The sequence below is a fragment of the Syzygium oleosum genome, unplaced genomic scaffold (genome assembly GCF_021117445.2).
Source record: "Syzygium oleosum isolate NSW1041296 unplaced genomic scaffold, Sole_v2.1 Sole_v2.43, whole genome shotgun sequence".
NCBI classification, from domain to species: Eukaryota; Viridiplantae; Streptophyta; class Magnoliopsida; order Myrtales; family Myrtaceae; genus Syzygium; species Syzygium oleosum.
The window spans coordinates 2,437,077-2,509,165 of NW_026607527.1; the positions used below are offsets into that span (position 1 = coordinate 2,437,077).

Below are 72,089 nucleotides of genomic sequence, written 5' to 3' on the forward strand. Positions count from 1 at the left end.
GGCAAAACCGTAATTTTTCCGGCCCCGGACCGAAATCCATTTTTTTGCAGAAATGGGTGGCCCCAAGGTTGGCCAAGCCAAAAACGTCATCGGCCGCTCAAAATTGTCACTTTCAAAATTCTCGATTCCCGGGCCCGAATTCCAAGAAATGACTAAAATCGAACAATCGCGACTTTAGCTTATCTCTTGCTAACGGGTGGCTCATTGGGATTACGCGCTCTCGACCCGTGACCGACACTAAGTCAAATCACGTTTAAGTTTGCTCGAACCAAGACGACCTCGATTGTCATATAATTGCGAGGGTCTGTCACTAGTGCCCTTTGGACACGATCAATCAAATAGATCGGCCTCGGTTGGCTCAAAACATTCCCTCGTCAATCGATATGGTCGAAGATCGAACCCAGGTCGAGTTCTTTGGTCGTGCGAACTCAATCCCGTAATAGCCCTACCCCTAAGGTTAGCATCCCGTGAATGCGCATTTCCGGGTGAGATCTCACTATAAGTGCATTGATCAAATTCATTTCCTAAATCCCGGGAAAAGGATCGAAAATTCAGACTGTTACATGAACCCTCAATTCCTTCAATTCTGACAACGACATCTTATAGAGCGCTTTCGAAATTGGTTCCGTCCATAGGGCCAACTCAACCACAAACCCCACTTCACCATCAGGTGGCAATCTCGACAATTCTTGAGGAAAGACATCGGGAAGGTTACACACCTCGGCTATGTCCTCTAGCCTTGACTCCTTAACCAACGAGTTAATCACAAGATAATTATCTTTCCACACCTCAAAGACCAAACTCAATCCATCCAATTCCACTCCATAGTCTCCCAAAAAAAAAAAACAAATCACATCGGTTCTTTACAAAATCTGAAATCCCTAAGCAACACTCATCCTTCCCAACTCGTCCAAGAATATCGTCAGTAATCCATAAATCCTTAAACCAATTACGTCTATTCATCATAAAATTGATTATAAGTCTTACATGACCACTCAAGCGATAACTTCAAAATCATCTCCTATTGCACCCAATATCAACACGTAACGCATCTAGACTTTCGCGGCACATCCTCTGATTCCTTCCCCACCACAGCGTACATCTTTCCTTACGTCAGTAGTCAATTCTGATTATTCTGCGAGGCAGCTCTCGCTTAATGTCCTATCTGCGATCGCTGTGATTGCATCAGTGACCTAACCTGTCGGTTCAACAATTTCTCACTTGGTGACGTTACTGTCCACATCCGCAACATGCTCCACTTCTACCTTGGCAATGGCCATTCCTACGCCTCTTTCCATAAGACCGACATGCGGTGTTGGAATAGTAATTCGGCTTCCCAAAGTTCTTTCTTACTAGAGGGACAAATCTCCGATTCTCTGTCATAGGCTTCTTTCCAAAGTTCCTATTGTCCCTAGCCGGCGCGTATCGCAATCCATATACGATAACCCTCTCATTCATATCCCTTTCAACCGTTTAAGCCTTCTCATACAGCTCATTACAATCCCTTAACTTCATTAGCATCAACTGACTGCGGAGATTCGGTTTCAGTCCATCCCGGAACCTTCTTGTCCCATCCACACGATCATTGACTATCCTTGGTGCGTACTTAGACAACCTTACAAACTTGACCTCGTACTGATCGATTGACATTCAATTTTAGCGAAGACGAAGAAACTCTGTCATTTTCTGTCCTCGCGCACTCTCTGAAAGTACCTCACATTGAAGGCCTCGATAACGACACCCCAGCTTGAAAATATGCCCTCTGAAATATCCTACTTCGGGGGCTCTCTTACCAATCCTTTGCATTTCCTTAGAGTTGATATATAGCCAGGGTCACTTTCTCCTCATCAGTGCACCCGAATACCTCAAAAGCAATGTAGCCTCAGGGTCACATTTACCATCGAACTTCAGAGGTTTCAATTTCAAATATTTTCCAACCAGCTGACGCATCTATCTAATTGCATTAACTTGCCCTTGACCTTGATCCCCAACATTTCTATTATGCCCATGATTCCCGTTATTTCCATTGGCGGCGACAACAGCGGCCTCAGCATTAATAGCAACAGTCGCATTTTACTGCTCAGTCTGCCTTCCCATTAAAACTCTAACTTCCTCGAGTGTCCTCAAAATCTCATCCCATCTAGGATCCCCCACAACTCCAACTTGCGGACCTACACGACCTCGACCTCTTCCTCGGCTACTCTTACTCATAGGATTCACACCATCCACTTACTTACTATAATTCCCCTCGGGAATTAAAGACCTAGGCCAACTATACCAGTCTAAAGCCCTAGGCAGTGAATCACAACAACAATTCACTAAACAGGCAGCCAATCACAACCAACAAAGTTCGTGCACTTACCTCAAGTCCTGACGCACCTGCACCTCACATATTATTGCATAAAATCACTCAGCAATCACAATCACACAGTCTGGGGTACGCATGGCACACAAATCTTCCTAACTGGATACCCCAAAGTCATCGCTCCTTATCACTCCAGGTCTCGACCATCTTGGATCGAGCTAACCTTGCTCTGATACCAAATCAACAGGGATGTCACGCCCCGAACCTCAACGGGCTCGCGACACCCCTTCCACGGTCGTATTGAACGCCACGTCCCAGGACGCGTCGTCGACCCAAAAGAAACACCCGACGATAAAGACAAGCGGAAGCGAAATTAAATAACCCAGACAATAAATAATGACAAAGGGATAGCACTACCATAAAATCAATATACACATTTTATAAGAATACTTGGCAGACACAAACAACATAAACACGCTCATCAAAAAGGGGGTAAAGGTTGGGTAACCTACTTCACTATACAAAATGGGGGCAACCAAAAAGGTGGAATGAAACATCAAATGCCCAAAGTCAATCCCGGTCTCCGAACAGCACATGACGACTATCCGTCACTCCAGTACTGAAAATGTTTAACAACGGGGGATGAGATAAATCTCAATAAGCAGACCCCTAAACCCCACATAGGCCAATGCGTACCCAGACAAGTTCAGCATGCAATCTAACCGATTACATATATATAATTCACATAAATGGACTTACCTCGCCATCCAATCACATGCCCACACTGCATATTAGTCAAATCATGATAATGCAATAATATCCCAAAAATACATCACAATCACTTGAACGACATACATACGTACGTTCACCCAATTCATCCATGCACAAAACACATGCGCATCCACCCAAATTTTTCATGACCCGGGTCAACACCCCACAGGTCAGCCCTCCGATCAATCCGGGCTCTGTCCCGGGTCAACACCCCACAGGACCTTTCACAAACAAACTTTCACACGACCCGGGTCAACACCCCACATGTCAGCCCTCCGATCAATCCGGGCTCTGTCTCGGGTCAACACCCCACAGGACCTTTCACAAATAAACTTTCACACGACCCGGGTCAACACCCCACAGGTCAGCCCTCCGATCAATCCGGGCTCTGTCCCGGTCAACACCCCACGGGACCTTTCACAAACAAACTTTCACACGACCCGGGTCAACACCCCCGGAGTCGGCCCTCCGATCAATCAGGGCTCACGTCCCGGTCAACACCCCACAGGACCTTTCACAAACAAACTTTCACATACTCAACATCATACAACCGAGCTCAAACGCCATTGAATCAATTCAACCCATACATACTATAAATTGATCACACTTTCAACAATTCAAGCCACAATTCGCCAAGCTTGCCCGGCCCCACCTAGGCCAACAATTCCAACTCACAACCAAGCACATTTGACTCGAAAAACGAGCTCTAAACTCGAGCGCAAGAGCAACAACGACTCAGCCGCGACATAGCCAACATAACATCATATTTTAGATCACAAACCAAGTCACAACTCATCAATATTAGCGCAAACAACCAACACGAACAATCGCCAATCAAACATTAAATCAAACCTAATCAAACACCCATGTTAACATAAGTTCTAGCACAAATACTAGTTCGAGATTAGTCACAAACTCGGCCTTGAACCGCCCCAAATCAGTCCTATTTCAGCCCCCAAAACGTCACCGATTAGACCGCCATTCTAGCATATATAGGCCCGACAAATTCTTCACAACCCAGCCAGTATTCAGCAGCAAATGGGCACACGAACAACCACAAAATCAGTAACATACGGGCACAAGATCAGCTACCAAAATCAACCGACATCGACCCCTAATTGGCCTCAAATTCAGCCACCCAATTCCACACTAAACAACCCTAAATCAAGTCTAGCCATACCCAAAGTCCTAGGCGAAGTTTAGGGTGTCGCTTACCTCGACTTGAGCAATAAAATGAAGCTGGACAGCGGGGAAGTCGTTGGAACAGCGGCGGCGGCGGCGATTGGCGAGGCTCGGCCACGGCCGGGCGACAAGGAGGTCCGTGAGGCGACAACAGCTCGGCGGCAACAAGGGAGAAGCAGGGGCCTCGCCGGAGCAGCGGCGGCTCCGGCGTTCGGCAGCGGCCCACGGCGGCGACGGAACGAGGGGCGGTGAAGGCGAATGGGGGAGAGAGCGGTGACCGGAAACGGGGGAGGGGGATGGTGTCGGGTTGTCGGCCGGGCGGTGGGGTGGCGGTCGGCGGCCGGAGCGGCGACGGTTGGCCAGGGCGACTCGGGCGGCGAGCAACGCCGACACGGCCGGATCGGCCCAAGCCGGAGGAGAGAGAGAGAGAAAGGAGTAGCGGGGACGGTCGGCTCGGACGATCGGCGGCACGAACAGCGGCTCCGGGTCGGCAGGAACACCGGCTAGACGGGCGGCGGTGAGCGCGCGGCCCGAACGGCTGCGCTTGGTGGAAGACACGCGACGGAAGGGTCGAAACGAGATCTGGAACAGGAAGGGAGACCGGCCCGGTCGGGCGGCGATCCAGCGGACGACGGCGCGGCGGTCGAGCTAGTTGTCGACGACGGCGACGCGCGGCGGCCAGGCGAGCTCAGGCGGTCGGCGTCGGCAGCAGGGAGAAGGAGCAGAACCAGTCGGGGCCGGGGGAGGAAGAAAGGAAGAAGAAGAAGAAGAAGAAAGGAGGAAGAAGGAGAGAGAAAAGAGGAGAGAGAAGAAAAGGGACGTGCGGGCAGAGGGTGAGAGAACGTGCGCGTAGGGGAGGGGCGCGGCAGAGGGAGGAGAGATAGAGAGAGAGAGAGAGAGAAAATAGAATAAGAAATAATTTGAACATTCAAATATTATTTGCAAACCGATGGTCCAAATTCAAAACCGAAAACGATCTACCGGTCCAAAATAAGCCTCGCATATAAAAAGGGACAAAGGCCAAATTAATTAGACCAAATTATAACGAGGGAGGTCTACTAGTCCAAATTCGCACGTGGTCAAAAACTCCCCTTTTTCCATCATTCCTGAAAATCTCAACGTTGGCTACCATAATATTGACACCGTCCAATTTATTTCGTCCCGAAAATCGACTGCCAAGTTCAGGGTCTAAATAACGGCCAAATTTGATCGAGTGCGATTCTAGCGAAATCTCTAATTTAAAATGATCATCGGGAGTGATCAGTTCCCGGGCGAGATTTTACTATAAGCACACTGACAAATTACGCGTTTTATAAATCCCAGGAATGGGCCGAAATTCGGGATGTCACACAGTCGGTCTATAAACCAATGATATTCAATAACCCAACAAGCCCACACACATAATCATCTCATGCAGCACACAGCTTGTCAACAACAATTTCCACAACACGTGGCTAATCACATTCTTAATTTCTAACGACCGATCACCAATCGACTTGCCGCGATTTAAAACCGATTTGGACTTACTAAAGCACCTAATTAAACTCGTGATACATACGCAGCTTCGTCCCGGACCCGCAATCGACTCTCGACCTAGACCTAAGCCCACGGTCAGTCCACAGTCTCAACCCGACATCAATCCAATTTCCCTACTAGCATCCGAGTTCTCGGCCGCTTGTCCCCCTAACTCGCGTACTAATCCGAACTGACGGCCTGCTTGCGACAAGCCCCCGCCGAGCTCCCGTGCTCACGACCATCTCTCGGTCTCACCACCATGTCTCATCTATCTCACTACGATACCCAAACGGCGACGACGCTACAAATCAGCCACTTGACAAACACTATCACCAATATCCCGAATCTACGATCCAATTCAACTTGCATTCAGTTCCCAGTCTAGAATAGGGAGACAGAATTTCACTTGCCTCAATGTCGGCTCGTGAGAAACGGTTTTGGGGATGATGGCGGTGTCGTCGAGCTTTCGGCTCTCTGGTCGCGTGCCTTGTTTCATGGCTCAAAGAAATTACCGGTGCATGCAGTTACCTGGCAGTTCCGCAGCTGTGGGGTCGAACGGAACAGGCGAGATTGTACCTGTTCGTCAGGGAAGAAATCAAGCGGAAGAAGAAGGCGAAGATGAGTTCTGTTGGGAAGAAAATGAGCAGAATCCCGAAAGAAGGGAAAACTGGATCAGCAATTGGGAAATGAAGAATGTTTTCTTCCTGTTGCATGCGTGAGTGTGAGTGTGTGTCGGTGTGGTGTAGTGGACGGCTGGCGCGGGGGGGGGGGGGGGGGGGGGGTTGGGTGGGTGGCGGGGTAGAAATGGTGATGGCAGTGGTCATATCTTGACGCTATCTGAGCTTTCCGACGCTGACGCTTTCGCATTTTGCCAACGATTCTTCTAATTTCCAACGTAACGTTATGTTACGTACGTTCGCTAAATGAACTTACGAATGAAATTTTTGGGATGTCACATCAAATATTATCCAATTCATTTTCAGGTTTCAAATGAATACCAGAAAATATTGTCATTTTCCTAGAAAATGACTTTCCGAAAAACATTTTTCGGAAATGTCACATTTTGCGTAAACAAATGGAGCCTTAATATGGAAAAATCAAGTGATAGAACGAGAATACAAACGATTTCGTGCATCGGTCCTATACGAGCCTGTGCACTTCAAGATCAAAGACCTCATCTCTTTGCCAACTTGATTTTTAGAGGGTGCGTTTGTTTTATGGAAAACTCAAGATTTGAAAAATATTTTCCCATAAATGATTGGCTTTATCGCTCACAAAAATAAATAAATGAAAAATATTTTCATCATCCACATAATATATTTAGATTTAAATTGATGTTGACAATAAAAATATTTTTCAATGATTAATTTTTCTAAACGATATATCTAATCAATTTTCCGAAAAATGTGTTTCCAAATTTTGATTTTTCATGAAATAAATGGATCCTTAAATTTATAAAAACGTTCGGTAGGTGGTAGAAGCAATATCTACTTCGTTGGTGGAGGCTTCCAATGATCAAATTTAGCATGGAGACTCTTAAGTTCAGATTCGAAATGGTATTCGAAGCAATTGAAGAGTCTATGAACATTCTCGAGAGTGCTATATTCATCTCTCCCTCTAGTTTTGGACCGTTATCTGAATTCGATTGACCTTGGAAATGGTTTATGTACCTTGGAAACTTCGTTTCCGAAGAAAAATGACAGATTTTTAGAGATTTAGTGAACGTCAGTTCTTAGGCACCAATTTTCGACGTACCAAATTGCTTCAGTGTTAGGGAACTATGTGCAATAGGGGAAATAGAGCACTGTTGTACTATAGAATTCTTGCATTTTTTCTTGGTTATTCAGAACCCAAGTTGAGGGTTGAGATTGCTTAAAGTGTTGTAGTGATACTGTTTTTGGTTGGTGATTTTGTCGGTGTTATGAGTGCATGTGTTATGACAACTCGCAGCCCGACTGGAAATCATTTAAATGTAAGCTAATGGTGTGAAGTTGGTAGTGACAAATCCAATAGAGTTGCACTTCATCGATATAAAATTACAGGCCCCACATGAAAATTAAAAGGGAAAATACTACCAAAAACCTCAAATTATATCACTTGTGATAAATTTACCCTGACCTTTTTTTTGTGATACGAAAAATCTCAAACTATGTCACTTGTGATAAATTTACCCTGAATATTTTTTTGTGACACGAAAAATCCCAAATTATGTCACTTGTGATAAATTTACCCTGAATATTTTTTTTGTGACACTAAAAATCTCAAACTATGTCACCTGAGTCGGGCGAGGGCGTCGGGCGAGGGTCACAAGTGACATAATTTGAGGTTTTTCGTGTTACAAAAAAATGTTTAGGGTAAATTTATCACAAGTGGCATAGTTTGAGGTTTTTCGTGTCACAAAAAAAAGTTCAGGGTAAATTTTTCACAAGTGGCATAGTTTGGGGTTTTTTATGATATTTTCCCAAATTAAAAATATTTTAACATTAATTCTACCAACAAAGTTTAACATATTTAGAGCATCTTCAACTTAATTTCTTTGTTACTTTAAATCAAACCTAATATATTTGCACAAATGAGAAGTATCTGTCAATTTTTCTAAGTTCAACAATGTATTATCAAAGCATAAAAACAAGAGAGAGAATCGCACTATCAACTTGGCATTATTACCTTACATTCAAATCACTTCCATACAGGCTACGAGGTTTGCATAACACATGCACTCATGATGCGGACAAAATCACCATCAATTAATTCCGAACCCAAAAGAAAAACGTGATATCATGACAACACTTCAAGCAATCTCAGCCCTCAACTTGGGTTTGCTAATTGAGTAGATCGCAAGAACACTACACTACAAGAAAGCCCTACTTCCCTAATTGCAAATAATTTCCCTTAATACTGAAGCAATTTTGGGTGCTAGAGATTGGTGCCTAAAAACCCAAATTCACTAAATCTCCAAAAATCAATCATTTTCTTCTTTGAAGACTGAAAATTACCAAGGCAACTAAACCAAGCTTGATCTACTTCAGACAAACAATCCAAGACTTGAGAGAGAATATGAAGAATCTAAAATGCGCTACACTACATCTGCAAATACAGATTAACACTATTCAGCGTTTGGGAGATTGTAGTAAAGGACTTAGGCTGCGCATGACAACCATTCTATGCCCGGGAACAGATTCTACTTAGAAATGATTCTTTTTTATTCTGTGCCCGGAAACAATTTCTAAGCATTTGAAAGCGTTTGGTAACTGCCCAAAATTTATATTCTTAGAATAAAAAAATAACATAAATGCGTTTGGTAACTACACAAATTTTCATTTTATTAATAATATTTTGAATTTTTTAATATTTCTTTCTTTTTTTCTTTTTTTTTCTTTCTTTCCCTTCTCTTCCTTGGCCAAGGCCGGTCGCCGGCGTCGGTGACCAGCCTTGGCCAAGGACTGGCGAGGGCGTCGCGGCCCTCGCTGCCGCCCTCGCCGTCACCAACCCAGGCAACGGCGAGGTCAGCCTCGCTAGATCTGGGCGAGGTCGAGCCTCGCTCAGCCAAGGCGAGGTCGAGCCTCGCTCAGCCAAGGCGAGGCCGGCCTCACCGTCACCACCCAGGTCCGTCGCTTGGGTGGCGACGGCGAGGTCGGCCTCACCGTCGCAGCTGCTAGCCGCCCTCGCCCAGGTGGCAAGGATAGCAACGCCCTCGCCGGCCCTGGCATGCGGCCAGTTGCCGACGGGCGGCAGGCCGAAGAGCAACAACAAACCAAAAAAAAGAAGAAAATGAAGAAGAATCGGAAATAGAAAAATTGTTCCAGAATCAAGAAGCTACTTTTTTTTTCTTCTTGATTCTGTTCCAACACTGATTCTGGGAACAATTTTTTGCAAAATTGTGCCAGGGCACAAAAAATTTAACAAACGGATTTCTGCTCTCAAACTGATTCTGAAAACAAAACAACAGAAATTTTTATTATTTGGCAAGTTGCCAAACAGGCCCTTAGCTTCCCAATCTACAAAGAGAATATTGGCAAGTTTGAAAGTTAAATCAACAAGAGGTGATGAGAAGTTTAATAATTCGAATAAAGCATCGAAGAAAAAGAGCAAAAGGAAGAAGATTCCATGGACTAACAAATAAATCCACCTGAAAGATAATTTGCCAATCTTTTGTGTAGTTGAAAAAAGACAAATAAATGTCAGTCATACCTGCCTAGAGCTAGAATAGCAGCTTCTCCCTTCATCCGATCCATGTTGTGCAGAGCTTATTCGTACGATTTAAGTTGTGCAAAATGGATCTCATTTGTCATATAAAAAAATCAAATGATTTTGCCTAAGTCTGCACAAGAAACAATCAGATTTGCGTAAATCTCATTTGGCACCAGTGCGACGGCTAGTTTTGAATAAAAGAGAAAAATGCCTTCATAGTTGGTGTGCTACTCTGCCACTTTGATGAAGGAAATCGGTTGATGGAGGATCCCTCGGTGTGAAAAACTATGGAAGTGGTTGGGTGATAGACGTGTGCTTAATGCATGCAGGAAGCATGTAACTTCTACCAAGCAAGATAACCTCTGTACCACTGAGCGTCACAGCAGAGTGATAAAGGAGTCATAGCATTTTCGATGAAGTCATGTGTTTGATACATATCATGAGCGAATTTTGGCCAACTGATGCTTTTGGTTTTCGCTATCTCATGTTAAGAGACTCCCTCTATTCTAGCAGACGGATGGATCTATCGTGATGAGCTTATACATCTACGCTTGAACTGAGTAGCTATAGTTCAAAACAAACGTGCTATAACGATGTGAGACCCTTATTATAATGATTAGAGATAAAAGCGGCGCTGGTCCCGTCCATTAATTTACTTTAAAAAAAAGTAGATAATTGCAAGAATGGCCCAATTGCCGTAAGAGGACCCATTATAAAATGGAGGTGTTGTTTGGAATTTTAAAGGTGCTACAAACATCGAGTTTGACAAATATTTTAGAGACAGGTAGGGACAAATTTGGAAGAACACTAGAAGTGAGAGCAACCAATTTTTTTAGTCGTAACAGCAGAGTTGACACTTTATTATGACTCCGTTGACGACATTTTTTTTTTGTGTAGACCATTGACGACACATTTATAAAGCAAATAATTGAACAGGTGTTGCATTGAAAACAAGTGCTCCAATGATAACATATCTGTCTCTTTCCTCTTTTCTCCGTACTGTGCAATCGGCTTCCATCCTCCTACCATGAATTTTAGCTCCATTTATTTCGTAAAAAATAAATAATTTAAAAGATATTTTGATAAAAATGATCATTTGTATTGCTTATAAAAATAAGTATATGAAAATTTTTCATCGTCCATAAAAATATTTAGACATAAATTGTTGTTAATAATGAAAATATTTTTCATTGACTAATATTTCAAATGATATAAACGACCATTTTTTAGAAAAAAAATTTCAAATTATTCATTTTTCGTGAAATAAACAGAGGCTTAGGGTATGTTTATTTGACTGGAAACTTCGTGATAAAAGAAAATATTTTTCATGAAAATCATTTTCAAGAAAAATAGTTAATTATCATTTGTTTGATGGTTTGGGAAAGGCAAATTTTTTCTTACCAGAAGGGGCAATTATTTTCCCTCAATCTAAGCTTATTATTTTTAGTCCATAAAAATATTTTTTGTAGATAGATTAATTTTCTATTATCCAAAACACCAGAAAGTCAAAAAATAATTTTTCGGAAACAGTTTTTTTTAAATAAACGGACTCTTAATTTCTCATTAAGACACTATAGGGAGAATGATACGACTTCTGCTTTATGTAGAATGAGCGTAGAGAACTCTTTCAATGTGATACTGACTTCACATCAAATTGAAAGTTGAAACGACCCTTCAGAGCTTAATTGAAGTTTAGAATAAATCACTTCTGGGATGGTAAAAGTTCTCCCTTTACAGTGCAGTGCAGATATAAATACAGAAACGGATGATAAAATCTTGATAGCTCGGTGTACTTTACTTTATATGAACATTTTGCTATCTTTTTTCAAAAATTTAAATTAAACATATATTTACAATTGAAAAAATAGAAGAAAATGAGAGAAAATTCTAAGTTCCTCACATAGAGCGCAAGGATGAGATTGATTGCGTTACAAGGACAATTATGTGATTTTACCAAGTACACTTTCTCAATGGCCCAATTCCAAAAAAAACCCCAAACTTTACACTTTGTCCCAATTATACCCTGAACTTTTTTTTGTCCCAAGAAAAACCTCAAACTTTGCTCTGAGTCCCAAATCTACCCTACCGTTATAACTCCGTCCAATTAACGTCGGAAAAAAAAAAAAAAAAAAAAAAAAAAAACGAACGGCATGGTGCGGCGTGGCCAAGCCTTCGCGGTGGCCGCCACGCCCGCGCCGGGAAGGAGCGGCGGCCCTCGCTGGGCCTTCTCGAAGGCGGCGACCTCGCCGGCCCGGGCGGAGTCGCCGCGAGGGCTGCGGCCCCGTCGGGGCGAGGCGCGACCTCGCCCGGATCGGGGGCTGGAGGCCCTCGCCGGCACTCGCCCGGGCGGCAGGTCGCCGGCTCGAGAAGGCCCGCAGGCCGCCGACCCATGGCGAGGCGTCGCTGGGCCTCCGGGAAGCCGCGACCTCGTCGGCGAGGGCTGCACCCCGATCTGGGGCGAGGTCGCGCCCTCCCCGGATCGGGGCTTCGGCCCTCGCCGGCGACTCGCCGAGGCCGGCGAGGGGGATTGCGCAGCCCGATCGGGGCGAGGGTCGCGCCCTCCCCCCATATCGGGGCTTGCAGTGCCCTCGCCGCGACTCGGGCCCGGGGCGGCGAGGTCGCCGCCTTCGGGAAGGCCCAGGCGAGGCCGCCGCTCCTTCCCCGGCGGCTGTGGCGGCGGCCAATTCCAAGTATAGCTTGGCCACGCTGTACTGCAGTGTTTTTTTTTTTTTTTTTTTTTTTTTTTTTTTCGACGTTAATTGGACGTAGATATAACTAGTATAGAGATTTGGGACTCGAAAAAGTTTGAGGTTTTTTCTTGAGACAAAAAAAGTTCAGGGTATAATTGGGACAAAGTGTAAAGTTTGGGGTTTTTTTTGGAATTAGGCCCTTTCTCAATAGAAATTCCTTTGTTTTACCTTTTTGTCCTACACCTTTAGTCAGTTTTACCTTCCTCTTTGATTTACATCTAAAAAAATAGGTTTGTTAGGGTTTTAATGAAAAACACAAAGGTGACACAAGAAATGACATTGATTACATGATAAAAAAATGTTCAGTTTTATCTACAACAAAGCCTGAAAAATTTCATGGAACGCCCGTGTCGTATGCTAAGATATATTATAAAAACAAATGCAACAAAATGGACGAAATAGTAATTGTAAGTAGAAAACCAAAATAATTATTATTTCACCGATTAATTGAAATATTAGATATTAATTATATTTATATAATTCCATGCTTGGCTAAGTAATAATTAGTTAATTACTTAAATCACAAACATGGTAAAAACTATAGCCCCAGTAGGCAAGCCTGAGCCCGCCTGAACCTCCATGCACGCCCACGGGGCCACACTTTTCCTTTCTACTTTTAAAAAAAATTTCAACTAAAAAAATAACAAATAAATGAAAATTAAACTTTTAGGGCTTTGTATTATTTTATATTGCTACATTACCTACGAGCTTTTATATAATTTTTCTCTCCTATAATAGAAACTTAGGCTTCTTTTATTTATTGGTATTAGTGAAACTCGGGCTTAGAATTTTTTTTTTCCTAGGCTTGCTCAGCGGGTCTAAAACTGCTGGCCGTAATCGCGAACTTATGGGCGGGCCGCCCTCCCTCTGATTAGGTCTGACAACCTTAATAACTATTAGACTATATTTGTTTTGCGTAACACTTTTTTCTCATTTTTTGACGTTTGATTCGTCAGGAAAAATGAGTCAATGAAAAATTTTATTCTAGTCTACGAAAACCTATACTTAAATTCAAAAACAAAGATTTGTTCTTTGAAAAAATTAGAAAACATTTTCCAAAATACGGTTAGGTATCGACGTTTAGATCCGAAATTTTACGCTTGGATACAGAAATCTCAGAGCTAGTTCTCGGATCCCTCGCGTTCAGGACCAGGTATCCAACACCTGGGCCTAGGTCCATCGAGGCCTAGCCTGGGACCCTAGTGCCTGGGTCCATCGAGATTGTGCCTAAAGCCCTGATATGCCCGTGCTCGATGCCTCGGCACCTGAACCTAGGCCCATAAATGTCGTGCTTGAGTCTAGGATGCTCGAGCTTTGGTCCCCGGCACTCAAGCTTGGGTTTACAAAGGCCGTGCACGGATTCTCGGCACTCAAGTTCAGGTGCTTAGTCAATGAAACATTCGTTTTCATAAAAATATATATTTTTAAAAAATTGATTTTTTAACTATTTCTTTTTCTTGATCAAAATTTTAAAAAAATAAAGTCAAAACCCTCATAGCCTTGCATCCTTTTCAATTACCACAAGAGCCAAATGTGTTATAAGCCTGCAAAATTAATATAAAGGCATGGATGACTCAAGGCTGGAAAACTATTGCTTAGGCCCAATTTCAAGGACTAAATTTAATCACGGTTTTCCGAATTTCTCGACACTCATGTAAGACCTACTTCAGATCAAAATTTTGTGGCTAAATTGACTTTTACTTTTTACTTAATCAAAATTTGTGGCTCATGGGTTTTGACTTTATTTTGAAACACTCGAAATTTTCGCAACATATAAATGTCACCACACATATTAACATATAATTGCTTTCACAATACTTTGAAATTGAAATTACTCTATTAAATTTTGACGAGAGCAACAAAAAAAAAAGAGTACTTCGTGTTTTCATTTTCCGACGTTTGATTCGCTTGGAAAAATGAGCTAATGAAAAATGTTATTCTAGTCTACAAAAATCTATACTTAAATTTAGGAGAAAGATTTCCTCTTTGAAAAAATTGAAAAACATTTTCCAAATATACTGTTAGGCATCAACGCTTAGACTCGAAAGTTTACGCTTGGACACTGAAACCCCAACGCTGATTCCCAGATCGCTCTCGTTCAGGACTAGGTATCTAGCACTTGGGCCCAGGTTTATCGAGGCCTAGCCTAGGACCCCGGTGTCCTAGTGCTCATGCCTAGGACCATCGAGGTTCGGCCTAAAGCCTTGATATGCTCGCGCTCGATGCCCCGACACTAGAACCCAAGTCCATAAATGTCATGCGTGGGTCCGTGATGCTCGAGCTCTGGTCCCTGGCACTCAAGTCCGGGTTTACAAAGGTCGTGCATGGGTTCTCGGAGCTCAGGTTTGGGTCTTTAGTCAATGAAACATTCGTTCTCATAAAAATATATTTTAAAATTTTGATTTTTTAATTATTTCTTTTTCTTAATCAAAAATTTTAAAAAATAAAGTCAAAACCCTCGAGCCTTGTATCCTTTTCAATTTACCACAAGAGCCAAATGTGTTATAAGCCTTTAAATATTAATACAAAGGCATAGATGACTCAAGGTTGGAAAACTATTGCTTAGGTCCAATTTCAAGGACTAAATTTAATCAAGATTTTCCGAATTTCTCGACACTCATGTAATACCTACTTTAGATCAAAATTTGTGGCTAAATTGACTTTTACTTTTTACTTAATCAAAATTTGGGGCTCAAGGGTTACGACTTTATTTCGAGACACTCGAAATTTTCGCAAGGCATAAATGTTGACACACATATTAGCATATAATTGCTTTTACAATACTTTGAAATTCAAATACCATATTAAATTTTGACGAGAGTAAAGAAAAGGGTCAATATCACGAAAAATTTCAAACTGATACACCTGTGATAAATTTATCCCAAACTAATTTTTCGACCACAAAAAAACCCAAATCGATACTCTTGTGACAAATTTACCCTCCGTTAAATTGAATTAATATTACGAAAAATAAAAAATTAGTAAATCTGTGACAAACGGAGGGATAAAACCGTAAACTGATACATCTGTCAATTGTCACATGTCATCTAACTCAGCAATTTGACGATAAAATTTAACGAAAAATAACTGAGAGTAAATTTATCACAGATATATCAATTTAGGGTTTTTCGTGATATTAACTTTAAAAAAAAAAAAAAGAGTACTCCGTGTTTTGATTACCAGCAAACAAATGGAACTACCTGGTCCACGTGTCTCCGGATTGTCCCCCCCTCGGCGTCATCACGCATCATCGGACGGCAACCGTCGACGAAGAAAATATGAGGTGCATTTCACACACCACGTAGGATTTACAATAAACCATACATTGATCGACACGTGTCCATATCGGGCCCACCCATCAGAAAATTGTCTCCCCCTCCCCTCTCTCGCACGCGCTCTACTCTCCATCTCCTCTGCAACCCCACGCCCAACCCCCTCTCTCTAAAACCTTCGCTCATGCCTGACTCTCTCTCTCTCCCTCTCTAAAACCTTCGCTCATGCCCGACTCACGATTAGCTCTGCTCTCTAGTCCAACGAACCACGCCACCGCCTCCGCCTCCGCCTCCGATCCATCTCCGGCGACAACTTTCGAGGTATTAAACCTTCGGGGACTCCGGAATCATGGGACTTGTCGTGCACGACATAGAACCCGTCGTCCTCGCTGACGTCACGAGAGTACCAATCGTCGACGCCGAAAGCCGGGGTCGAGCTCGTCTTCGGCTTGAAGACCAACTGCAGTAGCTTCTGGACCGACCGTGAGATTCGGGAGTGATTCTTCGCCGTCGTCGAGGTCGCCGGTTGTGGCTGCGGTTGCAGAGGAGAAGGGGGAAGGCGCGGCGGTCAGGGTGGTGAGCATGGATACGATGCAGGCGGAGATGGCGGAGTCGAGCTTGAAGAACAGTGTCGAGCGAAGGTTAGAGTGGGGGGGTGGGGGGTTGGGCTTGGGGTTGCAGAGATGGAGAGCAGAGCGCGTGAGAGAGAGGGGAGGGGGAGACAATTTACTGACGGGTGGGCCCGATATGGACACGTGTCGATCAATGTATGGTTTATTGTAAATCCTACGTGGTGTATGGCTCTCGTGCTTCACGTCAACTTTTGCTTGTTTTTTTTTTCTTTTATAATAATGACGTGTGGACAGTGGAGCAAAGAAGCACCAGGCACAAGATTTGCCCGCCCAAACCGAAAACGCTCCACCCCCCTCCCCCAAAAAAACCCTAAAAGTTTTCAAAAATCGAACCTCCCCATTTCAAAAAAAACACACCCAAAACCCCCCCCCTCTCTCTCTCTTCTCTCTCTCTCTAGAACCAGAACCGGCACTGCTCAGCGACAATCCGTGAAGAAGAAGATCATGGCCGACTCCGAATCCACTCCTTCTCTCCCCTCTCCTGCTCCCCTCTCATCCGTACTCCCTCTCTCTCTCTCTCTCTCTCTCTCTCTCTCTCTCTCTCTCTCTCTCTCTCTCTGTGTCTTGTAGAGACATTCTTGATTCGCATGGCGAGGTTGTATGTTTGATGGGTGTTTCTTGCTTTGTTCGCAGAGGAAGGAGAACGTCACTCCCGTGAGCTCCAAGATCGCGGTACTCGTTTTAATCTCATCTTCCTTTTTTTCTGGGTTCGGTTCGGTTCGGTCCGTAGCTTCTTGTAGTCGTGCTTTGATGGGACCTACCGTGAGATGGTTGATTGGATGGAGTAAAGGAAACTTCTTTGTGCCCAATTGAGTTCGGATCCCGGAATTTTGCTCGACTGGGTTTTTTTTGCGGCGCGCTTTACTTGTCGCTCTTGTTGCTGTGTTTGCAGGAGTTGAACGAGTCGAGGTCGGAGCTTCTTACTCGAATCCAAAGCCTAAAGCAGGTGAAAAGTTGGATCCTTTCTTTCCCGTTGCTATGGCAGTTTCTAATTTGCTTGTGTTGTGTGCCTATTGTGTTATCCATGGGAGCTGTTGGGCGGAGTCTTGAAAGAGGGTAGTGTCCGATTATTATAATTCTGGTCTGCTTGTGCAGGATTTGCAAGGTTGGAGGTCAAAGTTGGACACCCAAGTCAAGATCTACAAAGATGTAAGCCGTCTCTTGCTGTGGTTGGCATTGAACTGTGTATTTCTAATTGTTGTGCAGATTAGTATGACAAAGCATGGCGTGGCCTGCGCTTCTGATGGGGCCCGAGTAATCCATATTGGGATCCAGTTTTCGAGCACAAAAAGATTTCATTCATGTCGTAATCATCACCTTTCTCACTCTGACTGGATTTGTCAAGAACGAAAATGTTCTATATTTTTCCTAGTATGGGTTACAAGACTGAACTTATTATCCCTGTACATTAGCCTCATATTAATGTTCCACATGACTTGTGCCGCTTTCATCCTTGGAATTGGTGGATTTAGTTTTTTATGGATAATTGAGTGCCTAAACCCACATCACAGGAACCTTCTGAGCTAGTCATATGATCATGTCATGTTTTTCTTTACTGGTTTTGCGTGCCCATGTCATCAGAATCCTGAAGTTGAATAAGCAGTCATATTACAAACTTTATCCTCTTATCTGTTCACAAACTATGTTTTGCAATAGCAAATCAAATCTTGTTTGGACTATGTGGTGGCGTGCAAACCTTCTGGACCCTTTGTTGTTGTCTTCATCGCTTTCTACTATATATCTAAAGCAGTAAGTGAAGGTAGCGGGTATGTTGTTAAGCATTGTTATAGCTGGTCTTTCAGTTGATGTGATGCCCAAGTGGCATGTAGTATTTTAGCTTGAAACTTTGAGGGATACCGATTCATAGAAATTTTGAAGGGCATAACTAGGGATGAGGCATCTTATTTGAGAAAAGAGCGTATCTTTCTGCTGGTGGAATCCAATTGCCTTGTGTCCCGCAGCAAATACTTATCTGAAGAATGCATTGGCAGATAAATATGGTCATGGGATTTAACCATTATGCCAAAGAATTATGGCCTGAAATTACTCACTGCTTTGTGGCGGAGGGACTTTGATCTACTACTTTATTGGAAAAAAGCTCTCAAGGTCTATGTTATGCTATGAAAGGAATTGTTTTACGTTACACTACGAATGGGATTTCTTTGCTTAGTTGCTAAATGTTTTATGCACCAAATATGAACGGTAATGAAAAACCATCTTCATGAATTTGTTTCGATACAGGAACTTTCGGAACTTAAGAAATCACTTAACGTTGAGGTGGAACAACTCAGATCAGTAAGTGATGATTTAGCTATTTTATCTTCTTTTTTTTTAATGTAATCTTTCTTGTTCTGACTGTTTCTTCTGCAATGTACCCAGGAATTCCAGGAACTGCGGACCACTCTTCAGCAGCAACAGGAGGATGTCACCACTAGCTTAAGGAATCTCGGGGTACTATCCTTGGCATGAGATTTTCTGAACCTAATGGGACCTTTTGCATCTTGACCGTTTCATGATTTCCTCTGCAATTATATTTGCATGGTGCAGATGCACGCCTATTCCCATGTAAATTGATCCACTGATTGATATAGCTCCGAATCTGCAGTTGCAGGATGTTTCAGGAGATACCAAGGATGGTGTGATCAAAAGTCCAATTGTCAAAAAAATAGAGGAGGATGCTGCGGATGCTGAGCATATTTCACCAGTAGTCATAAAAAAGGAAGAACCTGAATACTGAGGAGTCTTCATTTTGAGGTCATCTCTTGTGAAGAAGAGAATATTACTTTCTTTGTATGACAAATAATCAGTCACGTCCACTGTTGAGTCCAAAAATGTTGTAGTTTACAATCATCATCTGGCGTAAAGCTGAAGTTGAATCAATTAATGTAAGATTCGCTCTCTTTATTCGTCAATCGAATTGATCTCGTTTATCTTGTGAATTGTTCTATACAATTGATTTTGTAAGAGTCTCTTTCCGACCAAGTGTTCAAATTGATGTGGATTGTTTCCGGAAGATGTTCTAGGATGGTTCTACAAGCAAGCATAAACTAATGATTCATTTTGGAGGACTTGAAAATTCACAGTGCGCACTTGAACAATAGTTCTTGGCATCGTTATATATCAACTCTGCTGCGAGCTGCGACCTGCATATAGTTGATATTTGGCGCATTTTGTTCCACGCCTACCTGGAGTTACTGAAACTACACGTTTGAAATATAATCACCTTGTACACAAGGATTTGTTTAAATCAGAACTGGAGATTTGAGCATTGACATAGAGAACAAAAAGGATCTCACAAGGAAAATCTACAAGTCTTAGAAGCATTGGGCAACGAGATTTCGCATACCTATAGAAAGATCGGACTTACGCAAACACAGGACATTTACCAAACAATTATGCAGGAAAAGGAGAATACACCACTTCATTTGCAGAAATAGGACTGGAGCTAATTACATGGGGCTTCTGATAAACCATTAATCCAATGGACCGTCTGATGTTCCATATGTACACTTGTGAATACACCACTTCATTTCTCTGTTTTTTCTTTCCCTAACAGAAGAGAAGCAGGGACTATCTGCTGTGGTATTACACAACTAGGAAAATAACGGTATATAGAATCTTATGCACATGTCGATGCTTTGGAAGTGCGCTGATTTGTTCCAAGGATTATCACGATAACAGTTACGTCGTCGTGATACTTCCTCCTCCTCCCTGGAGGAATTCTCATCAATTCCTCCAAACTGAAACCTGCAACGTTAAATTAAATGTATCAAAAGATGCCGATCAAATAATTGTAATTTAGTCATCAAATGGAGAATGGCTGCATAGATTAGTCAGCCTTGCTATTTGTTTCAAGAAGCTTTGACACCATCCAAAAGATGGGTAACTTTGTTTATATATGTCAGCAAGTACAATCCATTCACTCCTCATCCAATATTTCTGTTGCCAATTCTTCCTTTACCCTCTTATATGCTAGCAAAACAATAACATTTCTCTCTCTCAGTGGCACTGAGCAAGTCCTTTAGCTCCCTAGATTTAATTTGGCAGAGGATGCATTGGTTTGGAATAACAGTTCTGCAATGTACAAGCTAAAGCTGTAGCAACAGGAATATAGAGGTGTATTACTTAGGAATACAAAACCTAGGTCTGTGATAACAAACCTTCACTGTTCTTTCATAATAAATAGTTATTAAACGAGGCAAGTCCAAATGCAATGCATGACACAAGTAAAAGTTCCGCTAGCAGTCTATATAAGAGCAGGTGACTTAGCAAAAGAAAGATATAATACGGAGAGAAGAAAAGGATTACTAATAGAATATGATGGTGCATTAGTAAGCCAGGTTCTGTGCCAAAAAAGGGTCAATCATAAACACACATATGGATATACTAGTGCTTTCACTGAAAAGAAGAAATACTGCGGCCCGCCTTTCTATTAATACAGATGGAAGGAATATTATAAAGAATCACTACTTTTAGCTAACGCAACTTAACCTACAATGGACAACAACCACATGAACATGGGTAAGGACAGGTGACTCAATTGACTATCCCTGTCACCATCAGAAAAATTGACTGGAACAAATCTCAAATTACGCAAAGGGAGAATCGGTTCACATTGAATTCAAATTAATACACGATACCAACTCTCGCAACTAATAGTCCACACTTTCATGTGCCGTGGATCATATTCATATTCATGGAGAAAAACTTTATGAGGACAGAGTTAGCTTATTATTCAGATTAACACAAAAAATGATTAAAAAGAATCAAGCAAGAACAAGTAGCACGAAGTTTACCTGCACAATTGGCTGCTCTCAAAATGAGCTGCTCCACTATATATTTCGCTGGATCAGCATAAGGGTTGCATTGGATACAGGAATTCACAATTTGTACCACCTCATCATTGCTGAAGAAATCAAACAGACCATCACTTGCAACTATGACAAAGTGATCGTCTTTTGAAATTCTGTGCACATTCACTGATGGTGTGGTAGAAACGTATGGAGGGCTTATAAGATCACGGACACGAAGGATACCCATAAGTGCATCATTTAGAATCTTCTGCAGATGTAAGAGGATCATTAGCATCACCACATACCATATACACATGAGTAGTATGGGTGTAGACTAGTCATTGAACTCTACCACTATGATGATACTAAATTGATATAGTTCAAGCACCATGGAAAATCTTTTATGTACTCAACAATGTCCACATAAAAGTTTCTTGGATCAGCACAACTTTAGTTATAGTCAAATGGCTGCCAAGATTGTTTTTAATATAAAGATGCTGACAGCAAAATTATTTGTCATTCAGGAGAAGATGTTTCCTTCCTGCAAATCACAAGGACATGACCTGTAGTAAGATCAACAGAGTGGTTGCTCATGATCATCTTTCCATATATGAGACATGAAAAGATGGTCCTGAAAGCAATATCTAGGAAAAGCACATGTTTATCAAACTCTGCCACCCTGACTAGGAAATGGTCATGTTACAGGTGAGGATCCATGTATTTTCAACCAAGCGTAATATCATTCACTTTCATGTGTATGTGCTCTGCTCGCATGATGCAATTTGACTAAACATAGTGATTGAGAATGAGAAACCACCTTCTTCAAGTATCCAACTCCAATGGCACGTGTGACTTTCAACTTGCCTTTGATCTTCCCCATTGAAATGATCATGGAGTCATCAGGATGATCACACAGTAGTCGAGCTCTTTCGACTTCATTGTCAACAGTGTGGCTCTCAGTGAGCTGGATGGCTTTCAAATCCTTGCTGCCATTATTGTCATGCGGTTCATATGTTGCCAAAACAGCTCTACTATCCCCAAGACTGAGTGTGTACAAGTGATCGCCATGCAGAAGCACAACCAAAACACAAGAACCAACAGAAACTAAATCAGGACGATCTTCCATTTCCTGCTCAACCATGTATAAGAAATCATTTTCTGCCTGATTTAAAGCATGTTGAAGACAATCTACAACACCTTTCTGAAATGATTCTAATGGAATATTCATGCGAAAATTTTGAGCATTCTTCGTGAAGTTCCTGGGATTGGAATTCTCAAAATTGCAGTTCTTTGGTAGCAAATTCTTCCCATGAGAAGTATAACTATTATCCTCTAGAATGTATTGGAGAGACCCATATGCATCTGAACTATCAAAAGCTTTCGGGTACTCCTGCTTTGCCTCCCAATCTAAAGAAGCATTGAAGTAACTTGTGAAGGTGTCATATAATGTCCCAGCAAGAAAATCAGCTGCATCTCTTCCATTGAATCCATCATAAATTCCGCAGTATAGCCATCCATTCTCTTCAGAGCAAACAGCCTGCACCCTGTCCTCCCCAGCTGCTCCACCAGCTACTTGAACTTCCGTTGCATTCAGAAAAGTGTCACCTTTTGAAGGGGCACTCATTGCCTTTAAAAACGAATCACTTTCATAAGAGTCGCTTTGACAGGATGGACTACAGCTTAAGTTAGATGTACTGCTCTGAAAAGATGATGATAACATGTCCAACTTTGATAGGGATGGCGATGAGGAAATCTTGCGAAATGAATTTGGAGAATCCCAAGTAGGAAGTATTTCCTCCCCTATTACCCCATTGCAGATATTTGTATTTGCCAAGGTGGCATTGGCACTTACAGCAGCACCAGATAAGCAGGAGAATGAGAAACTACTGGGTCTTTGCATTTTAATTCCACGAAATATATCATACCCATTAGAAACTTCATAGTGATCAAACTTGTTTCCATTGCATTGATAGCCAAAACTCACTTTAAGTTCTGTATCATGTTTTATTGCAGTTGCCCCTTCCATGATCGATTCCTGTAAGAGTGTAAAGTTGCATGTATAAACACTAAATGTGGCAACAGTAAAAAGGATGACAAAGAGACAAAAGGACCATCTCCAGGAATCTAATATCATATATGTGCAATAATAAATCACCTCTTAATTTATTCCTTTTCAATAGAACACCCTGCATGACAGATATAATCCTGATGATAGAAAGAGCGATGGCTCGTGGGATTAAATTTCTAAAGTTTTCTTTTCCTTAAGACATTTCAACATAAAACATTCTCTAAAAAATATACTGCTACAAACTTCCAACAGGTAAATTTGTGATTATAATGATTCTTCATGAATCTGAAGAAAGTAGAGCGTATCTCCACTTTCCTTCACATTACACATCTCAACCAAGTCTTTGCCATGGCAATCTAAGTAAAGAGTGCAAGGCGCACAACAGTTTAGTTGAGGTATGTTCTCCTCTTAGTCATTGAATTTCGAACATTAAACTTCAAACATCTACATCCTAAAAGATTTGATCTAAGTCCCATGACCAAAGAAATCTTGAAAACTAGAATTTCCATGAAAAGAAAGGAAAATAACATAGAGTATCGTCGTTGGCTATCAACATCAAGCTGTTTAACAAATCATACAAGTATACCAATGAATTAGTACAGAGGGTAGCACATATAATCTCATATCAGTAAAAACGACACGGGAGGTGACTTAAGTTCAAACTGGCCATTTTCAAATTCCAGTTTTTATCTCTGAACTTTGGTTTACTTTCAATTGGGTCACGCTGGCAACCAGAGGACCAAAATCACGCCAGAAGTTTGTAGTCGATAAAAAATCCACAGCAGCATCAGGTCACTCTATATATTTCATTGCATGAGTATCAAATTTACATTCATGTACCGAATAAGCCACTAATTCAGAACTACTTCAGATCAACATTAAGGGGTGCGTTTGTTTCGCCTAAAATGAATGATTTGCAAACCATTTTCCAAAAAAAAACAATCCCTTCTATCGCTTACAGAAATGAATGAACGAAAAATATCTTTTATTGTCCACGAATATGTTTAGACATAAATTATTATCGTTAGTAAAACCATTTGTCATTAACTGATCATTTCAAGCGATATAACCCATCATTTTTAAGAACTCGGTTTCTACGAAACAAACGTAGCCTAAATACAGATCGAACAAGCCATTTAGATGGCCACATCACAACGAACAACGAAAGTTGAGCGACCTACAAGTTAAAAAATTTAGCGATTTCCATATCAATTCACCAATGTGAACAGAGCAAGCGAATTAGAAACCGAAAACAACTCGCAGCTACGAGCTCGAGCATCTCCAACAACAACAACAACGCGCGAATAAACAAAACCAACACCCTTTTTCGCACGCAAACGATCCCAGAAAAGAAATCCTCTCCCTCTCGGCTTCTCAGATCCACGGGGGGGAAACGAACGCCAAAGCAGCTACGAACAAAAACAAACAAACAAGCAAACAAACGGCAAAGACGGACATCGCCGAACCAGAGCATCTCAAAGCGCGAGCAACGAAGAAAGACACACGAACCCCGGCGCCTCACCTCGGGCGAATCCGATCGGCGGCGGCGGCGGCGGCGGCGGCTGCGGAGGAGCGGAGGTCAGGAGCGGGGGCGGAACCGGAATGCGGCCATGGCGAGCGCCCGCGAATCGCCGCTTCTTCTTCTTCTTCTTCTTCTTCTTGGTTACGAATGAGGAGGGAGGTTGGCCCTTAGCCTACGCGAGAGCGAGAGAGAGAGAGAGAGAGAGATGCGCGGGTTTTATTTGTGAGCGAGAAAATACAATAAAAAAAGCGGAGAAAACAAATTAAATAAATTCAATTAATAAATCTAATATTTAATTTTTTTTAGAAAAAGGGAAAAAGAGGGAGGGAGGGAGAAAAATCGGATGGTGGAGAAGAGAGGGGTGACGAGAGCGGGTCAATCACTCAACGCCGCCCCTCTCTTTGTGCAACAAAAAATCTAAAGAAAACGTGCACCGCTTTTTGACATAGGAAAGCCATCCCTCCCACCCAAAAAAAAAAAAAAAAAAAAAAAAAGGGCAGCGTAGGAAAACCAAACTGAATCAATGGGATTGGGAATGATTTTGACTGGTCCAGCGATGGTGAGTGGGAAGGGGGGGGAATTCGATTCTCGGTGGTACGATCCGGGACGATATGCCATGAGGGAATCGTTGAGATTTTGAATGATGGAGCGAGCCCGGAAAAGATGTGATCTCGATGTGTTGAGGGTATTTCTAAATGCCGTTATTCTTTTGATTATGCAAGTAAGATATTTCGAGTGGGTTTTTGAAGTTGGGAATTCTTTAATTCATACGAAGGTATGGTTCGTCGTATAGATAGTATCAACCATCGGGCCTTCGGGAGGCCTTCGGGAGAAGAGGTGGGAAGTTTGATTCCCCACTACTTTTTCGGGAGGCTAGAGGTGGAGATGCATGAGTGAGGAAGCTGGGTTTCGATACCTCCACACAACGCATAGCGCACACACACACCGGCTTGTAAAACATATATAGAACCAAATAGAATAATAAATAATATCGAGTAGGTCAATATATGAATGTAGAGTGAGGCACATGTAGCAAAAACGGGTGCTAATACGAATCTGTTTAAAAAAGAAACATTAAATGCGCGAATGATAACTATTATATTCTAGAAATCAATTTCTGGTCTTTATTTCATGGACGAATTTTTGAGCAAAAATACGTATTTGACAATTACACAAAATTTCTGCTTCCTATATAGAAATTCGTTTGATAACGGCACGAAATTTCTCTCTTCTAAGTAGTTGGCGAGCGGGTGGTGGAGGACGGCGGCTGGCAGCGGAAGTTGGCCGATGGGTGGTGGCGGAGGACAGCAGTGGCAGGCGGCTGGCAGTGGAGGATAGTAGCGGGAGGGGGCAGGCGACGGCTGACGTTGAGAAGCGACGGAAGATGGCAGTGGCAGAGGACGACGGTGAGAGGCGGTGGCGCGGCTGGCAAGCAGCGGGTGGGCGGCCGATTAATAGTAAGGGCGAGCGATGATAATAGTTTTTATTTCTCATTTCTGTTCCAGAAATTGAAAAATAAAAAATTTTACTTCTGATTTATGTTCCAAATCTATTTCTGGGGTAGAAATTTATTTCAGAAATAGGAAAATGAAATTGTGTTACCAGACGGGTATCTATTCCACACGTGGTCCTGGGAATAGAATAACAAAAAAACACGCCATAAACTTGCAAACACAAGTCGCAACCTGCCAACATGCAAACTTGCGCAATAATAGAGAGAATTCCTTTAATGTTTTAAGAATATTGTGTGAAATCTAATCAATTTGACCGATTAAAGCGAAACAAAATCGCTCAAGATTCTAGATATTATCTAAAAATCAAATAGATATCTAAATAAAGCAAAATCATAAAGTGGCTAGCTGTGATTTTGTCTAATCATCTTTCCAACTTCAGATTGTTTTTGATCTAGGCAAAGCAACTAATATAGTTTCCTTGCAAATCAAGTTTCGATGCGAATGACATACTACATTTGACCGGATCGAAGAAATGAACTAAGCTCGTACTTAAAAGCTAATCCAATATATCACGACACTCGAGAAAGTTCTAAAAACGGGTACTTCTCGATTTCGTATAATATTATTTTTGTCGAGAAGATGAGATAACGAGAGATAATCTCAGTTTCCTTCTCACCTTTGGCATTTCATCGCATCGAGAAATTGTTCATGCACGAAATTGATCCGTTCGAATCGACTTTTACATTTCATTTTTTCTTTCTTAATTAAAATGTTGCGCACTGTAATTCGAAACCCTTGAAATTTTGATGACAAACAGATATTAACACGTAAATTCACGAGCAATCTTTTCGGATAATTTATTTGAAATTTTATAAGATATTTCAGATTTTGGCGGAAAAGGAACTTTCAACATTTTGCTAAATCTGGAACGAACATGCGTGCAAGTCAACTTTGATTTTCCACATTCGAAGGCTTAGATTGCAAGCAATCCAACCCAATTAGGTGTCAGAAGACTAATAAACCAAAACGATTTTGAATTAGAAATTAGCTTCAAGTTTAATTGCTTTTCTTTTGATGTGGAGTTTTGCTTGATTACGTATTCATAATTGAGTTCACATGCTTAGACAACAAATTTTACCAAAAATGACCAGAAATAAAGTTCCGTTTGTTTCGCGAAAAAATGAATAACTTTAAAAAATATTTTTCCAATTACTGGGACATATGGCCCGACTAAAATCACATCGACCAAACTTTTTTGGCTAAATCGAGCTGCCAAATTTTGTCTTAGTTTAGGAAGAGAATTTTGTTTTTAAGAAAAGCAAACATCGAGAAATTTAATTTACCAGTACTTAAACAGATAAGTGAAGATGACGCCCGTATAGAAAAGTCTGACCCGGCTCTTTTGCGTGTCGAGTTGCAATATAAAGCATTAGGTCAATACATGGAATCTCAACTTTTTAAGCTCCGTTTTGTTTCGCGAAAAATAAATGATTTCCAAAAAAATTTCTTTAAAATGATCGATCTATCGCTTACAAAATTGAATAAACGATAAAAAATTTCATCTTTCACGAAAATATTTAAACATAAATTATTATCAATAATGATAATTTTTTTCATTTGCTAATTATTTCTCGATGAAATCGGATGCATTTGGGTCATTGACGCAGGATGGTGATGGACAGCCGAGAGCCCACGTCCACCCGAAATCGAATTATTTTGCACGGGCATTTTTAGCTGCTTTATTAGATTCTTATATCAATTTGGAGGTCCATGATTTTTTTCACTAATTAAAAGTTGATCACTTTGCTTTGAGAAATTGATAGTTTGACTTGAAAACTTTTAGTGGCCTCTCGTAAAGGAAGCCTTCTTTAATCATGCAAAGGACGGATTCAATGGAGTCAAAACGAGATGAAAAAGTAACTTTAATGAAAAAAAAAATTCACGAGGAAACAATTTGGAAAATTGATTTATGATTATGTTTTCCCTGTGTCAACATCAACACGCATGGGTGAGGAAATGCCAATACTTTGAAGAGTTAAAATTATCAATGGAAGCTAAACGGCGGCGACCCGGGTCGGGTCCGGTTGTTGCCCTAGCTCGAAAGCTGTAGAAACCCTCGACAGGCTAGACCCGTGGAGCCGGGGGGTCGAATGATTGTGGATCCGACTGTTGGTGACCCGGAACCGGTCGTCAAGCCCTCGGGTCTAGGGCGCGACATCTTCCGAGATACACCTTCTGCTTCGTGGAAAGTGTTAAAAGTTTTTTCCTAGGATTTTGTATAGATTTTCCAGAGTATGAAAACAATTTTCGATGACTTATTCCACTAGAGCGCGTCGAGGAGCATTGGAAGATAAGAAGATACTTTCGGATTATAGTTTTTCAGCGAAACAAGCGCACCCGTGTGCCTTTTCCGGTCGAATCATAAGATTTCCTGAGAAATTTATCCACACGAAGGGAGGCCAAGTGAACTGAACGGGGCTGCAGCAGCACAAGAGGGACAAAGGCACCTGAGAAGAGTGGAGCCCCAGATGATATCCCCCAAGCAGTTGATATATGGACCACAGTGCATCTCTCAGGACTGCCTCTACTTTAGTCGTACCCAGATTTCCCGAAGAGATCGATGCCTTGCATCGATGTGTTGTCCCGGTCCGTCGCCACCGGAACAAGCTCACATAACGGATCAACGTGGACGTTAAACTACCGTTCAGCAGGAATACTCCAAAAACACAATCAACGTCAACAGGAGCCGAAACTATAGCATCGACTAAATATCTGATTCGCGATGCTTCACGGGATCTGCGATGCAAGTAAAATCCCCAGGCAGAGGATTCGGGCATAGATCAACGTCTCAATCTCAAGGGGGGCAAAAAGAATGAAGAGCTGGCATTGAGCAGGGAAATCTTGACAGAGGAGTAGCTTTCGGTTAGGCCGGGAAGCAACAAGAAGATGAGCCGGTTCCGAACTTCGCAGCTAATCTGCTTTCGTGACACATAAACGAAATGCAACGACAATCACTAGTAAACTACATGAGCCCGCAGACGCCAAATGGCATGACATCCTTCTCTCAGCCAAGCAGAAAGGATCATGTTGTGCGTATATTCCAAAACTTGTCTAATGCGACTGGCGATAAAGAGCTTATCATCTCATCTTTCTCGAAGTTCCTCGAAAGCACCACGATTAACGACGACTTAAAGAGCTTGTTGAGAGAGAGAGAGAGAGAGAGAGAGACAGACAGACAGACAGAGAGAGACAGAGAGAGACATATGTAACAATAGGAACTTCCATATGCTAAGCAAACGTCGAACTATTACTTACACACATAGTTACCGAAGTCCAAATTCAGAAAACGCCCACCAAGGGACCAATGTCCGGTAAGATGGGGCATACCTTACTATAGGCTCCATATCATTTTGATGTCTGTTCCTAAAACCAAGCCGCCATACATTCGATACCAACATTAAGAGTTCTAATTAGGACCAAAATCAAACCACAGTGTAGGAGACTTTTGTCACGCCTTTCTTCACGCGAATTTGGGAAACCTGAACAATTATCGAAGAGCCTTAGAACACAGCAGGCTATGAAACATTGAAAAACAACATAACCGATAAAAGTCAAGAGAAATTGGACTTGATTCTAATAGTTTTTCTAGTGTCATACAAGACCTTGAGGGGGTATATTCTCATCGTACTCTTGTTTTCAGTTGCAAAGTAATAGAGTAAATTAGATCAGATATTAACAATCCCATAGTTATTATTCAGAATATGTGCAGCTGAATACTTGCCTTCATGCTAATTATCTCTGATAGATTATGAACATGGGTACCACCACATGGACAACCAGGATTACTTCCCAATTTCACAATGCGAGGAGTGCTTTCCTGCAATAGTTGCAATATATCGGTTATATCAAATGCTTTGCATATAAACGATGGGAACAACCAGTAACCATATGGGCAAACAAGATGAGTTATGTACAATATACTTCACGCAACACACATCTACAAGTAGCAACCGGAAACCGTAAGATGAATGATATTCAAATCTTCTTTTGGAGCCTTGCAGTATAAAACTATTGAGGCCCTGTTTGATTCGTTGGAAAGAAACAAATGAAATGAAGTAAAAAGAATCAGAATAAACATTTGGCAATCTGAATTGTAAATAAAGTTTAAACTATCATGCTTCGTAACACCTTGGAATCGGAATGGAGGTTTTTATGATTGGAAACATGATCGAAACTTGTTATAACAGAGAAGCATATACTACAAATTTACATCAAAAGTTGCCAAAACGAATTAAATAAAAGGAAAAAGAGAGATATCGTGCCACATTTCTTGATTTAATTGTTGTCATGCCATAAAATGTTTTGCTATCTATGGAATTTCCGTTTTTTATTTAGTCATAGCAATTCCTTCAAATTCATTCACACCTTTCCCCCACACTAATGAGAATGTGGTAATGAAGTCTCTTTTGTTGTCAATATCCATTTCATTCCATGTTATTCCAAGTCACCAAACACCAAATGAAACTGAATGAAACATCTCATTCTCATTTTAATCTTCTCATTCCTAGAAAACGGGTGTGCCAGCAGATTGTCAAGGCATTTATATGAATATTTAATGGTTTGAGTGAAAAATAGAAAACTGGCACTAGGCAGCACATTACTTTTTATTAATGTTATTAAACCCCATACCAGTGTAAAAGCCAGTCAATTCGCAGTTCAACAGGTTAAACCGACAATTTCATTTCCAGATGTTAGACAAGTAGGCAAACAAATGCTGGCCAGAAGGAATGGCAGGGAAGCGCACATGTTATGGGGGGCGCAAGATTGATTCCCATCAGCACCATCTCACAAACTTTTCCAGTGGGAGTAACTAATTCATTCTTTAGATGAATAGACTTAACTCTTTCTTATAGACATCAATGGGGTCTCCGGTAGTGAGTAGAAAGTTTGGCTGCTGGTTATGCCCAGTAATCCCAAGGGGAGAGTGGTTCGATTCCCGATCCTTGCATTTCACTCTCACCCATCAAAAAAGCTCTAGAATGGTCAAACCGGGTTCACCAGTTCGTCTAGTTGAACTGGGTCAATGCAAATTGTAATCTGTTTTGTACCAATATCATTTGTGTACGTAAGCAGAGTAGCAGATCAAGGACCAGTTCCACCAATTGAAATATCTGGTCTGGTCCCGTTGTGGAAACCTTGCTTCTTATCACAAAGCATAAAGCTTAACAATGCAGGAAGATATCTGAATTAAAGGCCGCAGGGGCGATAGTTGTTGTATATGAACTGCTGACCTTGGGAATATAATCAGGAAGGGAACCGCCACATTGCTCTAAAGCTTCATCATAAGGTAATATCGCAGCAGAAACCTGTAAGGTATCAATAAAATGAGTAAGATTTTCATATGAAGCAACACGACCAACCATTAAAAGTCTATTTTTCAACAAAAGGAAAAGTAAAGTAGCATCTTACTTCCTCTCCTTTAGATATCAATGCATTAGCTTCCGTCTCCAATTCCTTCTGCTTGTTAGATATTTCACTTGGCGGAATAACGCCTTTATATTCAACAAATGGTCTGGAAAAAAAGTCTATCTAAAAAACAAGCTCCAGGCATCCAGCAGAAACAAGAAGCTTTACTTGTACAGAGAAACCTACTTCTGGAAAATCTATGCTGCAAGTCTCAAGAAGTAAAACAATATATGGGCTCACATTCAACAAATGGCAAAAAAAATTATCTTAAAAACCATTCCAGGCATCCAGCAGAAACAAGAAGCTGTCCTTCCGAGAAAGCTACTTCTGGAACATCCATATAGAAGTCTCAAGGAGCAAAATAATATATAAGCTTGTACACCTTAATTTCGCCTATTTAGCAGGATCTTGCATTTCAATAATGTGAATGGCCTGGTAAAAATGATCATCGATGGTACCCTATTCCAATACCCAAATATCCAAAACAACATACGAAAATGCCACATCCAGAAAATTTGAAGACCGATTGTAGTGCGTGGGCAAAAAGTGAAAAGTCTTAGTAAGCATAAATCTAAGTAAACTGCACCAGTTACAAATTCTTATACTCCCACTCTTTGGATGAGTTTTCTGTTTTGGCTAGTGACTCTTTGGATAAATTTACTGAGTCTTAAAGCTTATGTCCAAAGTGCAATTGCATCCTACAACTTTACTTTCATGCAAATAACTCCTAGTAGTTTTCTTTGGTGCAAATAACTCCTAAAACTTTTATCCAAAGATCAAGCAAGTCCTTCATTAAACTGGTCCATTAACTTTCATGGAGATCCTGCGTGTTGGGGCACTGCCACATATAGGAATCCGCTAGAGTTTAACACAATGACTTTATCCAACATTTCCTAAAGGTTTGAGGACTTAATTGAACAAATGGAAAGCTTTAAATAAAACTGCACTTCGGCCAAAAATTTTAGAACCCTTATTGTGATTATAGCATCAAATCGAGTTCAAGGTAATACACATTGAGGAAATGATGACTACCAAGCTAAAACTACGTATTATCCTCGCATAACTACTGAATTGTGTAGGCTTTATTATCATGCGATTTTAGGTAGCTATGATACAACTAAATTAACTCATAGATCATACCCATTAGGGAAATGGTAACCCTTGCCTGGCTCCAAACCAAGTCCCACCCTCTTCATACATACGTCCAGTAAATGCCCAGCTGAATGCAACCTGATTGAGTCAAGAGATCATTGAAACAGACTCCATCATACCAGCAAAACAGCACCAAAGGGAATCCCAGAAGATTAATCAAGAGATTGCTGCAGATAATAGGGTTCAACTTTGACTCTTTATCATCTAAAACTTGTGCGATGCAACCATGCACTGAAAGTAATGATCATATGACCACGATTAGCATCAAACTCTGTTTTAACTTGGATTCAATTCAAAGACAGAACATGGTATCTAAAGGCCTGACGAAAGGGACATAGGATGCTGTTTCTTTTGATGTGGGAAATGCCAAATGCAGACAAAACTAAGTGACATAGCAAACATTATATGTTTCACAAGCATATGGGAACATATAGTAAAGGGCAAAGAAATCACTGATCATCTAGACTATCTCATTGTTATTTTCTCGTTAAAAGATACCTGGAGTTGAGCTTGCGCCTAGGTTCGTCCACGTGCAAGTGAACCTCCTTTCCTTCCTCAAATTCCACCACACCGCCCTCAGCCAAATCCTCAACGTGACCATAATGGTAAACCTAGAGGAGAGCAAGCAACACAACCGACGTCAAGCTTGACTACTAAGAAATCACAAGAAATTTCATCAGAAAAGCATAACACGACTGAAATGCCGCCGGCCCTACAAGTCCATCTTTCAACCGGACATCTTGCACGGCAAACTTCACCTCCCGATCATCACCTTCGACGGTGATGAAGCCCATATCCGCCGGCTGCCCGCCGCCTTGGGGATGGAAGATCGTAGAGTCCAGCACCAAAGCACTCCGACCATCATCATCCTTCCCAAAAAAAAAAAAAGAACAAATCAACTTCAAGATCGATCGGTCAATACGACTTTTTCAACTCGATCACACGGAGACTACATTTGCTGCAGCAGCAGCTACGACAAACCCACCAAAAACGGAAGATACCCAGATAGCCATTCGGCGAGAAACAACGCATGGAATGCAAATGCGCGAACATACCGCGGGCTTTCTTGGATTTCTCAGAGGCCGGAGGAACGGGAAGCGACTCACCTCGAGGAAGGAGACGACCGTGGACTGGGAGACGAGCCTCCACATGTCGGCGTAGTAGTCGAGCTTCGTCACGCGGGAAGTCATGGCTTCCGGCGGCGAGCCTCGGCTGTCGAACTGAGTGAGTTGCTGCGAGCGAGCGATGGGTTTGCCTCCATTAGCGTTTGCCCCCCTAAATATTCTTCATTTTGCGTCAAGGGTACGAGGAATCAATATCGGCGGCCTGACAAGAAAGAAAGTTAATTCTCTCTTGAAAAGCTACGAATGATGCCGTGGAAAAAATCACAATACGAAACATTTTACCCAAGATTTTCGTATCACTAAAATTCTCGGACCGATGCACTTGTGTCGTATTTATCCAAGATAATTTTTTAATTTCACGAAAAATTTTCAAATTGGTACTAAACCTATACTGCTTTACCCCAGACTTTCATATCGCCAAAATTCTCATAATCGGCCTTATTTACCTGTTTCTTATCGTTTTAGTGTACGTAAAGTATTCAATTCCAAAACCCAACTCTATTAACGTGGGTTCGAGCCATTTTTTTTCCTTTTTTCGCCAGAAATGGAGTCCGTTGATCAATTCAATTTAAGAAAAATCTTCTCGTCTATTTCCTTCACTTCTCGGATCTCAAGCTCAAATCATTAGCTTTTTTTTTTTTTGGGACGAAAATACGCTGAACTTTTCATTAGACACTAGAAATTGACTCACATGAGTTTCCACAATCATAACATAAGAGAGACCAAAGGGTACGGGGAGGTTTAGAAAACCAATTTGGAGTTAAGGAATGACTACGCTGGGTCTTCGCCACCCAATCCGCGGCCTGGTTTGAGTTTCTGGGACAATGGGCTAAAAATACCTCTTTTAGTTGGGCCATCAATTTTCGGCAGTCTTCAACCACTGAACTCACGGTCCACGGGCTCTCTTCTTGGCCCGAGATCCACCTCACGCACGCTTGGCTGTTTGACTCCACTTCCACGCGCAGATCAGAGAAGTCACTGTGCAGATCACTTTCCCTTTCCTTTTGACTTCGAAGCTTCAACAGAAAGAAGAGTCCGTCGCGTAGAGCAAGGGTTTCCGCCACGCTAGCTGATGGAGCTCTAAAAGACCTCGCGAACCCAGAAATTAGGAGTCCATCTTGGTTCCGGAGACTCCCGCAGCTGCAGCCTCTCGTGTTTCGCTGCACCAAGCCGCATCGACGTTCAGCTTGAGGTTCCCCTTCGCCGGCGGAGACCAACGATCTACTAAGGTTTTCAACTGTTGTGTTCCTACCTTTTTGTTTGTGTTCCACCTCTCAAACACTTTATAGTCACTGATTGCTTCTTCCACTATGTTCCATGGGTTCGGTTTGCGCTGCTGGAATACCAAGGCGTTTCGTGCCTTCCAGATCAACCATATTATGCCGGCCACTATCGCCGACGAGGGAAGGTCTTCCAAGGAGGAGAGGGTGTCACACGACGAGGGAGGGTCTTTCGACAGTTAATCCGCAAGCCACTTATCCATTCTGGAAATTTTGGTAGCTGAGGTGTTTAGATTTAACCGAGAGCCTAACCAAACGTTTCTTGTCCAGTCGCAAAGGAGGAGCAGGTGTTCGGGGGTCTCCGGGACTCGGCGGCAGATCGGGCAGAGGGGGTCAGGTGCCATCTTTCTTCTATACAGATTTTCTTTTGTCGGTAGAGCATTTGTGCATATGCTCCATAAGAAATGACGAACCTTGGGGTAGACTAGGATTTGCCATATTTTAGTCCATAAGTTCCTGGGAGGCTGATATGATGGTGATGCTTGATTCCTCTGTTGTTGTGAAATTTGGGAGCATAACCTATTGTAGCCACTTTTAACCGAGTAGACTCCTTTTGTGTTCCTTGTCCATACCAAAGTATCATCCGAAGGGTTTGTGCTTAATGGGATTGTCAGTATTTCTTGCACCACATCTTCCTCGTAAATTTCCTTTATCAAGTGTGATTTACATTCATGAGTTTCCTGGTTAATCAGTTCTGCTACTAATTTTGGTGCCTTCTGGTTCAAGGGGCCAATAATTTTGCCAGAAGGGAGCCACCCGTCCTCTTTAATTTTTATCTTTTTGCCGTCACCTACTTTCCATCTAGCATCTGCTTCAATTACATCTCTGCCCATTAATAGACTTTGCCACCCCCAGGATGGGCGATGGCCCTTGTTTGCTTGCCAAAACTCACCACGGGGAAAATAGACTCCCTTCAGTACCTGACTCCAAAGGGCATTCGGTGCTTGTATTAGTCGTCAGGCTTGTTTTCCCAGCATTGCCTTATTAAAAACAATTAGGTCCTTAAAGCCTAAGCCACCCGCGTCTTTCCTGATTTTCAGAAGTTCCCATTTTCTCCAATGGATACCTGCTTTGTCTGCACTTTGCTTCCACCAGAAGGAGGAAATCTTCTGCTCAATTGCTCGACAAATCGAGATAGGAATCTTAAAAATGGACATTGCGTACTGTGGCAAAGCTTGAATGACAGTTTTAATTAGGATCTCCTTCCCTGCTTTGGTAATCAGCTTTTCCTTCCACCCCTCTAGCTTCATATTGACTCTTGCTAATATCCAGGCAAACATTTGTTTCTTTGACTGCCCCCAATCTGATGGAATGCCTAAATACTTACCTGTTTTGTCAATAATAGGAACTCGTAGCTGCTCCGCCATATTCCTCTTCAGTAACTCAGGGCATCCATTGCTAAAGAAGATACCTGACTTGTTTAATTTGATAGCCTAGTCCGAAGCATAGCAATATTGGTTCAAAATACTTGCCAAATTCTGACATTCGCAGACTGTTCCATTCAAGAAAAAAATTGCGTCGTCCGCAAATAATAGATGTGATAATGTGGGACACCATCTATTCAGCTTTATACCTCTGATGGTACCCTCCTCAATTGCTTTGTTCATTAGAGACGATAAGGCATTGGCCAGAATAATAAACAAGTACGGCGATAGTAGATCCCCTTGCCTTATGCCCCGGGACGGTTGGAAGTCCTGTAGGGATTCCCCATTAACTCGGACGCTAAAAGAGACCATAGATATGCATTCCCTGATTAACTGAACCCATCTGTTACTGAAGCCCATTTTCAGCATACTAGCACACAGGAAATCCCACTCAACTCTATCATAAGCTTTCTGCATGTCCAGCTTGAGTATTGCTTGGAACTTTCTTTCCCTTTTCCTAGTACGCAATTGGTGGAGTACTTCCTGAACTACTAATATGTTGTCTTGAATCTGCCTTCCACTCACGAATGCACTTTGTTTAGTGGAAATAAGTTTAGAAGGCCAAGGTTTTAGACGGTTGGCCATGACTTTAGAAATGATTTTGTAACTGAAATTACATAAGCTGATTGGCCTATATTGATTAATGCACTCGGGGTTCGCCACCTTAGGAATAAGGGTTATAGAAGTATGATTTAGGGTGGGGTTGAGCACACCTAAGGTGAAGAAATTATCCACCAAACAGTAGACATCATGCTGTATACTCTCCCAGTTATGCTGATAGAATTGGCCATTCAATCCATCCGGACCGGGGGCCTTGGTTGCACCCATTTGGAACACAGCTTTTTTCACCTCTTCAAACGACACTTTTCTCATTAAGGCCTCGTTCATCCCCTCTTTTGGAGTATATGGGCATTAATCAATTACTGGTTGGAAATTTCTGTGTCCTATTGACTCATATAAATCCTGATAAAATGATTGGATATGTGACTTGAGCTCTGAAGGATCCCTGCTCCATCTATTCTCCCCCATTTTCAGCATAGAGATTCTGTTTCTTTGTCTTCTTTGAATCGTGGTGGCGTGGAAGTATTTGGTATTTCTATCTCCCCACTTAACCAGCTAATTCGGGACCTCATACTCCAATACATCTCTTCTTGCCTCCATAGTCTCTCAATTTGCTCTTTGATTTGTTGAATGGCCACTTTTTCCCTTCCCCCATCCGTACTGTTTATCAGGTTCGTTAATCTCCTCATCAAGCATTGTATTTGTTTATGTGCATTTGAGAATCTCCTCCTACTCCACCTAGTCAAGGCTTCAACCACTTTTCTGGACTTACTCACAAAATCTGCATTATCGTTTGCCTGGTCATGCCATGCCTCCTCCACAATGTCTCTACATTCTGGGTCATCTAGCCAATAAGCCTCAAACCGGAAGTCATGGTAAATTTTTTGTGACATGAATCGTTTGGGGTAAATGGAGCATGAATGTTTTGATTTGAAATTTTTTGTGATACGAAAATTAATTTAGGATATACGTGACACGATCCAAACGGTTAAGGATTTTTTCGGGCGTGCCATTTCTAGATTTTTGGTATAGTAATATTAACCCCTAATGATATTGTGACATGTGTATAATGAACATCTCATCAATCAAAACAGTTTAAATTCCAACAACTTTCGCGCAACTAATTGCTTTTATCAATTGCTTTTTATCAACATATGCTTTTATGTTGATTGTGTTTAAATTCCAATTGTCGGCCACAAAGAATAATATTTGATAACATCAAGACAGCAACGTTATAAAATGGATATAAAACGATGTACAATTTAATTCTTGGCAATTTAATTCTAAAAGAATCTATCATGGTTGTCCGTTCAATCCGATTTATAGAAATTCGCAATCCAACTTTTTTTAAGAATCAAATTGCAATTTTAGAACAATCGGGTCAGGGGCATTCCATTGATACAAAAAATCGAGTTAATGAGACGTTGTACAGAGAGGTTATGTCCGATCAAAGTTTGGCCAATTTGAATAAAAAAATATATATAATCATTGTTTTCCAAAATCTTTCCAATATATGATTTGAAAGCTATAAACCTCACATCATTTCATCCAATTGGAGCTAAACTTTCCAAGTGGTTTCCTTCCTTTAGATTTACTCCATCAACTCCAGTTTTTGCAGCACGCTTAGAAGTTAGAACTAGCTGGAAGTTTAAAAAGTGAGTGGTTCCACATTAATTTACCAACGTGAACAGAGCAAACAAATTAGGAAACCAGAAAACAACTTGCTATAAACGGCGTCTCCAACAATGAGTGAATAAAAAAAAGGAAAATGACTCAAACAGTCCATGAACTTTAGCTCAATATGTAATTTGGGCCTTGAACTTTTAATTTATTCAATATAATCCCTAAACTTTAGCCTAATGTTCAATGTGGTCCTATCACGCCCCAAACCTCGAGCGTGCTAACATCCCATCTATGGTCATGTAATGGCAACGTCCCAGGACGTGTCGCCAATCCAATCGTTCTAGCTTACGATGAAAAGCATGCGGAAACGAACTTGAAAATCCCAACAACAATTAATAAAACGGGATAGTAAGGAAAACACTTTGAGAAGAAAACCAATGAAGCCATTTTATAAACACATCGTTAACCTTAGGAAGATACAATATACAAACCTATCACAAGGCCACTTTCTAAAAGACCACACATAAACAAAAAGGGATTTGGTGGTCGGGTGAACCTAGCTTCACTATCAAAAGGGAGCGATAAAAAAGATGGGATATCCAAACCCATCATCAAACCCGGTGATATCCAGGAGGCGTCTCTGGATCAGATTCCTCTTCGTCCGGATCGGACTTCGGATCCGTCACTGTTCCGTCCGGCGGGTCTAAGTCCATGGGGTCCCATACTTCTTCCCCTACACCTCCATTCGGTGGTCCATCAAAACCCCTAATGGGTCTGAACAACCCATCTCCGTCCCTAAGGAACCATGTAATGAACTCATGTGGCTTCCACATCACCAAACCTTTATCCACCCAAACAGTGGTCGCGTGCTTCTAGTACGTCCTATCCTGCCTTGCCGGATACTCAGTTACAATTATGCCCATGTCCATGGGTACCCCAAAATGAGTGGGCGGACGGTTCATAGTCGGGGGTTTGAAAGCAGTTAACAAACAACAATGAGATATACTCAGCAAGTTAACGATCTAAGCCTCGATTAGGAAGTCAACTCATCACGGATGCACCTAAAACATGCAGCGATACAACGATGGCAAATCAATAGCAAAGCAACCCCGGCTTTGCCATGACCATATGCACAAGCAGACAATACAATCCTGCATAAACGAACAAGCCATAGAATCACCGCGAGCGTTCTTACCTTGCCTTAGTATACACGCCCTGCACGATATAACTCAGTACATACCACAACAGTACAATCGGTATATAGATAATCCGAACACATAGCAACTTTCACAAACTCACATGTCTCGATCATTACGGCCACTCAGGGCATGCTCGTCCTTGCACGGGGGTCTTCTGGCTTAACCGGGTATTTCATTACGGCCATTCAGGGCACGCCCGTCCTTGTACGGGGGTCTTCCGGCTTAACCGGGTATTTACACGTGATCACACGTAATTAATTCACACGTGATCACATATACATAATTAAACCGTCAAACTTTGCATGCTTCCCTTTTCAAACATCCTTGCCCTATTTAACTTATAAAACTTGACATATAAACCCGACACCTCGGGATTTACTATTTATATGCTCACGAAAACCCTTTTAAAAATTAAATAACAAGGTTTCACACATGGCAATTATTATTTAGGGCAAGACGGATAATAAACAGCATGAAACGGACATGATTGAACATTTAAATTAAGTATAAAACAATCATATAAAATGCACTTATCGCCCTAAGTGCGATAACTTATCAACCAATTAGTGATAGCTTATCACCTAATTGTGATAACTTATCACTCAAAATCAATAGCTTATTATCCCTCCGACGATAGCTTATCATCATTTCCTTGATAGCCAATCGCATAATTGGTGATAGCTTATCACTAAAACTTCGATAGCTTATCACTAAAACCTCGATAGCTTATCGCATTTTCTCGATAACTTATCGAGTCCACTTATCACCTATCGCGATAACTTATCACTACCGCTTATCATTTATCGCGATAGCTTATCAACTAATCCCTTGTTAATTAGCACTAAGCATAATTAACTTAATCTAAACTCATCCTAATCAAGTTTAACGTACTAATCAAGGGATTAAGGCGATAACTCACCCGTTAACGATTCCGACGACACGGGCGCGACGGCGGCGGCGAGGGCTACACGTGGCTCGGTCCGGAAACGACACGGGGTGACAACGGACGGCTGGACAGCAGCAAAACAGCACTGGTGAGGGCTGGTTTGGCTTCGGTGAAGGTGGATAGGCGGCGAAAACGGCCCAGACAGACAGCACATGGCTTTGGGCGATCATGGCATGCGGCTGGTAGCTTGGTGGCGGTGCTGGCCGATGGTGGACGGTGTCGGTGATGGCCAGAAGTGATGAGGCCGAGAGGGAGGGAGAGAGAGAGAGAGAGAGAGAGAGAGAGAGAGAGAGAGAGAGAGAGAGAGAGAGTTTGGGAGATATTATCCACTCCCCAAGATCTTCACTCATCATGCAATTGCCCCCAAAGTCTTCACTCATTAAGGCATTATCTCCCCTTTATCACTTATCAATAAATGCTAGAAGGACATTTTGGTAATTTCACAAAGTATAGTATAAAATACTATACGCGTATATGGATCAGTATTTTGTACGGGCTCATATAAATCGAGTTCGGGTTCAAAAGGATAAAGATTGGGCTAGAATTGCTAATAGGTTTGAAAATTGGCTAAGTGGGCTTAATGAGTCTCATTGGGCTTGCTTGGGCCCAATTGGGCCGAAGCACATTGGGCGTGAGGCCCAATAGGCCTTCGCTCGGCCCACTTCTTCATGGGCTCCAATTCTCGGCTCGTTAACTCCATTTCCGAGCATTTCGAGCAAACCGATAAACCGGAGAATTAATGAGGTGACGTATAATAGGTTAGTCTTGAAATCCTTGAAAGTTCGATCCCCAATTTCGGATTCTAATTCATGGTCAAAATCGATCAATCGCAACTTTAGTATATCTCAAACTAACGAACGGCTTTTAGGAGTTACGCCTATTCGACCCGTGGTTGACTTGATATCAATCCACGTTTAAGTTTTCTCGAGCCATGGATGATCTCGGTTGTCATGTAATTGCGAAGGGTCAATTGCTAGTTCCGAAGTACACGATCAATAGAGATTGGTTTAGGGTCGTTTGCAATCCATATAATGGTCATGCGGAATCACCCGCAATCCGATTGTATACTATTGGTAAAATATTCTATAACCGTTCCTTGATCGTCTATAATGGCTCAAAATTATCCCTCATCAATCTTTATGGTCGAATTATCATTCCATGGTTGAGTTCTCAGGTTGTGCGTACTTAATTTCTTAATTGCCTCTCCCTAATAGTTAATCTCTCATAAGTGATCAATCCAGAGCGAAATTTAACTAACAGTGCATTGATGAATGTAATCATTTCATTACATCCAGAATAGGGTCGAAACTTGAGAATGTCACAAGTCCCTGAACTTTTAATTTGTTTAATGTGGTCTCTGAATTTTTAGTACCTGTTCAATTTAGTCCCTGAACTATATGAAAATGTTCACAGCATTTTCATATAGTTCAGCAACTAAATTGAATAGGGACTATATTGAACATTTTCATATAATTCAGGGACTAAATTGAATATGTACCAAAAGTTAAGGGATCACATTGAACAAATTAAAAATTGAGGGACCACATTGAACATTAGTCTAAATTTAGGACTACATTGAACAAATTAAAAGTTTATGGACCAAATTGCATATTGGGCTAAAGTTTAGAGACTGTTTGTATCATTATCCCTAAAGAAAACAACATCAATTGGCTTTTTCATCGGGCTCTTTTTCACATTAAAAAGTTTAGTGATATCTATCTTGCTTATATTGACATTTTTGCAGGCAAAATCGTTCTTATATGTACTGTTTATCATTATGTAACTCTACCAGTTAGATGGAACACATTAAAAAAAATGGAAAAGAACTCTATCAAGAAGCAATTATCTGTGCTTGTAGATGTAGTACATTGCAGAGAACTAATGGACAAAATTATATAAAAAAAAAAAAAGTTCTAGAGTGCCAATTCAGTAATAAACATTTCAGTTCGCCAATTGAGTCTTAAACCTTTTGATGATTTGCCAATATAGTTCTTTCGATCAATTTTAGCAGGAAATTGCTGACGTGGACACCAGTCATCTTACATGGCACAGTCGATGCTGACGTTGGCAATTTCTATATTTTTTATTTTCTTTTCCAAAAATCTCAAATTATGTCAACTGTGACACATTTACCACAAACTTTTTTCTGTGACACCAGAAATCCCAAAATTTTACCTGTGTGACTCATTTACTCTCCGTCAAAGTTCCGTCAATGAGGACCGTTTAAAATTTGCCTATATTGACGTCGTAAAACAAATGTTGTTGACATAACGCTCACGTAACTTAAGTGAAATAAAAACGACCTTGTTTTAACTAAAAAAACTTCTGACGGAATCTTAATGGAGGGTAAATGAGTCATATTGGTACAAGTTTGAGGTTTTTTATGTTGCAAGAAATTTTTTTGGAGTAAATGTGTCACAGTGGGCATAGTTTGGGGTTTCCATGCCACAAAGAAGGTTTAGAATAAATACGTCACAGTGGGTATAATTTGGGTTCTTTGTGACTTTTTTTCTCTTTTCTTTTTCTTTTTTTCTTCTCCTATTTTTATATTAAGTCTGGTGAGGGTCAAGGTCCATGACTAGTGAGGGCTTCACGACCCTCGCCCAATGGTCGGCGAGGGTCAGTCGGCGACCCTCGCCGGACCTAGTGAAAGAAAAGGAAAAGCAAGAAAATTTTTATAAAGTTTAAATAAATTGTTCACATCAGCACCGACCGTCCTACTTAGTATGGTTGGCGTCCACGTAAGCAACTTTGGACTAAAATTGGTCGGAAGTATTATATTGGCAAATCGTCAAAAAGTTTAGGATTTAATTAGCAAAATTAAAAAATTTAGAATTGAATTAACATCAATATAATAAATTTTGAGACTCTTTTCCATAATTTTCCCAAAATAATTACCACTCACCTGTTTGTTTTGACTTGCTAAATGACGGTCAAACTCCTCCATGACTTTACTCAACAAAGATTGCACAATTTGATTAAAAAAAAAGGGAAATTGAAATTTTTGCTTAATTTTGCTCTTGCATCGAACTCGAAGGATGATAATAGGAACGTTAAAGTGGACCCTAATGGAAAAGATAAAAAAAAAAAAAAAGGGGGTTTAAAAGACAATTTGCAAAACTGAGCCGTCCTATCATGGCTGTAATCTAAGAGCGCAAATGATAACCATTTTGTTTCCCTGTTATTCTATTTTTTTGTTCCCGGGAGTAGGTTGGTAGAACCGGTTTTGCCCTCCAGCTCAGATGAATGTTATGTCAAGGAAAAAGGCAATGTTCTTGACTAAAGTTGCCTTATAATTCTGACGCTTTGAGTTTGTTTCTCATGATAACACTCTTCGTTAGTCTGTATGAGCGAGGAGCTGTTATAGAGTAATCTTTCGATCCCGCAGAACCTTGCGACTATTCTCTTACCTTCTGGAAACAACAGCTTCCCGCTAGGAACTCCGAAAATATTTCGGTACGCCCTTTCTGTCCCCCAAATGCATCACATGATGCCCCGTCCCCGGCATTGCAGAGCTCCTAGACTACTTAGAGATTGAGTCTCCTGCACAGGCATTCCAACAGCTATGTAACTGGACGGCACAATCGATCCTGTCTGCTCTTGTATAAAGGCAAAAGGCATAAGACTTGTCAAGTGGCCAAACATGAAGCAATTATATATGGACGGGGCATGCCAAGGGATGTGCCACATGCTTCTTCACATGCATTCAATCGTATCGAAAACCCGTATCAATTGTAATCACTAAATCACCTATGAAAAAACCACAATGCCAAAGCAAGCTGAGTCCAACAGACAATTTGACTTGACCATCCCCCAAAACTCGCAACCGCAGGATGATGCCGGCCTTGTCCGCCGCAGTCCTTCTGCAAATAGCATGCCAATGACCGCACTGTGTCTTCTCCCACAGACTTTCATGAAGGAAATTCCGGAAGTAAAGTCAGATACTCGTGATGGCTTTTATCCTTTGAAAGCAAGTCAAATACTATAGATGCTGTGGTTGCATCTGGTACCATATTTTTTCCTGCCATTTTCTTAAGCAGCTCGATCACCTTCAACGCCTCATGATTTTGGCAAAAAGTATGCATTGATGTGCTGAATGTGAACGACATTTGGAGCACAGCCATTGTCTTCCATTTTGAAAGATAGCTCATTTACTAGCTGCAGCACTGAGGTCCTGACATGTATCACCATGTGAAGAATGTTCACTTGACGAACCATCCAGAGGCTTCTCGCTAGCGGAGGAGATCCTCGACAAGGAAGAGGGAAGTATCAGTCGCATATATTCCAAGGCCATAAAATAATACAGTTGCAATTCGATAACGTCAAGGAAACATCGTTATACAACAGAAATAAAACAATGTACAATTCAATTCTTGGCAATTTAATCTAAAAGAAATCTACCATGGCGGTCCGTTCGGTCAATAATTTCAAAAAATCGCAATCTGGACATTTTGTTTTTAAATGTCGAACCATCTTTTTTGATACAATCGGGTCACGGACTTTCCATAAATATAAATATCGTTTTTCAAAATATTTCCAGGTCACGCTATTTGAAAGCTTTAACCTCACGCTTTTCATCCGATTGGAGCAAAACTTTCTTAGTGTTTCCCTTCCTCTAGGCGTACTCCGCCCATTCCAAATTTTGCAATACACTCAGAGCTAGCTACCAAGTTCTAGATCCCAAACAAAATAGCCAATAGCAATGGTGATTGAATAATTTCTAAATAGTTACATCGGTTACTTTGTTTAGAAGAAAATATTTTTCGGGAAAACACTTTTTTCATTTTTCTGCATTTGATTTTCTTAGGAAAATGAATCTATGGAAAATATTTTCCTAATTAATGGAAAAGGTTTTCTTATCAAAGATTAAATTCTGGAAAATGATTTCCTCTTTGAAAGAATCGGAAAACGTTTTCCGAAATAAGACTAGCTATCGGCACTTAGACTCGAAACTCTATGCTTGGGCACGATAACCCCAATGTTGGTTCCCGGGTCAACGGAAAATATTTTCCTAATCAATGAAAAATATTTTCTTATCAAAGATTAAATTCAGGAAAATGATTTTCTCTTTGAAAGAACCGGAAAATGTTTTCTAAAATATAACTAGCTATTGGCACTTGGACTCGAAACTCTATGCTTGGGCACATAAACCCCATCGTTGGTTCCCAAGTCTTGACATTCAGGACCAGATCTCTAGCGGCTGGGCCCGGGTCCATCAAGGCTAGGCCCGAGACCACGGTGCTCAAGCCTAGACCTCCGACGCCCACACTAGGGATGATCAAGGCCGAGCCTAAACCCTTGGTGACTGGTGCTAGCACCCGATGCTCCAAAACCCTAACTCAGGTCCATAAATGGCGTGCTTGGTCCCTGGCGCTCGAGTTGTAGTCCCAGCCCTTAAGCGCTAGTCCACAAAGACCGTGCGCGGGTCTTCAACGCTCAGGCTCGGATCCTTAGTTAATGGAATTGTTCTTATAAAAATATTTTTTTTAAAATCAAAATTTTAATTATTTTTTATTTTTAAAAATCAAATTTTCATTATTTCTTCTTTCTTCTTTCTTTTTCCTTTTTCCTTTTCTCTTTTCTTTTTTTTTTCCTTCCTCCTTATTCCTTCGCCGGCCGCATGCCTTGGCGGCAGTCGGCAGCTCAGTGAGCTCGAGGCTTGACCAATCCAGGCATGCCCGAGCTCCGCCGAGGCTAGCAAGGTCGAGCTCTCTTGTGGCAATTGCCGGGCAAGCCTATACCTTGCCTGTGGTTGTCACCAGCCGGTCACGGCGGAAGAAGAGGAAAAAGAAAAGGAAAGAAAAGAAAATTTAAAAATTAGAATTTTTTTAAAATAATAAAAATAAAAATTATTTAAAAATTCGAATTTTTTATTGCCTGAAATATAGTCATGAGATTGAAATCATTTTCCAATGAAATCGAAACCTTAGAAAAAGATTCGATCGTGTATCGCCAAACAAAGGAAAACTAGCCATATTCCTGGAAAATGCTTTATGGGAAATCATCTTCCTTTATGATTGAGTTTTTTGCGAGGTGCGTTTGTTTCACGTAAAATATGCCATTTTTGGGAAGTCATTTTTCGGTGTTTGGGTAAAACCTGAAAAAGACTTGAAAAAGATTTTCAGCTGTTTGGTGAGGAAAATCTGATGGTAAAAATTATCAAAAAAAAATATATTTTTTAATATTTAAAATATTTTTTCTTTTTTTTTTCTTTTTCCTTCTTCTTCCTCCCATCCGCCTCTCCACCTCACCCGCTGCTCCTTCCTCCTCTCTACCACCACCACCACCATCGTAGCCATCTCCGACGACCTCGTCTCCCTCTGCGTCGACCCCGTCCACCTCGGTCGCCTAGTCCTCGACCTCACGCGAGCTTGAGCTTGCTGGCCTTGACGAAGCTCGGCCGAGCTCAGACTCACCTGGATAGATCGAGCCTCGAGCTTAACCTACGTCTTGGCCAATCGCCAGGCTTCCGAGGCATGCGGCCGGCAAAGGAAGAAGGATGAAGGAAAAGAAAGAAAAGAGAAAAGAAAAGAAAAAAAAGAAAAGAGAAGAAAAGATTTAAAATAATAAAAAAAATATTTTATGAGAATAATTTCATTAATAATCAAGGACACACGCACGGTTTTTGTAAACTCGACTAGAGCTTGACCATCTGGGACCAAGCATGGCTTTTGTGGACCCGAGTTCGGGTGTCGGAGCCTTGGGTACGGGCACAAGGGGTTCGAGCTTGGCTTGATGGTCCAGGGCATAGGCTGGTGAGCTCGGCCTTGCTGGTCCGAGCTTGTGGCAGAGGCTAGGAAGAGGAAGGAAAAAGAAAAAGAAAGAAAAAAAAACGAAGGAAAAGAAAAGAAGAATATTAACAAATTCAAGATGAGAAATTCCGAAAAATGTTTTCACCTTCTTAGATTAGAAAATTCACTTTCCTATTTTTATACATGAATATTTTCCTTGATCGGAAAGTGTTTTCAGTTGATTTATCATTTTCGGCGAACCAAATGAATAAAAGTCCGAAAAATAGATTTCCAAAAAACATTTTCCCTTAAACAAACACACTTAACTTCACTATGGAAAGTAATGCATAGTATCAGTGGTTGAGTTCTCGCAACTCATATTTGTGTCTTTCCCTATGCTTCCGATGACCTGACATGCACAGCTTTCGGTCCTAGCAGGATGAATAAATCCAAGCAAAGTGAAAATGGCCAGCAAAAGCTTTATTTTGATTAGTTGGAAATACCATTCTAAATATCGTGTGAGATCCACCACTCCGAACGTTCATGTTGGTTTCGCCGAAGTGTCCATATATTGATTATAAGAAACTATGCTCTTTTTCTATACGCGTGAAATCTGAAATAAATAGAGAGGCTCGATTTTTTTAGTGTTTTCAGACAAACCTTCGCCTTAGCCTATGAGCTTAAAAGCACTTGATTCTAATCGTTCACAATTTCCTCTTTAAGGCCTGCGACGAAAATGCCTCTCTACAAAACAAGAGAACTGGGAAAAAGGGTGACCATTCAATATTCTCGAAGAACTTATCTAGGCCAATCCAACACTGAAATTGGTCCACATATCTAAGCTTTTATGCATCTGCAATTCCTGGTTCTCCACGGCAAGTAGGTCATCAATCACTTCATTGTAAATTCCCATGTAGGATACCCGGATTGGAAACTCGGTGCCCGACATCTAGTGGCAAAAGGCCCCCACCGAAACAACAGTTTAAAACACACGTTAAGAGACTAAGATGACTCCAATTTGATGATATGTTCAACATATCACGCTAATTCCACTCCCAAATTGTCTCCATACACACCCTCGAAAATTAGGTGGCGAAAGTACCCATGTAGCCCCTTTTCTCTATCCCTCAACCTGCTCAGACTCGCCTTTCAATCGCACGACACCGCCATTGCTGGCTTTCGCACAATGTTGCCGTCATACGTCACCCATTACTTGCCTCCACCCAGCTCACATTTTTTCCCTGAAACACGGTTCTCTCTCTCTCTCTCTCTCTCTCTCTCTCTCTCTCTCTCTCTCTCTCTCTCTCTCTCTCTCTCTCTCTCTCTCTCTCTCTCTCTCTCTCTCTCTCTCTCTCTCTCTCAACTATCACTCCTCGTTACTTTAAGCTCTAAGCGCATATTGCCATGATTGCTCGAAGCGAGGCTGTTTGAGGCGGTCGACCTCATATTGACCTAGGACTGAGGTTTTGAGGTCTCGGCGACAACCTTTATTACTAAGCGTAGCGCAGTGCAAGCGGAGAGAGGGAGAGATATTGGAAGATAGTGAGAGATGGAAGGTAGTGAGAGATTGGTTATCAATTGCTATCAACTAATTGAAATCAATGGAAAATTCAACAGCAGTAACCAGCGACTCGTGGCCTGGTCCAAAAGCAATGGTGCTGGTCAGGGTGATTTTTTGAAAATATGACGTGATGATTTTAATTTTTCTATTGGGGTGTTTATTTCAACTATATGGAAACGGAAATGCTGATAAATAAAAGGGAAAAAAATAAATTGTTGACAATCTATACATGTGTTTAAAATTTGATAATATAGCATGTGTAGCCCTTATATCACATGAATAGTGTACATCTTTTTTATGAACATAAAAGCATGTTTTCCTTTGCAAAAGGCGAAAAATAATTTCCGGTTCAAATTCAGATTTCAGTCACACCTTGGCAAATATTGTCATTTTTTGGCAAAATAACTTCTTCGAGGACATATTCCAAACATTTCAAATTTTTTCGCGAAATAAACTAAGCATGAAATTATAATTTCCGCGCTTTAGAACTTGTTTAACTTCAAAAGAATAATGAGACGACAAGCATAGACATGGCACTCATCGATATAGAGGTTTATTAATTTTCCTAATGTATAATGAATCTAAAGTCTTAAGCGCCAAAAGCCCTATGCACGATGTTTCAATAAACGCAAAAAATTACTTCTAAAAATCCCTAACCAACTTTTTTATTTTCCGTCAGAATTCAAAATATTCTTCAGATTTTAAAAACTTACAAAGAGATTATATGTGAATCCATGTGTCAAAAGAGGTATGTTGTGAAAGTTGCGGCTATTACTAATTAACAAAACAAGTCAAAAGTGCTTCCGTCACAATATTTAACTTAAGTAAATTGTAAAAAGTAAAAAAAAAGGTTATTGGGAAAATGACACTAATGGTCATTGAACTTTAGCTGAATATGCAGTATGATTTAATGAATTTTTAATTTGTTCAATGTGGTTCATGAACTTTAACTTAATGTGCAAGTCGTCCCTGAATTTTTAAATTGTTTAATGTGGTCCATAGAATTTTGGTACACGTTCAATTTAATCCTTGTAATATATGAAAATGTTCAATATTGTTTCTAAACTTGAATTAATGGAATGACGATATTAAATATTTTCATATAATTCAAGGACTAGAATGAACATAACTGAAAAGTTCATGAATTATATTGAATAAATTAAAAGTTTAGGGACCACATTGCACATTGAGCCAAAGTTCGGGGATTACATTGAATAAATTAAAAGTTTAAGTACCACATTACACATTGAGCCAAAATTCATGCACTATTTGTGTCATTATCCCAAAATATTTCACACACATTTCGTTTACAGTTGCATGAATATCGTCTTACTATTGATTATGTTATATCTAGATCCTCAACTGATCCAACCAAGCTTCTTCTTTTTAAAGTTAGAAACCCGGGAGCTTTACTTTTCAGAGGTTCATAACTCCAACGTTAAACTAGTTCAAGCTCGAGGCTCAAATCCATAATTCTTGCTCATGAGCAATTTGAATCTCGAACATCTCAATCGGTTCAATTAAGCCCTCGACTGCTATCGAGAAATACAAATCAAATCGAAAAAGCGCAGTTTAAGGATGCCACGCCGTGCGCGCATTTCGAGCGATGCGTGGGCACAGTTCATCGAGATGATCCGATTGCGCTTCCTGAGCAAAGGCTTAAGATTTGATTTGAACCGGTGGAAAAATTAACGACCTCGATGCTATTTCGTACGCAAGATTTAGGACATCTGTCACGCGAGCAGACGAGCCCGTCACTGTCTAATAAGTTCCACAGAAAAAATCCGAAGCTGGCCATGTAATAAAACGCGGGTTGTCTCTATCAGGTGGCCTGCTTTCGCCACTTGGGGGGCCTCTTTTCGATCTGAATCAAAAGGCGCTTGTCTGCTTCGCTCGTCGGTGTCGGGGGGGTTTCTTCAGTGTAAATTGCAGATCTCCCTTTCAAGGTGGTGGTGGTGGTGGTGGTGGTCCATTTCGCACATTGGCTGTCTAATGCCTGGCCTCCTCCTCCTCCTCCTCCTCCTCCTCCTCCATGCTGTTCACACCCTTTTTGCATTATTCTTTCTTCTTTTCTTTCGGTCCCGAGGCGTAAATTTCGTTCTCACCGACCAAAAAGCCGGGCTCGCCGCACTGTTAAGATCAAACCGTGTGTGCAACCCGGCGCATGTTTACAGAGTAAGGCTCTAAACGAATGATTTGAAAAACATTTTTTTTGGAAATGGTTGCTCGCATCGCTCACGAAAATGAACATATGGAAAATTATATTAATCGCCTGCGAAAATGTTCGGGTGTAAATTATTGTTGATAATGAAAATATTTTTTATTGACTAATTATATCAAGTGATACGGTGGAGAATTTTTAGGAAAATATTTATAGATTTCGATACTTATTTGAATTTTAATACTTTGTGTCGGGACAATCGCCACCCGCCGACAATGATGAGTACCTTTTGTTACTGTTACTGCAAAAAAGTGGAGAAATTTTCTATATAAATATCGTATTGCAAACTTAAAAAGGGTGCAGCTAACATAGCATCTAGAAATACTAATAAATCAGAAAAAATAAATATACATGGCCTCTACAAATATACAACTTTTAAAGAGATGATTGCCGCTTCTTTCCGTATATATCACAAAAAGCCCAAAATTATTTCTAAAAGAATCCTCTCTCCCAATTTTTTGTTATCCTTTGGTTGGTTTTTTTGCCAAATTCATAGTCTATGCTTTACTAACAACTAAAGTGATATATTTATAATAAAAAAAGAAGAAGAAGAGGTTAAAAGCAAAAGTTTAGGAGAAAGTCATCACAAATGAATTTATCTTTAACAAAGAATTAAAGGATGTCTTTATTTTTGAAGTTTTAGAGACGAAAGTGAATTGCGTAACTATCATAGCCAAAACGCAATCATCATCGGCCTGCCTCTTAATCAATCTTAATTTACGTGATTCAATTGATGTGGGATCTATCTGGTCTTTTGATTCTTATTTCATATAGATACTTCATTTCCATGTACATGAAATCAAAACAAAGCATAGTTGTCGCCCCAGAAAAAGAAAATCAAAACAAGAACTTGAAATAGGTTTATATATATATATATATATATGTGTGTGTGTGTGTGTGTGTGTTGAAAGCCCGATTGACGCAATGTTTCTCATAAATAACTTATGCGAAAAGGATTGTTGCAGCCGTGATTAGAGATGTTGCAACTCTCATGAGGCATTTTACAAATTTCTCATAGTTGCAATACTCAATAACTGCAATAGCTTACAATAACTTTTAGAAAGCTATCTCACCAATCATCTAAATACCTCGGCTTTCTAACAGATAGTACCACATGCACAAATCAAAATCCTTTATAGCATAGCTATAGCTTAGCTCGACATAGCCACAATCATACCATATACTTGCTCCCGTTATAACATTGTGTATCTTATTGTTTCCATGACACATAATCCATGACTACTACTATCACAATCGATTCAATACGTTGAGTGCTCTAAGGCAATAAATGTTCACCGATCACTTGTTAAGTAATTAACTAATGAAATTCTACGATTTTTTATGCACTAATATTTTTGGTATTATGCAAAATCCATATTTTGAAAATTAAACCATTCTATGTCAAATACGTTCAACAGGGCCACGAAGACAAGGGATCTCCATTATTATTTTTTATTAATTTCTGAAATAATCGCGTAATTCGAACGTCAATCCTTTTCAAATGAGATGGTAGAGAAAAAGAAAAGAAAAAGGAAAAAGGAAAAGGAAAAAAGGATCACATAAAGTCAAAGCGTGGCACACCTGTAAATAAGCCCTCAACCCAGGGGCACACCTGTCCACCACCTGTCACCTTTATTTAAATTCCACAGTCGTCCCCCCTCTGCCTCTCTCACTTTCCTCTCTTCCTCCTCCCATTCCTCCTCCTTCTGCAACCCACATAAACACCATGACCAAGACGGCCGCCGGCTGCTCCGGCCACCTTCTCCGCGGCCTCCTCGTTGCCGTCGCCGCCGCCGCCTGCCTGGCCCTGTCCGCCCGCGCGTCGGCCTCCTCGCCCCTCGACTTCGCGGCCGCCGTCATGCCGTACTCCGCCGGCGAGTGCGGGGGCTCGTTCGCCGAGTGCCTCGTCGGCGGCGGGGAGTGGGGGTGGGGGGAGGAGGAGGAGCTGGCGATGGACTCGGAGACGAACCGGCGCATCCTGGCGGCGCGCCGCTACATCAGCTACGGCGCGCTGAGGCGGAACGCCGTCCCCTGCTCCAGGCGCGGCGCGTCGTACTACAACTGCCGACCCGGAGCTCCGGCCAACCCCTACTCGCGCGCGTGCAGCAGGATCACCGGCTGCCGGGGCTGAAGTGAAGGACGGTGGAAAGGTTAACGAGGGTTTGACTTTTTTTATTTTCGCTTTCGAAAAATTCTGAATATATTTATTTCCTCTTTTATGTAAGTTTTTAAGTAGGAAATTTAAATTTAATGTGGGTTTTTGCGAATTATTATTCGAAATAAGGGGGGCGTATTTATACGTAGGAGGGTATTATTGGGTTTTCATCTTTGGCGCAAGGTCTTTTCTATATATACAATATATTTTTTTTTTGGTTCTGGTGTAAAATGGAGCGCGTGCACATTAATAAATTTATGTATTTTTTTTTGTGGGACGTAGTGATTGATTGATGGAAATGAGAGGAAATTTCGTATATTTTTCGTGAACTTTTTTAAATTTTGTGGGTTACGATACCTTATATAGAAGGTACGACGAAATATACATTATCACAGAATTGCTCTGTTTCGGGGGACGTCGACTAATTAAATTTACATCTCGATATATTGTTGATATAATAGGAAGAGTAAATGAATTGTTAAAATGCAGTAAAAAATGCTGCTCAATTATCGACAAAAAAAAGAGAGAAGAAAACCCGAAGCCAAGCCAAGGAGAGAGAGAAAATATTATACTTCGTTAAAGCCGGAGGATAATTTGGTTAGACGTTCTCGGGCTTCGCCGAGAGCGGATTTTTCTTTCACTAGTAATTCGTAAGAAATTGACATTTGAAAGATTAAACAAGATGTTTTAATTACGAAATATTTGAATTATTATGTAATGAAAAAGAAATTACTGCCAAAAAATACATGGTATGGAGAAATTGTGTGAATGTTCCTGAAAAGAGAAAATTATTTTGAGATCTGAAACTTTTTTTGGGAAAAAAAAAAACTAAATTTTAATATTGAAAGTTGTGAAAGTTCACCTGTGGATACAATCCGATCCTCCGATGCAATAAAGGAAGTGCAGTGGATGAGAAAGAGCGTGATGTGGTATAGGGATTACAGCTTCTTGAGTCCCTCGATTTCTAAGTTCTTGACATTGATGAAAGAATCTGACCCCCCCAAAAAAAAAAAGACATTGATGGAAGAAAAAATATTTTTTTACACGGAAATCGTTTTTTAGGAAAATTATTAGCTTTTCGGGGAGAAAGTCGTTTTTGCCTGATCTAAATTTGTTATTTTCGGTCTATAGAAAACGTTTCTCGTAAATCGATTAGTTTTTCATCATTCAAATATTGAAAAGTCGGAAAATAATTTCCCAGAAACAGTTTTTCTTCGAACAAATAGACCCTGATTGAAGAATTATTTCGCGAAAATTATGAAATGGGTTTTTTTTTTTTTTTTTTTGGAGGGGGGGTTCGAAATAAAATGGGTTTTGTTAGGTATGCTTTATTCGAACTAACTTAATTTTCAAGGTATTAATTGTGCATAATATGATCGGTGTCGGCTCGAGTTATGCGTAACCTACACGGCGGGTTTCTCTCGTCTTTTCCCTAGACACGTGCTTGGATGATTGCCAAGCCATAGCGTACGAATGAAGCTGCTTCTTTTTTGAGCATTCAAAGCCACAATTAGCTCCCCATCATCAAAGAGAGAGATCCATATGGAAAAGGCCACATTTGATTCTGGAACAACTAGATTTTCTCGAAAGACCAATTTGATTCCCCAGATTGGTGCAACAAATGGCGCACTGAATTCGCCCACCAAATTTCATTTGACTTATCTCCCCTCTTCTCATCACAATACGTGTGCCCTATGGTGTTCAACTCCTCATTATTATACCTAGCCTAAGGGCTTAGAGCTTCTCGTCTTTATTCATGTATTCGCATTTTTTTAAGTCAAGCTCTCAAAAAAAGACATTACTTCCGTCTCCGATCTGGAAGCAACCCAGGGAAAAGTGTCCCATAAGTCCCGAGACTTATCGTACGAATGTCAATTCAGTCTTAAAATTTTTCAATTTTATTAATTTAGTCTTGAACCTTCGTGCGAATTTCAATGTAGTCCTTCTGGTCAATTTTCGCTTGAAATTATTGATATGGCAATCTGGTCATTGCTAGCCACCACGTTAGCGATTTCCTGCAAAAATTGATCAGAAAGACTATATTGGAATTTCGCGTAAAGGTTCCTAACTAAATTGATAAAATTGAAAAATTTAGGACTAAATTGACATATGCACAATATAGATTTATGACTGATTTGGGTAATTTTCCCACACAACCTATCTACATTGAATCACACGTACTCTACTCTTATATCAATTATCTAATTCAAAAGATTCTCGAATGCCCGTCAAATTACTCGAAATTTTCAATAAGCGTTGCCAGATTTAAATGCATCGCGTTGTCATTCGGTATATCATTCTCCATCAAATTGCCAGTGGGCACATGCAAGATTTGCCATGGTGAAGACCCTTTTGTAATAAAGAGGCATAGTGTACGGAATGGTACATCTCAATTGTCAATCACAAGGGCACTTCTATTCCATGCGACCGGCGCACATGCAAGATTCGCCATGGCAAGGACCTTTTTGCAATAAAGAGGCATAGTGTACATAATAGTACATCTCAATTGTCAATCACATGTGCATTTCTATTCCGTGCGACTCCTTAAATCCAGCTTCGAAAAGTTACCTCTTTCGAATTGATTTGTCCCCTAATCAACTTATCTTAACGACACTCGTCTCTCATAAACCATCATATATCATCGACATTAGAAGGTCGAATGCAAAAGATGACAATGTGCAAAAAAAAAAAAAAAAGTTACAGGTGACCCACGAAACATACAAGTGATTTTTTTTTTTGAAAGGGGCCATAATGGTGCTGAGCAGTGAGCAATAAAGCTCCAGCTAATCTGAAAACAACATCTGGAGGAATCTTCGTCCTTTCCATTGAATGAAAGCGCTCGTGTGCAGTGCAGTCACGTAGGTTCCTTTAAAGTTAGCTCCAAAATCGACCGGTTTCAGGGCAAAACACTTGAGCACATCGACCTTTTCCTGTGAAGGTTCATGGCAGTTCACACGTCCCTGTCAAATTTTCGAGCTGCACACAAGCATGCACACCATGTTAGCCAGGCATTTGCAAGTGCACAAGGACCACCATTTTGGATGGGACGCCAATCGCTTTTCCCCTCGTAACCTGCCTCCTTCCCTCTCTCGAAATAGTACCGGATAATTAGAGTGCACGAGAGCCCGGTTCACATGAATTATTGGATGAAGCGGGCCTCGTATGGGACCCACATAATCTATAGCACATGAGAGCCCGGTTCACATGAATTATCAGACGGAGTGGACCTCACATGAGACTCATCTAATCTAAGGTTCGTGTGAGCCGAGCCGACATACATTGGATACAGGCAATAACCCTCCCTCCCCATGTGCCCATCGTTTTTTTTATATTTTTGAGTGCTATGATGCAATGCGTGTACAACCTATTTTGATATAACACTTAAGAAAAATTAGGAGCTTCTGTCCTACCAAGATTATGCGCTCTCTTACCATTGTAGTAGAACTAATTTTGTTTTCGCTTTAAGCCACATTTGAATTTCTCTCCAAAGTTTTTGCAATTTGTTAAAATTCATGAATGAAAATCTGATCGCCTCCAAACGATAATGTTTATATATTCTTTAAAAAATATAGAAAATATCATGCGTCAGGCGTGAGTATAAAATCCCATTTTAGTTTAAGTTTCAAAAGCTTAACTTAAAGTTAATGGAGGAATTAATGTATTGCAGGTCCTGAACTATTGTAAATTTTCAATTAAGCATCTCAACCTTTTCTTGTGCAATTGAGTCCTTAAGATATATGTTTTTCTTTGTTCAGGTTTATCTTTCCTTTGAAAAAACAAATGTTTACATGGACGGACCTATTGCACCACGTCAATATTGACTAGACAAATTAGTTGCAAAATGTATTTTTCTTGTGTTGTTGCATAAATATCAAGAACTAATAAAGATAATAAAAAGGATCGAGTCCTAAAATTACATCGTAACTGTGAGTGAGATTACTGTCAATTGTTCTAAAAGTTTAAGCTGTTAGATAAAAACGTGGTTTAATATTTAAATACTGCTAACAGTAACATTAGTATTTGCTTTATCAGATTTTTTTTTTGGTGTGTTTTCATTCTCATTTCTACACATTATAAACTACCTTGATTAGCAAAAATATGCATCAAGGCACGCAAGCAAATGCAAAAAGATACCCCAAAAAGGTTGAGCATTTGAAAAAGCACGAGACTAGCACAAAGAACCAAAGAATATATCTAGAGGGCCCCGGACAGTTCGAGCATATTATATTGCTTTTTATTAGCTTTTGTTTAGGGGAAGCACACTTTACCAATCGCATCGTAAGCTTCAGACTCTTTAGAGAGGAAAATTGGAGCAAGTAGCGAATACGAAGTTAGAGAAAACATAATCTTCCAGCTTCTTTTTATAAGAGAAAGGCGAATTCTCTTTTTGGTCTCGCTCTTCTCTTTTATGTACATGTGTGTGCGGTGCTCTCAAATTCGAACCCTAAACCTAGTTTTCTCTGGCCCCACCCCCCAATCCCTTTATCAGTAGGACTGCATTGTTAGAAATTAAACCAAATTTGTTGGTACTTGTTTTTTTTTTTAGTCTGTTTGTATTTCCATATTTTGATTTTTCGTGTTTTTAGGTGAAATAATTGTTTTTTCAGATATATGGTGAGATATTAAGAGATATGGTTAGATATTAAGATATAAGATGAGATATTGTGAGATATTCTTTCTTGTTATATTTTAGGAAAGATAAGAGTCACGTAACTTTTCTTTAAATAGGGGAATCTTGTAATTTTTTCATAAGAGTGAAATCTAAGTGAAATATATTGAGTCAGAAAATTCTATTTATCTTCTTCTTTTCTTTGCGCGAATTGTGATTGTTTCACCTTCAAAAATTTCTTCCATCAAATCAAGTTGTTGCTGCATCTCTGACGCTCAACAAATTGGTATCAGAGCTTACGGTTCGTGAACATGGCCTCAACAAACAATCAGCTTCCTCTTCAATACCCTCGTCTTACCAAAGAAAATTATGGTAACTAGGCTGTTAGAATGAAAGCTCTACTCGGCGCCTACGGTGTGTGGGAACTTATTAACACTGGCTATGATGAGCCAGAGGATGAAGCCACGTTGAACCAGAACCAGAGGAATGCCTTGGAGAAGGTTCGAACGAAAGATCAATATGCCCTGTCAATCATCTATCAAGCGTTAGATGATTCCATGTTCGAAAAAGTTTCAAACGCTACTACCGCTAAAGAGGCATGGGAGATTCTTCAAAACACACATCAAGGAGTTCAGAAAGTTCAGAAGATTCGCCTTCAAACCTTGAGAGGCGAATTCGAGGTAATTCATATGAAAGAATCTGAATCGATTGTTGATTATTTCACGAGAATTTTGGCAATTGTTAATCAGATGAAAAGAAACGGAGAAAACGTTTCCGATGTTCATGTTGTTGAGAAAATACCTAGGTCCTTAGACAAGAAGTATGATCATATTGCGGTTGCAATTGAAGAATCCAAAGACTTGGATGCCATGATGATCGATGAACTTATGGGTTCATTACAAGCTCATGAAGAAAGGTTTAGAAAGAAAAAGATTGAACCGATGGAGGAAGTTCTCCAAACGCAATTGACCATTCGAGATGAGAAGGAGCAAAGAAGAGATCCCGTACAAAATCGCGGGACAAATCAAGATCGTGATCGAGGTCGTGGCCGAGGTCACTTTCGAGGAAGAGGTCGTGGACGAAGCAGAGGAAATCCTGCTCGAAGTGATGGAGGATACCAGTACCAAAGAGGTGTTCGTGGAAGAGGAAAGAACTCGACAAGCCAATGGTATGATAAATCTAAAATCCGATATTATCATTGCAATAAACTTGGCCATTATGTTTCTAACTGCTGGAACAAAGAAAGTAGCAGAGCAGATGAAAAGGCAAACTTGGTGAATGATGCTGATCAAGTTCTCTTATTGGCATTCAAAGAATATGAAGAAGGTCAAAGCGATACGTGGTATTTGGATACCGGCGCAAGCAATCACATGTGCGGGGAGAAAGGAGATGTTTGCCGAGTTAGATGAGACAATTAAAGGGACTATCTCATTCGGTGATAACTCTAAAATTCTTGTTGAAGGGAAATGTACAATTTTGATTCGCTTAAAGAATGGTGCACGTCAGTTTATTACCAATGTTTATTATGTTCCAAAAATGTCAAGCAATATCTTGAGTTTGGGACAACTTCTGGAGAAAGGTTATACTGTTCATATAAGAGATCGTAATCTTATGTTGAGAGATCGAAATAATAAACTGATTGCAAATGTGAAGATGTCGAAGAATAAGATGTTTATTCTTAATATAAAGAGTGAGATGTCTCGATGTCTAAAGGTGTGCGTAAATGATCCTTCATGGTTGTGGCATTTGAGGTTCGGCCATCTCAATTTTGGCGGACTCAATTTGCTTTCTCGCAAGAAGATGGTTTATGGCTTACCACATATTGATCATCCCGATCAATTATGTGAAGGGTGTGTTATCGATAAGCATTCCAGAACTAGCTTTCCGAAGGAGGCGACTTATCGAGCGAAGAAATCGCTTGAGTTAATTCATTCTGATTTGTGTGGCCCAATCAATCCTCACTCATATGGTAATCATCGATATTTTGTTACTTTTATTGATGATTTTACTCGGAAAACTTGGGTGTATTTTTTGAAAGAAAAGACATAAGTGTTTGATACTTTCAAACAATTCAAGAACCTGGCTGAAAAGGAAAGCGGCTATTTTATCAAGATTTTAAGGACTGATCGTGGCGGAGAATTCACCTCAGCTATATTCAACAAATTCTGTGAAAATCATGGTATTCGGCGTTTATTGACAACCCCGTATTTTCCTCAACAAAACGGTGTGGCTGAACGGAAAAATAGAACCATTCTTGATATGGTTCGAAGCATGTTGAAGAGCAAAAATTTGTCCAAAGAACTTTGGGCTGAAGTTGTTTCGTGTGCCGTTAATCTTCAAAATAGATGTCCCACATATGGACTTGAAGGCGTAACTCCACAAGAGGCATGGACTGGGAGAACACCAAGTGTTTCGCACTTGAGAATTTTTGGGAGGATTGCCTATGCTCATGTCCCGGACCAAAAAAGAACGAAACTTGAAGACAAGAGCAAAAAACTCATCTTTATCGGGTATGACTCATCATCCAAAGCCTATCGATTATTTGACCCTAACGCTTTGAAAGTGTATGTAAGTAGAGATGTCAAGTTCGATAAAGATGGAATGTGGGAAGAAAATCTAAAAGAAGAAGCGAATGTTCGTGGTGATTCCGATCAAACGGAGTTGAAGGATCAACCTTCACCTTCTTCTCCAACATCTTCTTCAAGTTCATCAACACCATCCTCTTCAAATAGTGTCGATGAACCGCTAGTGCCAAGATTGAGAAGATTGTCTGAAATTTACGAAGCTACCGAAGAGCTTCATCTTATATGTCTTCTCGCAGATTATGAACCACTTGCTTATGATGATGCGGCCAAAGAAGAAAAGTGAAAAAAAGTCATGAACGAAGAAATTGAAGCCATCGAGAAAAATCAAACATAGGAGCTTGCTGATCTTTCGAAGGACAAGAAATCGATTGGTGTTAAATGGGTGTACAAGGCCAAGAGGAATGAGAAAGGTGAAGTGACAAGGTACAAAGCTAGATTAGTCGCGAAGGGGTACAAGCAAAAAGCCGGAATCGACTATGATGAAGTTTTTGCCTTTATCATCTGCATGGAAACGATTAGATTGATTATTTCCATTGCTGCTCAAAATAATTGGCGGATTTATCAAATGAATATCAAATCAGCATTCTTGAATGGCATCCTTGAAAAAGAAATTTATGTCGAACAACCCAAGGGGTTTGTTGTGAAAGGTCATGAAGACAAAGTGCTGAGGTTGAAGAAAGCTCTATATGGGCTTAAACAAGCACCGAGAGCATGGAATTCCAGAATTGATGCATATTTCAAGGCGAATGAATTCTCTCAATGTCCATACGAGCATGCACTCTATTTGAAGCAAGAAAAATGTGATATTCTGCTCGCCTATTTATATGTTGATGATCTTGTTTTTACAGGAAATAATTCGACGATGATTGATGCTTTTAAGGCATCGATGGTGAAAGAATTTGAGATGACCGATAATGGTCTCATGAATTATTTCCTTGGTATCGAAGTGAAGCAAAGTGCCGATGGGATTTTTATTTCCCAAAAAGGATATGCAGAAAATATCCTTGAAAAATTCAACATGAAGAACTGTATGTCGGTCAATACACCAATGGAGTGCGAAACCAAGCTTTCGAAGTTTGATGATGGTGCTGATGTTGATTTGACATATTATAGAAGCTTGATTGGGAGTTTGAGATACTTGACATGCACGAGACCGGATATTATGTATAGTGTTGGAATTGCGAGTCGATACACGGAAAAGTCGAAATCATCTCATCTTAAAGCTGCAAAGAGAATACTTCGGTACATCAAAGGTACTATTTCTCATGGCTTACACTATTATTACTCTGAATCTTTCAAACTTAGAGCTTATTCGGATAGTGATTATGGTGGAGATATCGACGATCGAAAAAGCACCACGGGATTTGTGTTTTTCTTGTGCGACACTGCTTTCACGTGGTCATCAAAGAAGCAATCAAGTGTTACTCTGTCGACATGTGAAGCTGAATATATAGCTGCATCTTCATGTGTTTGTCATGCAATATGGTTGAGAAGACTACTCAAAGATATTCTTATGGAGCAGAAGAAAGCAACGGAGATTTTTGTTGATAATGTTTTTGCTATTGCTTTGGCGAAAAATCCAGTTTTTCATGAACGAAGTAAACATATCGATGTTCGATACCACTTCATCCGAGAACATGTTAAAGAGAATGAAGTTGAAGTATTGCATGTGAAGACTGGAGATCAAGTAGCAGATATTTTTACTAAACCTCTCAAGATCGATGCTTTTCGAAAGTTCGAGAGCCTACTTGGAATAATCGATGGAAGAGAATTTGGTTTAAGGGGGAGTGTTAGAAATTAAACCAAATTTGTTGGTACTTGTTTTTTTTTTAGTCTGTTCGTATTTCCATATTTTGATTTTTCGTGTTTTTAGGTGAAATAATTATTTTTTCAGATATATTGTGAGATATTAAGAGATAAGATGAGATATTGTGAGATGTTCTTTCTTGTTATATTTTAGGAAAGATAAGGGTCACGTAACTTTTCTTTAAATAGGGGAGTTTTGTAATTTTTTCATAAGAGTGAAATCTAAGTGAAATATATTGAGTTAGAAAATTCTATCTATCTTCTTCTTTTCTTTGCGCGAGTTGTGATTGTTTCACCTTCAAAAATTTCTTCCATCAAATCAAGTTGTTTCTGTGTCTCTGACGCTCAACATGCATGCATATTGGCAAAGAGAAAGGTGAATTGAAATGGAATTATTCCAACCTTTAGGAGATACCCTAGAAGAGAGGCGATCATCCCTGGGCAATGGGGCTCATAGGTTGGGCCTAACTTGTTGCTCGATTGTCTCGGGCCGACGGGGCTCATAGGTCAAGCCTAACTTGTCACTCGATTCTTTCCCGTGAAAAAGTCTACTAACGAATTTGTCGAGCCGGGCTTTTTAATTAGACAGCTTTGCTCATGCCCAACCAAAAATGTTCTTTAGGCCCATTTGGCCAGGGTGGGCTTGTTGGGCCCATGGGCTTCTGGCCCACGAATATTACTTTCTAATGTTCAGTAAAGGAGCAAACTAAATAACCCATTTTGCCACAAGTAGGTGGACTGGAGAACGTGTTAGTTCCTAGTATTTTCAACTTACATCGCACCTTGAAAAACCCACATGAAATTAAATCATCCAACCTTAAAACTTATCACCTTATTTATGTCGCATGTAAGAGACATGTCGGACTACAGCAATTGAACCATCAAATAGAAAATGGGTTGATCAACGAGTCACTATTGCATGCACACAGTGCATCTTAACCCTCTGACCATGTGGATCCCACTTAAAGTCGACATGATCCGACGAATAGGTGAATTGAGCTCAGGCATGCTTATTTTATTGCGCAAGAAATAAAAAAAACATGCAAGGAAATAAAGCAATTTGTATAAACTACACCACCTAAATCTGTCCCCACATTATCTGTCCACAATCATCTTTATACATTAAGGCTCCGTATATTTTATGAAAATAAATGATTTGAAAAATATTTTCCTAAAAATAAATTGCTTATAACACTTATAAAAATTAATAAATGAAAAATATTTTCATCGTTCACAGAAAATATTTAGACATAAATTTTTGTCTATAATAAAAATATTTTTCATTAATTAATTATTTCAAGCAATAGAAGTGATCATTTTTAGGAAAATATTTTTCAAATCATTCATTTTTCGCGAAAGAAATTGAGTCTGGTACTTGATCCATTTTTATAAAGCAACTTGATCCGAGATCATATCTATTATTTCGATCGGGAATACCCAAGAAAAAGGGTACTTAATCAAAAATAGATTAATTTTTTGGCATAAAAAATAGATTAAAATTGGTAAGTTACAAAATGTTTGACCACACATGAGGGAGAGTAGAATTGAAGTGCTCCTTTCCTCTTTACCGACTTCCAAGCCCTTCTTAGTTTCATATGCATTTTTTTCCTCATTTTGTGCATTAACGTTTAAAAATTATAAATACTTTTGTACTTCACACTACAGTCATTAGCACGACAAGATACGATTAAGATGTTGAGAATACAACTTCACCTCAACACAAAATTGCTATATATGGGTTTACATTAATTTTATTTGTGGAAATTCTACATTCGCACTCATTTTAATTTTTATCTAATGTGCATATTCTTAATTTCCTGAAACAAAATTACCGAACCAACTAGTAATTGTATTTGTTTAAAAATTTTGTTTGCTAATCCTATATTAATTTGCTATTATCAAGTCATCTATGCATTTACAAACTTATCGAGCAAGAATTGCGACGACTTTTCCACTAACAAGAAATTAGGTGATTGATTCTGTGGTCTTTGCCTTTTTTTTTTTTTTTCCTTTTCTAGTGTCTGTTATTGGTAAAGTTTTAAACTTTTATTCTCTCTCTTTTTTTGGGGGGTGTAGATAAAAGAACAAAGGTGTTTAATTCTTGATCTCACTATACAATGGCTGAGATGATTTCCATTATATAAAATTAATGTAAGCGCTCAATCTTCGTCCTTTCCATTGAATGAAAGCGCTCGTGTGCAATGCAATCACGTAGGGTTCCTGTAAAGTTAGGGCGTGCATGGAATCTATTCTGGAGCAGAAATTCTACTCCAAAATGCATTTTGGAACAGAAATACGTTTGTTAAAAAATTTTCGGAATGCATTTTGGAGCAATTTTTTCATTCTGGAATAAAAATGCATTTGTTAAAAATACTTGATTCCAGAATGCATTTTTTATTCTAGAATGAGTTTTGGGCAAGAAAAAGAGAAGCTACTTTTTATAGCTTCTCTTTTCCAGAATGTATTCTCCTTCTTTTCTCTCTTTTTCGATCTCACTAATTTTTTTTTTCAGAAAATGCATAAAAATTGAAAATTTTCAGAAAATAAACAAAAAGTCAGATTTTGGGAAAATAGGAAATTTGGTGAATTTTTTTCAAAAAAAATCAAAAATTTCAAAACTTCACAGAATGGCTTAGAACACATGTAACCACCCACTTTGAGTGAAATTTAAATTTTTTGAGGTGCCCAAAAAAATAAAAAATTTCAAAAATTCACAGAATAACTTGTGGCCACCCACTTTAACTGAAATTTAAATTTTTTGAGGTGCAAAAAAAAATCAAAAAATCAAAAATTTCAAAACTTCACAGAATGGTTAAGAATACATGTAGCCACCATTTAATTTTTTTGAGGTGCCCAAAAAAATCAAAAATTTCAAAACTTCACAGAATGGCTTAGAATACTTTTAGCCACCCACTTTGAGTGAGATTTAAATTTTTTGATGTGCCAAAAAAATCAAAAAATAAAAACTTTTAAAACTTCACAGAATGGCTTAGAATACCTATGGCCACCCACTTTGAGTGAAATTTAAATTTTTTTAGATGAAAAAAATCAATAAATCAAAACAGATTTCTGTTCCAGAAATCAATTTCTAGAGCAGAATTAATTATGTTTTATCAAACAAATTTCTCCTCTAGAAATCAATTTCTGGCAAGAATTTGATTTCTGGAGCAGAATGATAACCATTCGCGCCCTTAGCTCCAAAATCGACCGGTTTCAGGGCAAAACACTGAGCACATCCACCTTTTCCTGTGAAGGTTCATGGCAGTTCACACGTCCCTGTCAATTTTTCGAGCTGCACACAAGCATGCCCACCATGTTAGCCAGGCACTTGCAAGTGCACGAGGACCACCATTTTGGATGGGACGCCAATCGCTTTTCCCCTCGTAACTTGCTTCCTTCCCTCTCTCGAGATAGTACCGGATGATTAGAGTGCATGAGAGCCCGGTTCACATGAATTATTGGATGGAGCGGGCCTCGCATGGGACCCACGTAATCTATAGCACATGAGAGCCCGGTTCACATGAATTATTAGATGGAGTGGACCTCGCATGAGACTCATCTAATCTAAGGTTCGTGTGAGCTGAGCCGACAGACATCGAGTTCAGACCCTCCTCCCCATGTGCCCATCATTTTTTTTTATCTATTTTTGAGTGCCATGATGTGCCGCATGTATAACCTATTTTGATCCAACACTTACAAAAAATTAGGAGGTTCTGTCCAACCAAGATTTTGCTCTCTATTGGATAGTATTAGAAGTTATTTTGTTTTCGCTTTAAGTCACATTTGAATTTCTCTCCAAAGTTTTTGCAATCTGTTAAAATTCATGAAAGAAAATCTGATCGCCTCCAAACGATAATGTTTATATGTTCTTAACATTTTTTAATGCGTTAGGCGTGCTAATAAAATCCCATTTTGGTTTTAAGTTTCAAAAGCTTAACTTAAAGTTGAAAGAGGAATAAATGTTTTGCAGGTTCTAGACTATTGTGAATTTTCAATCTGGTATCTCAATCATTTTATGTGCAATTGAATACTAAAACTAATGCATTCTTTGTTCAAGCTGGTCTTTAAAAACAATGCTTATGTGGGCTGACCCAGAGCACCACGTCAATACTGACTAGACAAATTAGTGGCCGAATTTATTTTTCTTGTGTTGCTGCATAAACATTAAGAATTGAAAAAAAGTTCTGAGAGAGAGAGAGATGAGGAGGAGGAGGAGGATGAAAAGCTGCGGGGATGGTGGCTCCGACGAGGGCCGTCGAGCCCTTCGCAGTCATTGCCAGGGTGGTGCGACCCCAGCAAGGCGGCACTTGGGGTCACCAAGAGACGAGGAGTCGAAGAGCACTTCATGCCTTTCTCAGCTTCTCAAATTCTCGACCTCCTGCTCCGACTCATCTACTCTTTTGCCCCATTTCATCAAGTGCATCACGGTCAAGAAATACGAGTCATAAAAATAACATGGTAACATTAGTGTTTGCTTTATCAGATTTTCTTTTTTTTTGGTGTGTTTTCGTTCTCATTTCTACACATTAGAAACTTCATTGATTAGCAAAAAATGCATCAAGGCATGCAAGCAATTGCAAAAAGATACCCCAGAAAAGGTTGAGCATTTGAAAAAGCACTAGACCAGCACAAAGAACCAAAGAATATATCTAGAGGGCCCCGAACAATTCGAGCATATTATATCGCTTTCTATCAGCTTTTTCTTTTTTTCTTTTTTTATAGGGGAAGCACACTTTACCAATCGCATCGAAAGTTTCGGACTCTTTAGAGAGGAAAATTGGAGCGAGCAGCAAATATGGAGTAAGAGAAAACATGATCTTCCACCTTCTTTTCGAAAGAGGAAGGGAAATTGAAGTGGAATGATTCTGACCTTTAGGAGATACCCTAGAACCGAGGCGATCGCCCCGGGTCGACGGGCTCATAGTTCGGGCCTAACTTGTTGCTTGATTCTGCCCCCATAAAAAAAGTCTATGTACAAATTTGTCGACCCGGACTCCTTAATTAAATAGCTTTGTTTAGGCCCACCCAAAAATGCTTTTTAGGCCCACTGGGCCAGGGTGGGCTTTGTTTGGGCCCATGGGCTGTTGGCCCGCGAATATTACTTTCTAAAAAAGAAAAGAGGAAACTAAATAACCCATTTTGCCACAAGCAGGTGGACTAAAGAACCTATTAGCTCCCAGTATTTTCAACTTACATTGCTCCTTGAAAAACCTACATGACATTAAAACATCTAACCTTAAAACTTACCACCTTATTCACGTCGAATGAAAGAGACATGTCGAACTATAGCAACAGAGCCATCGAACAAAGACAGGCTGGTCATCGAGCCACAACTGCACGCACTTGCCCGTCTTAACCCTTGAACCATGTGAATCCCACTTAAAGACGACATGATCCCACGTTAACAAGGCTCCGTTTATTTCGTGAAATAAATGATTTGGAAAATATTTTCCTAAAATGGTCATTTATAACGCTTACCAAAATGAATCAACCAAAAATATTTCCATCGCCCACAGAAATGTTCAGAAGAAAATTATTATTTATAATAAAAAAAAATATTTCATTGGTTAATTATCTCAAGCAATATAAATGACCATTTTTAGGAAAATGTTTTTCAAATTTATTTTCCAGCGAAACAAACGATCCAGGTACTTGATCAAATCTTAATAAAGCAACTCTGATCCGAGGTCATATCCATCGGGCATAACCAAGAAAAAGGGTACTTGATCAAATCTTAATAGCCGTGTTCATTTCCGGAAAAATATTTTTCCGGAAAACATTTTCCGCATTTTCCGGTGTTCGGGGGCGGAAAATGTTTTCCGTGGGAAAACATTTTCCTTCCCCACTCCAAAATCCTTCATTGTTTTGAGGAAAATGATTTCCTCTTTTCACAAAGAGGAAGTCATTTTCCCCCAAAATGAAGGCAAAATTGCCCATGGGAGGGAAAATGTTTTCCATGGGAGAGAAGTTGATCGCCAGTCCAGCCATCTAGTCATGCCGCCAGATCCTCATTGCCGGGCCGCCGCCGCCCGCGCCGCCGCCGCCGGAGCCGCCGCCGCCGGGCGCCGCCGCCGCCCGGGCGTCGCCGCCGGGCCGCCGCCGCCAGGCGCCGCCGCCGGAAGCCACCGCGGACGCCGCCGCCCGGACGCCGCGCGCGGTCGCCCTTGCAGGGCCGCCGTTCGCCGCCCGATCGCCGCCGTCGCCGCCCGCCTCCACCGATCTCCGTCGGTTGCCAATCGCCTCCCGCCGCCGCCGCCGCCGCCGCCGGTTGCCGATCCACCGCCACCGGTCGCGGCCGCCGGTCACCACCGCCAATCGCCGGTCGCCGGTCGCCGGACGCCGCCGGATCGGCGGTCGCCGAACACCAGAAAATATTTTCCGAAACTTTTTCATATTTTAGCCGAACACCAGAAAATTGTATTTCAGGAAAACATTTTTCAGGAAAATGACTTCCGGGAAAATATTTTCCAAAAGGAGAATATTTTCCGTCAAACGAACGGAGCCTATTAAAATTGGTAAGCTGACAAAATATTTGACTGCATATGAGCGAGAGTACCATTGAAGTGCTAGTTTCGCCTTTACCGACTTCCACTCTCTACTACAACTTTCAAGCATTTTTTAGTTTCATATGCATTTTTTTCCTCATTTTGTGCACTTATTTTTCAAAAATATAAATACTCATGCACTTAAAAGTCATTAGCACGACAAGATACGAGTACGATGTACTATATCAGAATACAACTTGACCTCAACACATAATGGACATATATGGGTCCGCATTAATTTTATTTGTGAAAAATATATATTCACACTCAATTTAATTTTTATCGAATGTGCATATATTCTTAATTTCTTGACGCAAAATTTACAAATTGAGTAGTAATTGTATCAGTGTGAAAATTTTGCTCGCTAATCCTATATTAATTTGCTATTTCTTTAAGAAATAGTTTATCAGCAGCGATTATGTAAATTATCGATTTTAAACAAGTGATGCCTCGAAAATTTTCAAAAATATCACATGTATTTTAATATCTTTGTTCACATTAAAAGAAAAAATCTTCAATGCATATCGGTCATGTCACTAATAAAGACAATAAGCATGATTTAACAAAAGATTGTTGCAAAATGCCAAATATATATATATATTTTAAAATCCATAAAAATACGAACTCTTCACTAATGTATTATTTTTCTGCTTTTTAGATGGTTATTATAAGATTATTCATGATACGACTTTATTAATCTTAGAAGTGATTTCGCTGAAATAATTATATGTATTAGTATTGTTTTCATGCCGAAAGCACGGATTGAAAATACTTCGGTGAAGCATGTTCAGGGTAAGGCATTATGGCGTGCACTTGGAACAGTAGGCTGAATGCATGTAATCCTGAATCATGTGGATCCCATTAGGGCGAGACATTATTGACCTAATGGTGAGATCCATATAATTCAACGAATCGCATGCATTTGACCTATATGTATCGGCCATAACTACTAGCCAAGAACACTTCCAGACCTACACATTAATGAATAGTAACTGTAGATGATGGAACTAGACAATTCTTTTAGGGGGCGATAGACAGATCTAGCTAGTTAAACAAAATCAGTTGAAGGATATAGCATCTTAATGAGTCAAGGCAAATTCACCAAATATCTCAACAACAACAAAAAACAAAATCAATAGATATTAATACTTGAGTTTCATTTTAAAATCTCAAATAGATGATATAAACATAAATAATAAAAACAATACTAGACTTACTTAGACCGGTCACAAAATTAATTCACAAAGTTATGTGCCTGAATGTGAGTCATCCTTTTAAACAAGTTGATCATATCAAAAAATCAATAAAAATTTGACACGTGAAATAATAAACCAATTTCGATCAAAAATAATAATAATGAACCAATTTTCCAAACTATTTTTAGAATGTTTAGAATTTTCCAATAAGGAAAGGCCCTTGTAGTGGCAAAGTCAATGGATTCAATAAGGATATACACGCCTTCAATTAGGAGCAATTCGTCTTGCTTTTAATTTTCGTGGTAGAAAAGGCTTGCCCATTACGAAAAAAATGGCTTTACGTTTTCTAGATTATCGATACGCTTGAATTGGTACCATCGAAACCGCACTGAATGCCGAGACTGTTTCATGACTCTTTTCCCGAACTTTAACATGGCTCTAAATCATCCTAGACTATTGGCAACTGTCAAAAGTCCAGTTGCGAATTTCCGGTGCGCCCCACAAAATTCCGATTCCACAGCACCAACGCAATTTTGAGATTAGAGATTTCATTTCTGCATAATGACAGCTTAAGAACATGAGGTTTACAATTATTGAAACAGGTAGCATAACGGTGTATTTTCTATTATACAATACTAAACAAACATTACCGTGTCTTCACATGCATTTCTATCCGAAATTAAAAGCGAGGGTTCGGAGACTTACCTCAAAAGTGTATAAAGTTTGAAATCGAGAGAATTTTCATTGAGCAACGCAAAGACCGATGCCTCTCTTAACTATCTAACAAAGGGATAATGACACAAACAATCTCTGAATTTTAGCCCAATGTGCAATTTGGTCCCTGAACTTTTAATTTGTTTAATGTAGTCTTTAAACTTTAGCCTAATATTCACTGTGGTACCTGAACATTTAATTTGTTCAATGTGGTCCCTGGACTTTTGGTACATGTTCAATTTAGTCTCGGAACTATATAAAAATAAGTTCAAGGACTATTTTGAACATTTTCATATAGTTCAGGGACTAAATTGAACAAGTACCAAAAGTTCAGGGATGACATTGAACAAATTAAAAGTTCAGGGACCACATTGAATATTAGAATAAAGTTCATGGACTATATTGAACAAATTAAAAGTTCGGAGACCAAAGTGTGCGTTAGTGAACGTTCGGGAAGCTGTTTGTGTCTTTTTCCTCCAACAAATTCATAATTTTGTTTGTTTTATTTTCTATTTATCTTTCTTATCAGTCCATGCATGTGCTTTTCTATGTGAGTTCATAGATGTCTTTTTACTTTAATTTATTTTATTCTTCTATCTCTGATTGCAAGCAAGTCTAACTATAAGTGAATTTTTATGTTTTGTTATCACATCTAAACATGATATGAAAATTAAACAACACTTCAATATTGAGAGCAATTTGATGCTATTATCAACTGTGACGACAATATTTTCCT

At 40.2% G+C, this 72,089-nt stretch overlaps 4 protein-coding genes across 5 annotated transcripts; 2 read left to right on the forward strand and 2 right to left on the reverse strand.

Annotated features, from left to right (window-relative positions):
• The first annotated feature begins 16,960 nt into the window (after window positions 1-16,960).
• On the forward strand, window positions 16,961-19,557 carry LOC115692858 (uncharacterized). The gene is made up of 7 exons (XM_030619820.2): window positions 16,961-17,116; window positions 17,252-17,290; window positions 17,511-17,564; window positions 17,714-17,767; window positions 18,860-18,913; window positions 18,998-19,069; window positions 19,224-19,557. Exons 1-7 carry the CDS (start codon window positions 17,063-17,065, stop codon window positions 19,353-19,355), a joined length of 459 nt encoding a protein of 152 aa, XP_030475680.1. The 5' UTR covers window positions 16,961-17,062; the 3' UTR covers window positions 19,356-19,557.
• Window positions 19,558-20,174: 617 nt separating this feature from the next.
• Window positions 20,175-23,705, reverse strand: LOC130136198 (probable protein phosphatase 2C 40). Its single transcript, XM_056306357.1, has 3 exons — window positions 22,229-23,705; window positions 21,415-21,679; window positions 20,175-20,365 (listed from the first exon to the last, which is right to left on the reverse strand). The coding sequence occupies exons 1-3, from the start codon at window positions 23,543-23,545 to the stop codon at window positions 20,238-20,240; spliced, it is 1,710 nt and encodes a 569-aa protein (XP_056162332.1). The 5' UTR covers window positions 23,546-23,705; the 3' UTR covers window positions 20,175-20,237.
• Window positions 23,706-29,719: 6,014 nt separating this feature from the next.
• On the reverse strand, window positions 29,720-34,371 carry LOC115692864 (uncharacterized). 2 transcript variants are annotated; one of them, XM_030619826.2, is made up of 8 exons: window positions 34,129-34,371; window positions 33,790-33,942; window positions 33,572-33,684; window positions 33,062-33,151; window positions 31,925-32,027; window positions 31,747-31,821; window positions 30,237-30,332; window positions 29,720-29,994 (listed from the first exon to the last, which is right to left on the reverse strand). In XM_030619826.2, exons 1-8 carry the CDS (start codon window positions 34,261-34,263, stop codon window positions 29,938-29,940), a joined length of 822 nt encoding a protein of 273 aa, XP_030475686.1. In that variant the 5' UTR covers window positions 34,264-34,371; the 3' UTR covers window positions 29,720-29,937. The 2 variants fall into 2 exon arrangements, with proteins under 2 accessions (XP_030475686.1, XP_030475687.1); XM_030619827.2 differs by having other exon boundaries at window positions 34,180-34,363.
• A 19,048-nt stretch (window positions 34,372-53,419) lies between these two features.
• On the forward strand, window positions 53,420-54,170 carry LOC115692855 (rapid alkalinization factor-like). Its single transcript, XM_030619817.2, has one exon. The coding sequence runs from the start codon at window positions 53,470-53,472 to the stop codon at window positions 53,872-53,874; it is 405 nt and encodes a 134-aa protein (XP_030475677.1). The 5' UTR covers window positions 53,420-53,469; the 3' UTR covers window positions 53,875-54,170.
• Window positions 54,171-72,089: the final 17,919 nt, after the last annotated feature.

Bases quoted from the DNA above. Each gene is read 5' to 3' on its own strand.
- LOC115692858 (XM_030619820.2), top strand. From the start codon at position 17,063: ATGGCCGACTCCGAATCCACTCCTTCTCTCCCCTCTCCTGCTCCCCTC. The intron at 18,914-18,997 runs GTAAGTGATGAT...CAATGTACCCAG, and splicing joins AGGTGGAACAACTCAGATCA to GAATTCCAGGAACTGCGGAC. The intron at 19,070-19,223 runs GTACTATCCTTG...CCGAATCTGCAG, and splicing joins CTAGCTTAAGGAATCTCGGG to TTGCAGGATGTTTCAGGAGA.
- LOC130136198 (XM_056306357.1), bottom strand. From the start codon at position 23,545: ATGATATTAGATTCCTGGAGATGGTCCTTTTGTCTCTTTGTCATCCTT. The intron at 21,680-22,228 runs GTGGTTTCTCAT...TTACATCTGCAG, and splicing joins GAGTTGGATACTTGAAGAAG to AAGATTCTAAATGATGCACT. The intron at 20,366-21,414 runs GTAAACTTCGTG...TTAACGTTGCAG, and splicing joins GAGAGCAGCCAATTGTGCAG to GTTTCAGTTTGGAGGAATTG.
- LOC115692864 (XM_030619826.2), bottom strand. From the start codon at position 34,263: ATGACTTCCCGCGTGACGAAGCTCGACTACTACGCCGACATGTGGAGG. The intron at 32,028-33,061 runs GTATGATCTATG...CTTTTTTTCCAG, and splicing joins GGTTACCATTTCCCTAATGG to ACCATTTGTTGAATATAAAG. The intron at 29,995-30,236 runs GCAAGTATTCAG...ATAATTGTTCAG, and splicing joins CAGAGATAATTAGCATGAAG to GTTTCCCAAATTCGCGTGAA.
- LOC115692855 (XM_030619817.2), top strand. From the start codon at position 53,470: ATGACCAAGACGGCCGCCGGCTGCTCCGGCCACCTTCTCCGCGGCCTC.